The 72089-nt window shown below is 46.4% G+C and overlaps 2 protein-coding genes across 2 annotated transcripts; one reads left to right on the top strand and one right to left on the bottom strand.

Annotated features, from left to right (window-relative positions):
* Window positions 1-34832: 34832 nt before the first annotated feature.
* Window positions 34833-41196, top strand: LOC109786876 (NEDD8-activating enzyme E1 catalytic subunit). The gene is made up of 9 exons (XM_020345439.4): window positions 34833-35190; window positions 35289-35452; window positions 36384-36586; window positions 37000-37232; window positions 37304-37366; window positions 37449-37505; window positions 38759-38880; window positions 40041-40158; window positions 40687-41196. The coding sequence occupies exons 1-9, from the start codon at window positions 35074-35076 to the stop codon at window positions 40972-40974; spliced, it is 1365 nt and encodes a 454-aa protein (XP_020201028.1). The 5' UTR covers window positions 34833-35073; the 3' UTR covers window positions 40975-41196.
* Window positions 41197-48460: 7264 nt separating this feature from the next.
* LOC109786875 (uncharacterized) lies at window positions 48461-49391 on the bottom strand. The gene is made up of 3 exons (XM_020345438.1): window positions 49311-49391; window positions 49061-49201; window positions 48461-48688 (listed from the first exon to the last, which is right to left on the bottom strand). Exons 1-3 carry the CDS (start codon window positions 49389-49391, stop codon window positions 48461-48463), a joined length of 450 nt encoding a protein of 149 aa, XP_020201027.1.
* Window positions 49392-72089: the final 22698 nt, after the last annotated feature.

Raw genomic sequence — 72089 nt, 5'->3', positions numbered from 1 at the left:
ACAACGACCAAGCAGATGCCCTAGCACGGATCGGCTCCACCCGACAAGCCATACCGACGGGCGTCTCCCTCCAGCGCCTCCTCAAGCCGTCCATCAAGCCATCTCCAGAGTCGGATTCCATCTTTGTACCGCCTGCGCCAGAAACAGCCGGATCCGGCTCAAGAAATCCCGCAGGCGGCGCGGGGACTTCGACGACTGCCCCGGGGACTGACGTAGTCGCACCTGGCCCAGGGACTTCAGAACCCGGCCCGGGGACTGCAGCAGTCGGCCCGGGGACTGCAACGACACAAGAAGCGGTGGACAACTCCAATGCAACACCCAACCCACCCACCCGAGTCATGGTGGCCACGTTAACAGCAGAAGAAGTCACAGCTCCCTCATGGGCCCAGCCCATCCTCAAGTTCCTAGTCAGCAGAGAGCTGCCGGCTGATGAGATCGCAGCAAGACTAGTGCAACGACGAGCCGCAGCATACACAATAATCAACAGGGAGCTTGTGAAGCGCAGCGTCACTGGAATCTTCCAGCGTTGCGTCGAGCCAGAAAAAGGAGTGGAAATCCTCAAAGACATCCACCAAGGCGAATGCGGCCATCACGCCGCCTCAAGATCCCTCGTGGCCAAGGCTTTCCGCCATGGTTTCTTCTGGCCGACTGCCTTGGAGGATGCTAAAGAAATAGTCAAGACCTGCAGAGGATGTCAAGTCTTCAGTTCCAAACAACACCTGCCGGCTTCTGCCCTCAAGACCATTCCCCTCACCTGGCCTTTTGCCGTCTGGGGACTGGACATGGTGGGCCCTTTCAAGACGGCCCGCGGTGGCTTGACACATCTACTCATTGCTGTGGACAAGTTCACAAAGTGGATCGAAGCAAAGCCGATTAAGAAGCTGAACGGGCCGACTGCCGTGACATTCATCACCGACATCACTACTCGGTACGGCGTGCCGCACAGCATCATCACCGACAATGGCACGAACTTCACCAAAGGCGCACTGGCACGTTTCTGCGTGACACAGGGCATCCGACTGGACTTAGCGTCCGTTGCCCACCCGCAGTCAAACGGCCAAGTCGAGCGAGCAAATGGACTTATCCTCTCCGGCATCAAGCCCCGATTGGTTGTACCACTGGAGCGATCGGCCGGCTGCTAGCTCGAAGAGCTGCCGGCTGTCCTCTGGAGTCTGCAAACTACACCCAACAAGTCAACCGGCTTCACTCCATTCTTCCTTGTGTACGGTGCCGAGGCTGTCATCCCAACAGACATCGAATTCGACTCGCCTCGGATCACCATGTACACGGAGGAGGAAGCCAAAGAAGCAAGAGAAGACGGCGTCGACCTACTGGAAGAAGGCCGGCTGTTAGCCCTCAGCCGGTCCGCCATCTACCAGCAAGGCCTGCGCCGCTACTACAACTGCAAGGTCAAGCCAAGATCCTTCCAAGAGGGCGACCTTGTGCTCCGGCTGATCCAGCGAACAGCCGGCCAGCACAAGCTCTCGGCCCCTTGGGAAGGCCCCTTCGTCGTCAGCAAGGCACTCGGCAACGACTCCTACTACTTGATCGACGCGCAAAAGCCAAGAGCACGCAAGAGAGACGACTCCGGCAAGGAGTCGGAGCGACCATGGAACGCAAACCTCCTAAGACGATTTTACAGCTGAAAAGAAGTATGTATCACGCTACCCCTTTTGTATTAAGTTACAAACCAACAGGCCCCCCGAACAGTACTCGGGGACTGCCTTTTATTTATCTATGAATGACGAGTGTCATATCCATGAATGTATTATTACATTTTGAACTCTTGTCCGGCACCGGGTCCGACTAGTCGGCCCGGGGACTGGCCGCCTTGAGCTATATTCTAAGTTCTTCCCGAAGTCAGCAAAGTAGTGTGCCGGCTCCCAAGTCCTCCCTTGTTGAAAGTCGCAGCTCAAAGAACTGACTGTCCGACTAGCAAGAGGAAAGACAGAAAAGACGCCCACGCGAAAAACGGCTAAGGAACAACTAACCCATATAGCAAAGAGACGGCCTCCATATACGCCTGCCGGCTGTCACAGCAGCCGGCTGGCCGGCTTCCTAAAAAACTTAGCTTAAGTCCAGCAGAGCTAAAAGTACTTCCCCCTCCCAAATCGGCCAGGCACTCCCCGGCTACAGTTTGTAGAAAAACTGTTTGACTAGGGAGGCGGCAACCAAGGGAGGGCGGCAAAGGAAAAAAAAAGCAGAAGGACAAAAAGCGAAAGTACAAGGAAAGGCCGATTGCATAACTTATATACATAAGGCCGCCTAAAGGCTGGCAACAGACTTGAGTTTCAATACACCCAGTGGGTGGAATTGTGCAGACCTAACCAAACATTGTTCAAAGCAACAAGACAGGAAAACAAAAGAAAGAAGACTAAGGTGCGACTTGGAGGCCGAACTGATCGGTGAAGGCAGCTCGCCGGCTGAAGGAGTGGCCGCCTAGTTGGTCCCGGCCTGACCACCTCCCGCGGCAGGAGACGCACTCGCACGCGACGTAGTGCTGGAGGCGCGGTCAGGCTGGCCGGCTTCTCCATCAGCCGGCTCGGCGTCTTCACCTTCCTCTTCCTCCTCCTCCTCGCCCTCGTCGCTGGAGTCGATCTCCTCCGCCGAGTCCTCGCCATGCGCCGGGTCCAGCCCGAACCAATCTTCCGGCTGGGCGACTCCATTGTCGTCCACCTCGGGGGCGAAGACGTTGGTGTCGGTGTAGTCGGCGATCGCCGAAGCTCGCCGAATGATGGCCGGCCGCGCCGGCTCCAGCTCCGTGTCGGCTTGCTGCCGCCAGGTCGCCAGCTGGTCCAGGTTCAGGCCGGGATACCAGGCCTTGACGAACTCCAGCGCCCGCCTGGCGCCGGAGCGAGCCGCCGACGCCTTCCAAGCCTCGAAGCGGCCGACCGCCACCTCCAGCCAGTCGGCGGTCCGGCTGGGAGTGCGCGGGACCACTTGGCCGGGCCAGAGGGCGGCCAAGACCTGCGACCCGGCACGCTGAAGCCGGCGGAGCAGCCTGTGAGCTGGCTGGATACGAGCCTGGATCGCCAGGAGCTGCTCCTCCAGCGAGCGGCCGGCGGTCGGCGAGATCTCGAAGCCGGCTTGCCTCTTCGCCTGGCGACGAGCTTCGATGGCCTGGTTGGCAGCAGTTGAGTAGCCAGGGAAGTACTCTGCGCGAAGGAGAAAAGGAAAGAAGAACACCAAAATCAGAAGAAAAAAAACAAGCCGAAGTGGCAGATGGCAAGAAAGGATGAAGGGTTAGACGACTTACGGTCAACCAGGTCCTCAATCTGGCCATAGCCAGAGACCAGAGTCTGCCTGGCCTCTGCCCAGCCGGCCGCCTCCGTCTCGAACTCGGCCTGAAGGGCGGCCTCGCGATCCTGCGCAGCTTTCAGCGCAGCCTTGTGGCCTTCCTCCTGGTCGGCCAGCTTCTTGACCAGGCGGTCGCGCTCCTGCACCAAGGCGGCGAGTTCCGCGTCCTTGGCACGAAGAGCAGTCTGGGACTCCCCCAGCTGTGCCCTCAGACTGGCGTTGGCCGCTGCAGAGATAGAAGAAGAAGAAGAAGAAGAAGAAGAATGAGAAATCATCAAGGAAGATCCAAGCCGACTGCTCAGCAGTCAGCCCGAATCTCGGGGACTACACCTAGTGGGTGCGCTGACGCGCCCCCACACGAGATAAAAATCAAGTCACATACCTCGGCTTTCCGTGAGATCGGCGGTCTTCTGAGTCAACTCCCAAGCCTGGGAGTTGAAGGCGGCCGCTCGGAGATTGTGGTAGTCCTGCAAGACGGACAGAAGACCGACGTGAGAACAAAAGCAGCAAAAACAAAATTCTCCAAGAAGTTCCAAGCCGCCTGCTCAGCAGCCGACTCGGAACTCGGGGACTACACCCAGTGGGTGCGCTGACGCGCCCCCACGAGAGAAATCAAGTTCAAAAAGAGCAAAATGAGGATACTAACCCGGATGGCTGCCCGTGTGGCGAGGAATTCGTCGGTGAACTGCCTCAGCGCCGCGGCTTGGCTCTGCAGCCTGGTCCGGACGTCTTGCGCGGCGACGTTCACCACGGCCGACCCTCCGCCCGGCGTCCACCCCGAGGTAGCGCTGGCCGCCTCCGCGTCTCGAGCCGACGAGCTGGAGCCCACGGCCGGCTGTGGCTCCGACGCAGCCTTCTGCGGTTCAGCCGCGGCCTTCCCCGCACGCCGGCTTGACGGAACCCGGACCGCCACCTCAGCCCCCGCGGCCGGCTCGCCCCCCGCCGACTGTGCGGGCGTAGGCTCAGGCTGGCAGCCTTGGGTCGCCCCAGTCGGAGGAGTCGGCCCCGGCGCCTCCCTCAAGAAGATGACGTCGTCGCCGCTCCCTCCCAAACCCGGCTGGGAACCGCTGGCTCCCCCTGCCGAGGGATCCGCGCCCCCGGGCACCATGGTGCGCAGGGGGGTGACCATCAAGGCCTCCCCTGCCGCCGCTTCGGCCTCGGCCTCAACCTGGGCCTTGGCAGCGGCCTCGGCAAGCGCCTTCGCCGCCTCCTCCTCCCGAGCTGCCTGGGCGGCGGCTGCCCTCCGTGCCTCCGCCTCCCGCGCTTCCTGCTCCTCCCGCACCTCCCGCGCGTTCCTTTCCGTCGCCTCCAGGAGGGCGGCACGGGGATCTACGCGGCGGGTGGTGCTCCCAGAGCCCCCTGGCGACTCGACAACGGAGCCGGCAGCCGCCCGCTCAAGTGACAGTGGAGCACTAATCATTGAAAAAGAAGACGAAGACTCAAGAACCATCAAAGGAAAGAAAGAAGGACAGTACGAAGAAAGAGAGAACTTACGCTGATACCGTCTGCGGCTGCTTCACCACCTTGCGGAAGCGAGCCGCCTTCACGGCCGCCTCTTCCCGCCTGGTGGCCGCCGCCCCACCCCTAGGCTTCTTCGTCCGGCTGCCGAACATGCCCTGGGTGGCGCGACGTTTCTGGCCTCTACCCCGAGCAGGCTGCGCGCCGGAAGAGCTCGCGCCGTGTCCGGGGGCCGGCTGGCGGGGCGGGACGGCTTCGGCTTCGTCTTCGTCTGGCCAGTCCTCGAAGGTAGCGGTAAACCCGGAGCCGCCTGCTTCACCGCCAGCCGGCTCGGTGGCGTCCTCCATATGGACTGCCCCCAGGTCGGGGTCCTCCTGGTCGTGCTCGGTCCGGTCGGGGACAAAGCGGCGCTCCGCGTCCGCCCCGCCGGCCGGTCGAAGCAGAGGACTCTGTCAAAAAGAGCGAACCGACGGAGTTAGAGTCGGCCCAAAGGAACTCGGCGACAAAGCTGAGAGAGAGAAAGAGAAAAAGAGAAAGGGAGCGTACTGTAGGCGGGGGATTGGCGCGGCTGTATGGCTCCTTGCCAAATTGCCAGTCATCGGAAAGCTAGCAATTGGCGAGGTAGTTCACCATGTCGGCGGCGTCAGGCCGCGGCATCTCCTTGGTACACATCCGGCTCGGATCGAGCTGGCCGCTCATCTGACAGATCAGATGAGGCCGGCTCTGGAGCGGAAGGACCCGGCGCATGACGAACGAGGCCAGGAGGTCGGGCCCCGTCAGCCCCTCCGACTGGACCATCACCCGCAGGCGGGCGATGGCGGCGTTTCCTCCCTGCGACAGCGTTACCGCCCGGAAGGACCACTGGGGCAGCCTCCCCGCCGGCGGGCCGGCTATGTAAGCCGGCAGGTTGAGGTAGTCGCCTCGGGGAGCGATGTTCCGCACGTAGAGTATGACTTCTGCCACTTCTTCACCGATTGGATCAGCGTGATGACGGGGAAGGGGTTGTCGGCGCCCGATCTCCGCGACGCGATGAAGGCGCCAGTGTGGGCTGGCACGCCCTTGCTGCGCGTACCCAGCTTCGACTGGAAGAACTCCCCCCAGAGCTCGAGAGTGAGGAGGACGCCGAGGTAGCCCTCGCACAGCGTGACGAAGGCCGACAGCAGCACCACCGCGTTGGGGGTGAGGTGATGCGGCTGAAGCTGATAGAAGTCCAGCCAGGAGTGGAAGAAGGCGCTCACTGGCAGGCCGAAGCCGCGCAGGAAGTGCGAGCGGAAGACCACCCGCTTGCCATCCCGCGGCGCCGGCCTGATTTCCTTCTCCGGTGCGAGGCGGACCTCCACTTTATCCGCGCTGGGCAGACGCCGGGTGTCGCGGAGGAAGTCGATGTGGTCGTTGTGGACGATGGAGCCGTCCCAATCCCCGCCAAGCTGCTCTACGTGGGGAGGCATAGCGGAAGCTAGCACGGTGGCGGAGAAGCGTGCGAAGGAAGAGCGCGGCGGCGAGGCGCTGTCGCAAGAACGAGCAAGGCGAGAAGACGAAGGAAGCGGGAGGAGCGTGCGAGGGTCTGCCGCCCTCCACCTCCCCCTACTTATAGCCTCGCACGGCCGAAGAGGCCGGACGTGGGATTAACTGCGCCCACTCCCCCCACGTCTCGCGTTTATTGCGCATAAGTGCGAGCCGAAACTGCCGCACGAAACGTGCGGGCGGTTTCGGGATACAAAGGATCCGCGCCTGGGCCGGGGCGCGGACGTGGCGGGCCCCCTCCCTGCGGCAATGTCCCGTCACGCGCGTGGGCTGGCAGGCTTTCCGGCCACGTTGCACGCCAACGGCCCGAGGCCGGCCCGCGGCCCGGTGCACGAGCTTGCGGGTTCCCGCCCCCCGACTCCAGAAGAATTCGACTAAAGGCGGCACGCTTGCACCAAGGCCGGCTCCTAGCTGCCGGCTTGTCTCGATAGGAAGCTGATCGAGCTTCTCGAACCCCACTCCACCTCGAAGCCCAATCAGCTTCGGGGACTACTGTCGGAGTAATTGGCCACGGGTAGCCTAACCGACTACCCCTGGCTCTTCAGAAAATTTATCAGGCCTTTGGGCCTTCAAGCACTCCAAGCATTTGGGCCGCCTTCCCCGGCCGGCTACCACTAAAGCCGACTCCCGGAAGGTGACCCAGCCTCACCGACTCCAAGAAGCCGGCCAAGAAGGACGCCGACTCCTAGAAGCCGGCCAAGACCACAACCGCTCCTAAATAACGACGACCTGACGGGGCATGGCCACAGTGCGGCCCACGACCCCCGAAGCCCGAGGCAGGCATGGCTACAGGAGGCCGTACGGGAGGGATGTCTCCCGCGTGGCCCGGCACTGTAGCCACGCCAGCCGCGACGTCATCCACGACCCCCTCCTGTACGGCCCAAGGACCGCGGGCCCCTTCAGCCAGAGAGAGGCGTGAAGGCGTCCCGGCTTTTCCTAGTCGGCCAGGAGCACAGCCGGCCTCCAGAAGCCGGCGACTCCCTTCCTCGAAGCAGGAGCCCCATTAAGGAGACAAGACGAGGTGAGGCTACAGTGATAGCCCCCGATGCGGATCACTGTAGCCACGCTCACCTCGACAAAGCCCTCATCATCAGAGGCGCGGCTACAGTAAGCAGCCGCCGACAAGACCCTAGGCGGTGGGGCCGGCCTGTCGACCGAGTAGCCGGCAGCCGGCGGAGAAGCCGGCAGGCGTAGACACTGACGGCTGGGGCCAGTTCCTAGTCAGATTACCATTGTACCCCCGGGGGGTAGGGCTATATAAACCCCCCGGAGCACCCATGCAAAGGGTTCGCACCTCTGCATGTTTGGCTTCCAAGCATAGCACACACACACGCACCATAGATAGAGAGAAGCAAGAGCTAGCCTTGTTCTTCTTCTCCCTTGATCCCAACAGCTCTAGGGGCGATTGTAGCTACTCTTTATCGATCTAGTGATCATGCGGAGACCCCGTAGAGCAGGACTAGGGGTGTTATCTCCTCGGAGAGCCCCGAACCTGGGTAAGATTCGCCGGCGTGCATGTCTTCGCCTCATCCCGTTTCCAGGCACCGGCGACGTTTTGTTGGCTCCCACAATGATAAGCCATGCCTTGGCATATGTCGCACCAACCACCCGACAGGCAGTTTGGAGGAGGGTTTTGCTGCAACACACAAAAGACCTTTGCGGTTACCCGGTTAACCGTTGGAGCGTCAAACGACCTCCAAATGGAACGAAACTTGACAGGTGGTCTATCGGTGGTATACCAAGGCCACTTGACAAGCCTCGGTCCATTCCGAGAACGTTTAACACCTGCTCACGAAAAGAGACAAGAGGGGTGCGCCGGTGCATGTGGGAGTGTCGGATTACGAAACGGACAACGGGGAAAATGCTCGGACACATGAGACGAACACGTATGCAAATGAGATGCACATGATGACATGATATGATATGCATGACATGAACAAAATGCAAAATGAAAGACAAAACCCAAACACGAAGGGAATATCATAACACATAGCCGAAAATGGCAAGAGTTGGAGTTACAAATATGGAAAGTTACATCCGGGGTGTTACAACACTCCACCACTACGAGAGGATCTCGTCCCGAGATCTAGGACTGAAAGAACTCCGGATATTCGGAACGGAGGTGGTCCTCGCGTTCCCAGGTGGCTTCTCGGTCGAAATGGTGCGACCACTTCACTTTCAGGAACTTGATTGACTTGTTGCGAGTCTTGCGCTCAGTTTCTTCAAGAATAGCAACGGGGTGCTCATGATAAGATAGATCTTTTTGGAGATCAATCTCTTCGAAATTGATGGTGCGCACAGGAGTCTTGAAGCACTTGCGAAGCTGTGACACGTGGAACACATCGTGCACATTCGCGAAGTTGGAGGGAAGCTCAAGTTGATAGGCGAGGTCGCCTCTTTTGCCAATGATCTTGAAAGGACCCACGTATCTAGGGGCAAGCTTCCCTTTGATACCGAAGCGACGAGTGCCTTTCATTGGAGAGACGCGGAGGTAGACATGGTCTCCGATCTCGAAAGCCACATCACGGTGCTTGCTATCATAGTAACTCTTCTGGCGCGATTGCGCGGCTTTGAGATTTTCACGGATGACTTTACACATTTCTTCAGCCTCTGTGATTAAGTCATTGCCAAGAAGTTGGCGTTCACCCGTCTCTGACCAATTGAGAGGAGTACGACACTTTCTGCCATAGAGAATTTCGAATGGGGCCTTGCCCGAACTCGCTTGGAAGCTGTTGTTGTAGGAGAATTCGGCATATGGAAGACAATCTTCCCACTTCATGCCAAAGGAAATGACACAAGCCCTGAGCATATTTTCAAGGATTTGATTGACTCGCTCGACTTGGCCACTAGTTTGAGGATGGAAAGCTGTGCTGAAGCGAATGTTGGTACCCATGGCCTTCTGGAAGGAGTCCCAGAACTTAGAAGTGAAAATGCTTCCATGATATGAAGATATCAATTGTGGAATGTCGTGCAAGGAGACAATCCTGGAGGTGTATAGCTCTGCCAACTGAGCTGCTGTGATAGATTCTTTGATTGGAAGGAAATGAGCCACTTTTGTAAGCTTGTCGATGACAACGAAGATAGCATCATTTCCACGCTTGGACTTAGGAAATCCAGTCACGAAGTCCATTTCGATATGATCAAACTTCCATTCTGGGATAGCAAGAGGTTGGAGGAGACCAGCTGGTCGTTGGTGTTCTGCTTTCACCCTTCGACAGACATCACATTCGTTCACGAATTGAGCGATTTCTCGCTTCATTCGAGTCCACCAATACGACTGCTTGAGGTCATGGTACATCTTCGTACTTCAAGGATGAATGGAAAGAAGAGAATTGTGTGCCTCGTTCATAATGACTTTCCTTAGATCACCTTTAGGAACCACAATCCGGTCCTCAAAGAATAAAGTGTCTCTGTCATCAATGCGATAGCACTTGTATTTGGAAAGACCCTTGTCGATACCACGTTTCACCTTCTTCACCATGGTATCCAGGAGTTGTGCCTCACGAATTTGATCTTCCAAGGTAGGAGAGACTAGGAGGTTGGCAAGAAAGCCTTGAGGAACAACTTGGAGATTCAGCTTGCGGAAAGCTTCACAAAGGTCCGGTTGGAATGGCTTGAGAATTAAGCTGTTGCAATAAGCCTTCCTGCTCAAAGCATCTGCAATGACATTGGCCTTGCCTGGAGTATATTCAATACTCGGATTGTACTCTTGAATCATCTCGACCCATCGAGTTTGCCTGAGGTTGAGGTTGGCCAGAGTGAAGATGTACTTGAGACTCTTATGATCGGTGAATATGTCCACTTTTCTTCCCAACAAGAGATGTCTCCATGTTATTAATGCATGGACAACTACCGTCAACTCAAGATCGTGAGTGGGGTAGTTCTTTTCGTTGGGCTTCAACTGACGAGAGGTATAGGCCACAACTTTCTTCTCTTGCATTAACACAGCACCGAGACCTTGAAGAGAAGCATCACATAAAACTTCGAATGGCTTGGATTCGTCAGGAGGAGTTAAGATAGGAGCTGTGACGAGTTTCTCTTTGAGAGTGTTGAAAGCAACATCACACTCAGGAGTCCAGACATACTTCACATGCTTCTGGAGGAGGTTGGAAAGTGGCTTTGCAATCTTAGAGAAATTCTCAACGAATCTTCGGCAATAGCTTGCAAGACCAAGGAAACTACGGAGCTGCTTCACATTCTGAGGAGGTTCCCAATTCACAATTGCAGACACCTTCTCGGGATTAACAGTGATGCCCTTGGCAGAGATGATATGACCAAGGTAAAGAACTTCATCAAGCCAAAACTCACATTTGGAAAACTTCGCATAGAATTGATACTCTCTGAGCTTGTCGAGCACCAATCGCAAATGTTTGGCATGGTCCTTCTTATTCTTGGAGAAGAGCAAGATATCATCGAGATACACCAGGACGAATTCATTGGTATAGGGGTTGAAGATGAAGTTCATCATTCGAGAGAACGTTGGAGGAGCATTGACAAGGCCGAAAGACATGACAGTATATTCATAAGAACCAAAGCTTGTTCTGAATGCTGTCTTGGGAATATCTTCTTCACGAATGTGAATCTGATGATAACCCATTCGAAGGTCAAGCTTGGAGAATACTTTAGCACCTTTAAGTTGCTCGAATAGCTCATTGATGTTGGGAAGTGGATACTTGTTCTTAATTGTCTTCTTGTTCAATGGACGGTAGTCGACACAAAGTCGGTCCGTGCCATCCTTCTTCTGGACAAAAAGAACACCACAACCCCATGGAGATGAACTCAGTCTGATCAAACCCAGACGCTCTTGTTCATCGAGCTATTTATTCAATTCTTTCAACTCCTTGGGTCCAAGCTTGTAAGGACACTTGCAAACGGGTTCCGTGCCAGGCTCAAGATCGATAACAAACTCAACTGGCCGGTGAGGAGGCATACCCGGAAGCTCTTCTGGAAAGACATCTTGGTACTCACAAACGACTGGAATTTGAGAAATAGCATCCAACTCACCCTTCTCATTGAGAGAGAATAACCGAATGGTCTCGTCACGAGCGGCATAGATAATCACATCCTCAGAAGAGTGTGTCAATTGAATTTCCCTGGCAGCACAATCAAGTTGAGCCTTGTGCTTAGAAAGCCAGTCCATGCCGAGAATTAGATCAATATCCGAGTCACCAAGAACCATTGGAGAAGATAAAAATTTATAGTTGCCCATCTTGATAGAAACATCAGGAGCCATCATTTTGGTATTCATGAATAAGCCCGGAGAGGAAACCGCTATCGTCTTAGACACATCGACAGTATGCAAATTGTTCATGGATGCAAAAGGTCTTGATATGAAAGAAATAGATGCACCAGTATCAAATAGGACTTTTGCAGGAATATCATTAACTGAGAGATTACCCATTATCACATCAGTAGATTCCTCCGCTTGAGCTGCATTCATCAGGTTCACCTTTGCAGACTTGGGATTATGCTTGACCACTGCATTGCTGGAAGATCTCATAGGAGGAGGAGGCAGAAGGCGCCTTTGGTTGAAGCACTTGTTAGCATAGTGACCTTTCTGCTGACACTTGTTGCAAGTCACCTCTGAGAGTGGACGATGATAAGGAGCATTCGACTTTGGAGCTTGATTCTGAGACTTTTTCTGATAGCCAGGGTTGGATGGGTGGGAAGATCCATGGCCACCTTTGTTCTTCTGCTGGAAAGGCTGACAAAACGGAGGAGGAGGAGGCAACCAAAACTTTTGTTGCTTAGCAGCCACTAGTGAGGAAGAAGAAGACTGAACCGTGTCCCTGACTCTCTTCTTAGAAGCCTCACACTTGATCTGAGCAGCCTCTTGCTTCAGAGCCATATTGTAGAAATCATCATACTTGGTCGGCTCAAAAAGCATGAGAGGTAATTGCAGATCTTCTCTGAGGCCACCTATGAATTGATAGATCATGCTCTTTTCATCAGGAACGTCTTGCTTAGCGAAGCGAGCGAGTTTCTGAAACTGGATATTGTATTGATACACGGACATGCTGCCTTGCTTGAGATTGCGGAACTCCTCACGCTTGCTCTCAACAACACTTTGTGGAATGTGGTGAGCTTTGAAGTCTCGGCGGAAATCATCCCAGGTAATCACACGACCTCCTCTGGAATCTTTGTATTCTTGATACCACTCGGCAGCTTGATCCTTGAGTTGAAAAGAAGCGAACTTGACAAAGTCCTCAGGCCTGACATTGCTACATTCAAAATGCTTGTTGATGTCCACGAGCCAATCATCGGCGTCTGTGGCCTCGGCACAGTAGCTGAAAGACTTCGGCTGATTTGCGAGGAACTGGTTGAGGGTAGCGAAGTGAGGCTGATTGTTGCCTTGGCCTTGATTTCCTTGATTGCCTTGCCCTTGGGTGCGCTCTTGCAAGAGTTGCAAAATCATCTGAGCATTGGCGTTGGTGGCTGCCATGATGGTGGCGGAGGTGGTGGCGGAGGGTTCGCCTGACTCCCCTCATTGCGTTCCGGATTCTGACGCGTTGGCGGAGCCATCCTGAAGAGGGTGACATCCGTTAGCATCTTGATAGACAAATAGACAAGTTGAATCAACGGATAGAAATTGCAGCATATAGTCTTCATAATAAACATTCGAACGAGGATGAACGAATGAATTCCATAGTAAATCATCACACTTCCAATAGGTGAGAAGCCACTTGATAAGAGATTGATGAATAAAATAAAAAGGTACGAGTGGAACAAATAAATGGTAAGGATTACCCAATCACAAACCAAATATCTGTGGAAAGAAATGCTAAGAGCTACTTGAATCCCACCTATAAACTCCCGAAACTTTCTGGTTATGCAATCTGGTGTTGGGGATATAGGGGACACAAAATATATTAACCAAACTAGCAATCCCTAGATCCAGCTGTATCCATCCGTCAACACATAACCAAGAAACCTTCGGAAATCATGTACCTCAACCTTCGAAAAGCATCCGTTATACGAGTTATGGCAATACTCCCGAACTCCCGCCCCAGTACTGGGTGGCGTCGAGGTGATCTCACCAACAACTACATAAAAGAGATTTTCGATGTCTGCGAAACTCAGGTATTCCAGAACTGCAACGATAAAATTGTGACGACAACAGCTCGGAGCTCAACTCCCCGGGACACTGCCTCAACCCCTAAATGTCAGGAGGCACCAAGAACAATGTTCTCGTCACAAAACCATCGGAACGATTCTAAGATACCCGCGTGATCCTAAAAAAAATTAGTGAAAATTTGAGGAGAGAAGAGTCAAAACTTCTACGTCAGGAGGCCTCACCAGAGCGATGAAGGGACTGAGGAGTAAAAAGAATCCTACTCTCCGATACATATAATCCTAAGACTCAAAACATTTTTGTTCTAGACTCAACAACGCCAACGATTCGATCAAGCAGGGGGCTCATAAGTCGGGGATGGCTCTGATTACCAACTTGTAACGCCCCCGATGCGGCTATATCTCCCACGTGTCAAGGCACGACTTAGAGGCATAACCGCATTGTAGGTATTGTCGCAAGAAGGGTCATCTTCACACAATCCCATGTAATGAACAAGAATGGGATAACGAGAGTTGGCTTACAATCGCCACTTCACACAATACATAAATAAAATCATACATCATCCAAAATCCACACATAGACCGACTACGGTCAAATCCAAATGAAAATAAGATAACCCCAAATGCTAGATCCCCGATCGTCCCAACTGGGCACCACTACTGATCATCGGGAAACGAAACATAGTAACGACCACGTTCCTCATCGAACTCCCACTTGAGCTCGGTTGCGTCATCTGCACTGGCATCGTCGGCACCTACAACTGTTTTGGTAGAATATGTGAGTCACGAGGACTCAGCAATCTCACACCCGCGAGATCAAGACTATTTAAGCTTATAGGAAAAGATGGTGTAATGAGGTGGAGCTGCAGCAAGCACTAAGCATATATGGTGGCTAACATACGCAAATGAGAGCGAGAAGAGAAGCAACGCAACGGTCGCGAAGCTAGAAATGATCAAGAAGTGATCCTGAAACTACTTACGTTCATGCATAACTCAAACCGTGTTCACTTCCCGGACTCCGCCGAAAAGAGACCATCACGGCTACACACACGGTTGATGTATTTTAGTTAAGTCAAGTGTCAAGTTCTCTACAACCGGACATTAACAAATTCCCATCTGCCACATAACCGCGGGCACGGCTTTCGAAAGATAATACCCTGCAGGGGTGTCCCAAGTTAGCCCATTATAAGCTCTCACGGTCAACGAAGGATAAACCTTCTCCCGGGAAGACCCGATCAGTCTCGGAATCCCGGTTTACAAGACATTTCGACAATGGTAAAACAAGACCAGCAAAGCCACCCGAATGTGCTGACAAATCCCGATAGGAGCTACACATATCTCGTTCTCAGGGCACACCGGATGGGCAAGACGTCGGGTTGGCATAGACCCTGGTTGCCTAGGGGGCGCCGGACATCGCCCAGTTTGGGCCAGCACTCGAAGGAGCACTGGTCCGGGGGGTTAAATAAAGATGACCCTCGGGCTCGCGAAAACCCAAGGGAAAAAGGCTTAGGTAGGCAAATGTAAAACCAAGGTTGGGCCTTGCTGGAGGACTTTTATTCAAGGCGAACTATCCAGGGGGTCCCATAAATCACCCAACCGCGTAAGGAACGCAAACTCAAGGAACATAATACCGGTATGACGGAAACTAGGGCGGCAAGAGTGGAACAAAGCACCAGGCATAAGGCCGAGCCTTCCACCCTTTACCAAATATATAGATGCATTAGTTAAATAAGAGATATTGTGATATGCCAAAATATCCATGTTCCAACATGGAACTAACTTCAACTTCACCTGCAACTAGTAACGCTATAAGAAGGGCTGAGCAAAAGCGGTAACTTAGCCAAACAACGGTTTGCTAGGAATGGATGGTTAGAGGCTTGACATGGCAATATGGGAGGCATGATATAGCAAGTGGTAGGTAGCGCAGCATAGCAATAGAACGAACAACTAGCAAAGCAAAGATAGAAGTGATTTCGAGGGTATGGTCATCTTGCCTGCAAGGTTCTCAGAGTTGTCGAAAGCTTGATCCTCGTAAGCGTACTCAAAAGGTTCCTCGTTCACGAACTCATCTCCCGGCTCTACCCACAGCAAGAACACAAGCAATGGAACCACAATCAATCACGGGAAATGCACAAACAACATGATGCAATACATGCATGATATGCGAGATATGATATGCGATGCGTATGCGTGCTCCGGAAGAAAAAGAATGAACAAGGCAGTAAATTGGCAAACCAATTATGCCACTGGAAAGATGAGATGATTTCGGTCGAAATCGATATAAAGATCACCGGAAACGGATGCACGGTTTGCAAATGGCAAGCGAAACAAGAAAGACCCGATTCTGCGATTAACAGCATGATAGCACTTAGAATACATCAAGTAACTATGCTAGAGCACCCCAACATAGCAACAAAGCATATGGCAGTAATATAAAAGAGATTCTTGACAAAAGATGAACACTGAGCTACGGCTAGATCACAACATAACAGGTTCAAAAAAGCATGGCAAAAATACAAAAGATATCAGGTTCACAGACTTGGAGAAAATACTGAACATGGTTGAAACAGCATCAGGTAGCAATGTTCAGAGCAGGCAATCAACATGCTACAGGAACTTAACATAGCAAAACAAGGCATGGCATGAAACTACTAAATGCATAGAACAAAAGTCCCTTATTGACCATAAGCCAAAAAGGATCAGAAGATATGATGGAACCCATGTAAACATAGCAACTTTCGTTTACAGGTTTCAGACAGCAGAAAACAGAACATGGCATTACCAGAATTATGAAGGCATCTTTGTGAGCTTGATTCACTCATCACAAAGCAATGCATGACAAACCAAGCATACCTACAGCAAGATGGCATGTTTATGAAGCTATCCATGGCAAGATCAAGTTCATATCATGTATGGATCAACTACAACAACCTTGGCAAAATTGAATATCACGTTACATTCTGCCAGAAATATTTTATAGCAAAAGTAGAGCAAGATTAAGACATGCTAGGGCACTCCATAATTGCAAACAGGGGCATGGATGGATAGATCACAACCCTATATACAAAACATCCTTACTGAACATACTCAAAATAAGCATGGATCTCACTGTAGCCACATGGATACATGGCAACAAAATAACAGTAGTAACAGACAGCAAAATCCTAAGTCCCTGAAAACAGAAACATCACGAAGCCTAGTTTGCATGCTTGTGCTAATCACCACATAGATCACAAAAATACATGGCATAGACCTCTATAAAGATGGCATGGCATAGATCAAAACACCTGTAGAGCTCATGCCCATAAGATGCACACACCAAATGCGACAAAAATAACAAAACATCAAGTTCTGATAAGTAACAGCAGTAAACATCATATAGCACTCTTGCACCAGAGATTTGGGCATTAAGATGGACTCAAACGAGCATGGCACAATAGAACAAAATGAAGAGAATCTCGTGACGAACATTTCGATATATGATGCACGCAAAACAGAGCAGTATGCAATGAGATATGATGTGATGAATATAGCAACATATTGCAAAATCTCTGGGACTTGGAGGAAAATATGGGGCAACCTGCAGATCTAGGGTTCGCGAACCGAGGCGGGCGGCTCGCCGGAGTTCGTCGCGGGGAGGGCTGAGGAGGCGCCGGCGGGGACGAGGACGAGCGCGGAGACGACGGTTCGGAGGAGGCGGCGGCAGTCGGCGAGGAGGAGCGCGGCGGGCGCGGGTGGAGCCGCGGCGGTCGGTGCGGGCTCGCGCCCGGCGAGGCACCGGCGAAGGCGGCGACGGGCGGCCGGCGAGAGGCGTGGGCGAGGACGGCGAGGCGCGGGTCGCCTCGGGCGCGGGCGAGCGGGAGGCGCGGCGTGGCTCGGGCGCGCGGGCCGGGAGGGCCCTGCCTGGGCCCCGGCAGGCCGGCGCGCGGCGGCGCGGGGAAGTGGGCGCGGGACACGTGGCGCGATCTTATTGGGCGAGGGCGGCGGCGGACGTGTCCGGCGCACGGAGGAGGAGGAGGCTAGGGTTTTGGACGCAAATTTCGGAGGGGGAGGTGTTTATATAGGCATAGGGAGCTAGGAGAGTCCAAATGAGGCACGGTTTTCGCCCACACGATCGTGATCGAACGACCGAGAGCATGGAGGGGACTTAGATGAGTTATTGGGCTGTTTGGAGGGGGTTTTGCTGCAACACACAAAAGACCTTTGCGGTTACCCGGTTAACCGTTGGAGCGTCAAACGACCTCCAAATGGAACGAAACTTGACAGGTGGTCTACCGGTGGTATACCAAGGCCACTTGACAAACCTCGGTCCATTCCGAGAACGTTTAACACCTGCTCACGAAAAGAGACAAGACGGGTGCGCCGGTGCATGTGGGAGTGTCGGATTGCGAAACGGACAACGGGGAAAATGCTCGGACACATGAGACGAACACGTATGCAAATGAGATGCACATGATGACATGATATGATATGCATGACATGAGCAAAATGCAAAACGAAAGACAAAACCCAAACACGAAGGGAATATCATAACACATAGCCGAAAATGGCAAGAGTTGGAGTTACAAATATGGAAAGTTACATCCGGGGTGTTACAATGAAGGAGGCGGCAGAGATCGACGAGCACCAGCCGTAGTAGTACTCTTTGTTTTGTTTAATTAAGAGCGCTGGTCTTTAATTTGTTAGAGTAATGTTTAGGTCAGCTGGCTCTGTTTAGTTGCTGAACTTGCTCGATTAAGAAGTGTGGGTGTGTTGTAGTCTCCTTTGTGTACCCAAATTATGCAATGACGTGGATGACCACCGTAACCAGGGAAATTCGAACCAAAATTTTTGACGTTCAAACTCATCACACACGGGTTAAGCTATCTGAATCGTTTGTGATGTTCACATATCGTACACAGTTCTGAATAAGGGATCGTGTCTGATGACACTTTGCGCGCCAGTTTTTTCGCTGAACCGATTCAAAATTTTCGGCTTCCGCGGAAATATCTACCTCCCCGCTCCCCCTTACCAAAAGCCACATTTCCCCTGTTTATGACTTCCTTTTCAAGTTGAAACCTTCACTCCTTGCTTGCAGCGTCGCCTCCTCGTCGGCGACCCTCCTTCATGCTGCTCGGCCTCGTCTATCTAGGCAGGTAATCCACACCCGGCCCCCATCCTCCTCCTCCTTCCACATCCCACATGCCCCGACCACCGGCGCGACACCTTCCACCCAAATCACCGACCCCTCACCAAATAAGCGCCGCCCTAAGACATGGTGCACGCAGTATAGCCAGGAGCTCAAGGAGCATTTGGCAGCGGAGAAGCAAATCGTGGACGCACGCGTGGATGAGGTCGCGATGGCTGCCATTCGTGCTGAACCCCAGATCTTGGAGGAGCACCTCGCCGTTGAGGCCACCGTCGATGCCTCGCGTGCCGACGCCGCGATGCGGTTGACTGCTTTAAACGACAGTTCGTGGCGTTTTCTCGAGGCCACCCTCGGTGCCTTCGACGAAGACTAGGAGGTGTTTTCTCAGCGTGCATGTGCTTACCTCAACTCGAGAGCCAGCAGGTTGGTGCCCGGAGCGGCTCAGGCAACTCGCCACTATGATGAGGGCACCCACGATGCTGAGGCCTCGCCCCCTTCCATGTCCAAGGAGCCAATCGTCATCGATATCTCTGACAATGAGGAGTAGCTTGTCTTATTAGCTCACTATAAGGACCCATGTTCAGTTTGCTAGCTACTGCCTTTCCTTAACAAATTCTAGTGAATTGTGTTATCTACTTTTACCATGCAATCTGTTGCTCTAGTGTATAGTTCTATATGTCATGCAATGTGGTGCTCACTTATTAACATTTTGGTTAATTAGTTGTCGTGTTCAGTTAACTGTTTGGTTCAATTCTGTAAATGTGATGTTCAATTCTTCAGAGTGCAATTTTGTATTGTCTTCCATGTGAGAAATAAATCGAATTTTTCTTCACAAAATACATGAGAAACAAATACATTGCTATATTTCCAAGTTGTCAAGCATGCTTGGTTTGGTTAACTGTCTGATCTTCTAGTATGTTATACATTGTGCAATGTGGTGCTCAGCTAACGTTTGGTTCATTTGTTATGGTGTTTAGTTAACTGTTTGGTTCAATTCTGCAATGCGATGTTCAATTGTTGTGAGTGCATTATGTTAATATATACCATGTGAGAAATAAATCGAATTTGGCTGTACTAAATACATGAGAAACAAATACAATTGCTATATTTCCAAGTTTTTAAGCATGCTTGGTCTGGTTAACTATCTGGTCTTCTATTAGGAGTATGTTATATTGTGCAATGTGGTGCTCAGTTAATGTTTGGTTCATTTGTTGTGGTGTTTAGTTAACTGCTTGGTTCAATTCTGCAATGCGATGTCCAATTGTCGTGGGTAGAATTTTGTATTGTTGTGCATGTAAGGAATAAATCGAATTTGGCTGCACTTAATACATGAGAAACATATACGATTGTTATATTTCCTAGTTCTTAATCATGCTTGGTTTGGATAAATGGGTTTTCCATGTGGCTTGAATTAATCTGATGAATCTGCAATGTGCTTATTTTTCATCAACATATTTTACGAATAGCAATGCGAATCCTTACTTAACCTGATCACTAACTACCTTATATGTGTTGTAGGGAAACAATGAGAGGCACTGACGTTTACAATCGAGGTTTGCACATGCATGGTCCTTTGTCTAATAGCACATTATTGTGCAATTGCAGGAACCATTCTAATATTTAGTTTTTTAACAATTTGGTCTTGCACATGTAGGTCCTGCTATCAGAGGTTCTGACCCACTGTTCGATCCTTTTTGCATATGGGGAAATGAGTTGTCCATGAATATCAGTCAAGTCAAGAAATTCAGAAAGATTGCTAGGATAAAGAAATTAGAGACAAAAAACAACAAGATCTTTGTCTGCACAATGAAGAAGACATCAGTTCACTATAGGATGGTACTAACTATTATACCTTGCCTTTTTTATTCCTTTGCCCCATTTCCAATATAGAGAAGATATTTATGCACATCCTTGTTTTCAGGCCTTTCCAAAGCAGTTCACTGATGATTACCTCTCAAACCACCTGTATGGTCAGGAGGCGAAGAAGGTATTCATACAACACCCACGGTTCAATATTGAAGTGTTCCTGAAGAGGACGAAGGATGAATGGTCAATCATCCACAGGCACTGGCCTAAAGTTGCAAAGACCTTCAACATCAATGAAGGCTCAATATTCGCCTTCCGTTTCAGCAGTTTTCCAGATGAGATACATCTGTCTATGTACCGTCTATGATGCTAATATCGAAAGGTTATATATGTTACATGTGAAACTTGATGCTGGTGCAGTTGTGTAATGGGGTAGCTGAGTGCTGAAGCTATATGATGTTGTACTCTGATGTATTTCAATTATGAATGCCAATTAGATTAATAAATGGATTATTAATAATAGGACAATTAGCCTGCTAATTGGGGTTTTCTATTGCAAACAGTTATTGAGAAAACACTATGGGCGATGACCTCAGTTCACTATAGGATGGTACTAACTATTATACCTTGTCTTTTTTATTCCTTTGCCCCATTTCCAATATAGAGAAGATATTTATGCACATCCTTGTTTTCAGGCCTTTCCAAAGCAGTTCACTGATGATTACCTCTAAAACCACCTGTATGGTCAGGAGGCGAATAAGGTATTCATACAACACCAACGGTTCAATATTGAAGTGTTCCTGAAGAGGACGAAGGATGAATGGTCAATCATCCACAGGCACTGGCCTAAAGTTGCAAAGACCTTCAACATCAATGAAGGCTCAATATTCGCCTTCCGTTTCAGCAGTTTTCCAGATGAGATACATCTGTCTATGTACCGTCTATGATGCTAATATCGAAAGGTTATAGATGTTGCATGTGAAACTTGATGCTCATGCAGTTGTGTAATGGGGTAGCTGAGTGCTGAAACTATATGATGATGTACTCTGATGTATTTCAATTATGAATGCCAATTAGATTAATAAATGGATTATTAATAATAGGAAAATTAGCCTGCTAATTGGGGTTTTCTATTGCAAACAGTTATTGAGAAAACACCGTGGGCGATGACCTCAGGCAACACACACAGTTTCTAGGAATAAACCGTGTTGGATTAATGAACAATCACACACGACATCCTCTTGAAAACTGTTTGCGTCAGGCCACCTGGCGCAAACGTTTACCACATAAAACTGTGTGTGATAGATAACCTTTGCCACGCAGTTTCTTCTATGCACCATGTGTGATGCATTCAATAACGCAAACGATAAAATTGTTAATACCGTGTGCAATGGAAACGCTATCACAAATGATTTAACGGGGAAAATTGTGTGTGATGTACCTGCACACAGAAACGTTTTCCTTGAAGCGACTGTGTGAGATGTATATACGAATGAAAATGTTTAGCGGGGACTGACTGTGTGGGATGAACTTACGACCGGAAACGATTTCGCCTGTATAATTGAATTTTTTAGCACTACTCTACGTATAACTGTATTTGATCGCTCGCCGGTTGCACACGACCTCATTTTGCCGAGCGTGTGTGCCAGGAGGGCATATCCCCGATGGTTTCTGGGTCGTGTGGGAAGGACCCCCTATCGTAGTCACTCACTAGGCGACGGTTCCAAATGCCGTCGCGGAAAGGGGTTAAAAACCATTTGTATAGCACCTCGCTGTACTAGTGCCCCCTGTGCGCCAGCGACGACCTGTGCACCACTGCAGGCTCTGTCCCACTCCGTCTTCATTATCTTGCCAGCAAGATGGCCATCAGTTAGCAACCCATATGACACATGATCAAAGCTAACAAGTAGAACATGATGTATGCTCACTGAACACAACTTACAATGATCACTACTAAGTACTAACACATTATCAGTGCTACTCTAATCAGTGGTTACAGTTATCAGTGCTAACACTGATCAGATGAAGCCACCGCTCACATGTCCTACTTGCACCTACTATTTTTGGCATTCATGTATGTCCTACTTGCATGCCACATGCACTCACGTACCCTAGCAACAAGAGCAACATAACAACAGCAGCAATAAGAGTAGCATCAACAACAATAGCAAAAGAGTAGCATGAACAACATCAGTAAGAACTAACAACATTAGCATATACACTAGTAGTAGCATCAAGAACACACAATGTTGCACTACAAACTAACAATTTGGTAGTAGAAAGTAACAATGTGGCACTAAAACGATGCAAGCTGTTGTGGAACGTAGCAGAAATTCAAAATTTTCTACGCATCACCAAGATCAATCTATGGAGTTTACTAGCAACGAGAGGGAAGGAGTGCATCTACATACCCTTGTAGATCGCGAGCGGAAGCGTTCAAGAGAACGGGGTTGATGGAGTCGTACTCGTCGTGATCCAAATCACCGATGATCCTAGCGCCGAACGGACGGCACCTCCGCGTTCAACACACGTACGGAGCAGCGATGTATCCTCCTTCTTGATCCAGCAAGGGGGGAGGAGAGGTTGATGGAGATCCAGCAGCACGACGGCGTGGTGGTGGAAGTAGCGGGATCCCAACAGGGCTTCTCCAAGCGCTGCGGGAGGAGGGAGATGTGTCACGGGAGGGAGAGGGAGGCGCCAGGGCTTGGATTGCTGCTGCCCTCCCTCCCCCCCACTATATATAGGGCCAAGGGAGAGGGGGGCGCAGCCTTGGCCCTTCCTCCAAGGAAGGGTGCGGCCAGGGAGGAGTCCATCCTCCCCAAGGCACCTCGGAGGTGCCTTCCCCCTTTAGGACTCTCCCTTTATCTTATCTCTTGGCGCATGGGCCTCTTGGGGCTGGTTCCCTTGGCCCATATAGACCAAGGCGCACCCCCCACAGCCCATGTGGCCCCCCCGGGGCTGGTGGACCCCCGGACCCCTTTCGGCACTCCCGGTACAATACCGATAAAGTGCGAAACTTTTCCGGCGACCAAATAAGACTTCCCATATATAAATCTTTACCTCCGGACCATTCCGGAACTCCTCGTGACGTCCGGGATCTCATCCGGGACTCCGAACAACTTTTGGGTTACCGCATACTAATATCTCTACAACCCTAGCGTCACCGAACCTTAAGTGTGTAGACCCTACGGGTTCGGGAGACATGCAGACATGACCGAGACGACTCTCCGGCCAATAACCAACAGCGGGATCTGGATACCCATGTTGGCTCCCACATGCTCCTCGATGATCTCATCGGATGAACCACGATGTCGAGGATTCAATCAATCCCGTATTCAATTCCCTTTGTCTATCGATGTGTTACTTGCCCGAGATTCGATCGTCGGTATCCCTATACCTTGTTCAATCTCGTTACCGGCAAGTCTCTTTACTCGTTCCGCAACACATCATCCCGTGATCAACTCCTTGGTCACATTGTGCACATTATGATGATGTCCTACCGAGTGGGCCTAGAGATACCTCTCCGTTTACACGGAGTGACAAATCCCAGTCTCGATTCGTGCCAACCCAACAGACACTTTCGGAGATACCTGTAGTGCACCTTTATAGCCACCCAGTTACGTTGTGACGTTTGGTACACCCAAAGCATTCCTACGGTATCCGGGAGTTGCACAATCTCATGGTCGAAGGAAATGATACTTGACATTAGAAAAGCTCTGAGCAAACGAACTACACGATCTTGTGCTAGGCTTAGGATTGGGTCTTGTCCATCACATCATTCTCCTAATGATGTGATCCCGTTATCAACGACATCCAATGTCCTAGGTCAGGAAACCGTAACCATCCATTGATCAACGAGCTAGTCAACTAGAGGCTTACTAGGGACATGGTGTTGTCTATGTATCCACACATGTATCTTAGTTTCCTATCAATACAATTCTAGCATTGATAATAAACGATTATCGTGAACAAGGAAATATAATAATAACCAATTTATTATTGCCTCTAGGGCATATTTCCAACAGTCTCCCACTTGCACTAGAGTCAATAATCTAGTTCACATCACCATGTGATTAACACTGACAGGTCACATCACCATGTGACCAACATCCAAAGAGTTTACTAGAGTCAACAATCTAGTTCACATCACTATGTGATTAACACTCAATGAGTTCTGGTTTGATCATGTTATGCTTGTGAGAGAGGTTATTAGTCAACGGGTCTGAACCTTTCAGATCCGTGCGTGCTTTACGAATATCTATGTCATCTTGTGGATGCTACCACGCGCTATTTGGAGCCATTTCAAATAACTGCTCTACTATACGAATCCGGTTTACTATTCAGAGTCATCCGGATTAGTGTCAAAGTTCGCATCGACGTAACCCTTTACGACGAACTCCTTTTCACCTCCATAATCGAGAAAATTCCTTAGTCCACTAGATACTAAGGATAAGTTCGACCGCTGTCATGTGATCCATTCCCGGATCACTATTGTACCCCTTGACCAACTCATGGCAAGGCACACTTCATGTGCGGTACACAACATAGCATACTGTAGAGCCTACGTCTAAAGCATAGGGGACGATCTTCATCCTTTCTCTCTCTTCTGCTGTGGTCAGGTCTTGAGTCTTACTCAATACTCACACCTTGTAACACAGCCAAGAACTCCTTCTTTGCTGATCTACTTTGAACTCTTTCAAAATCATGTCAAGGTGTGCGTTCTTTGAAAGTATCATCAAGCGTCTTGATCTATCTCTATAGATCTTGATGCCCAATATGTAAGCAGCTTTATCCAGGTCTTCCTTTGAAAAACTCCTTTCAAACAACCCTTTATGCTTTCCAGAAATTTTACATCATTTCGGATCAACAATATGTCATTCACATATACTTATCAGAAATGTTGTAGCGCTCCCACTCACTTTATTGTAAATACAAGTTTCTAACAAACTTTGTATAAACCCAAAAACTTTGATCACTCCATCAAAGCGTACATTCCAACTCCGAGATGCTTGCTCTAGTCCATGGAAAGATCGCTGGAGCTAGCATACCTTTTAGCATCCTTAGGATCGACAAAACCTTTCTGATTGTATCACATACAACCTTTCCTTACGAAAACTGGTAAGGAAACTTGTTTTGACATCCATCTGCCAGATTTCATAAATGCAGCTAATGCTAACATGATTCTGACGGACTTAAGCATCGCTACGGATGAGAAAATCTCATCGTAGTCAACTCCTTGAACTTGTGGAAATACTCTTTGCCACAAGTCGAGCTTCATAGACGGTAACATTACCGTCCATGTCCGTCTTCTTCTTAAAGATCCATTTATCTCGGATTTCATGGCTTCTAACCATTTGTCAGAATATGGGCCCACCATCGCTTCTCCATAGCTCGTAGGTTCATTGTTGTCTAACAACATGACTTTCAAGACAGGGTCACGTACCACTCTGAAGTAGCACGCATCCTCGTCGTCCTACGAGGTTTGGTAGTGACTTGATCCGAAGTTTCATGATCACTATCATAAGCTTCCACTTCAATTGGTGTAGGTGCCACAGGAACAACTTCCTGTGCCCTGCTACACTCTAGTTGAAGTGACGGTTCAATAACCTTATCAAGTCTCCACCATCCTCCCACTCAATTCTTTCGAGAAAGGACTCGTTTCTAGAAGCAATTACTTTTGCTTCCAGATCTGAAATAGGAGGTATACCCAACTGTTTTGGGTATTCTATGAAGATGCATTTATCCGCTTTGGGTTCGAGCTTATCAGCCTAAAACTTTTTTTTACATAAGCATCGTAGCCCCAAACTTTTAAGAAACGACAACTTAGGTTTCTCTAAACGGTGTCGTCTCAACGGAATTGCGTGGTGCCCCTTTTAAAGTGAATGCGGTTGTCTCTAATGCCTAACCCATAAACGATAGTGGTAATTTGATAAGAGACATCATGGCATGCACTATATCCAATAGGGTGCAGTTATGATGTTCGGAGACACCATCACACTGTGGTGTTCCAGGCGGTATTAATTGTGAAACACTTTCCGCAATGTCTTAATTGTGTGCCAAACTCGTAACTCAGATACTCATCTCTATGATCATATCACAGACATTTTATCCTCTTGTCACGACAATCTTCAACTTCACTTTGAAATTACTTGAACCTTTCAATAATTCAGACTTGTGTTTCATCAAGTAAATACACTCAGCATCTACTCAAATCATCTGTGAAGTAAGAACATAACGATATCCACTGCATGCCTCAGCACTCATTGGACTGCATACATCAAAATGTATTACTTCCAATAAGTTGCTCTCTTGTTCCATCTCACTGAAAACGAGGCCTTTCAGTCATCTTGCCCATGTGGTATGATTTGCATGTCTCAAGTGATTCAAAATCAAGTGAGTACAAACGATCCATTTGCATGGAGTTTCTTCATGCACATATACCAATAGACATGGTTCGCATGTCTCAATCTTTTCAAAAACGAGTGAGTCCAAAGATCCATCTACATGGAGCTTCTTCATGCGTTCTATACCAATATGACTCAAATGGCAGTGCCACAAGTATGTGGAGCTATCATTACTATTTTATATCTTTTGGCACGAACATGTGTATCACTACGATCGAGATTCATTTTAGGTGCAAGACCATTGAAGGTATTATTCAAATAAACAGAGTAACCATTATTCTCCTTAAATGAATAACCGTATTGCGATAAACATAATCCAATCATGCTCAACGCAAACACCAAATCTCGATGGTAGAGGGAGCATGCGATGCTTGATCACATCAACCTTGGAAACACTTCCAACACATATCGTCATCTCACCTTTAGCTAGTCTCCGTTTATTCCGCAGCTTTTATTTCGAGTTACTAACACTTAGCAACCGAACCGGTATCTAATACCCTGGTGCTGCTAGGAGTACTAGTAAAGTACACATTCATATAATGTATATCCAATATACTTCTGTCGACCTTGCCTGCCTTCTCATCTACCAAGTATCTAGGGTAGTACTGTTTCAGTGACCGTTCCCCTCATTACAGAAGCACTTAGTCTCGGGTTTGGGTTCAACCTTGGGTTTCTTCACTAGAGCAGCAACTGATTTGCCGTTTCATGAAGTATCCCTTCTTGCCCTTGCCCTTCTAGAAACTAGTGGTTTTACTAACCATCAACAATTGATGCTCCTTCTTGATTTCTACTTTCACGGTGTCCAACATCGCGAATAGCTCAAGGATCATCATATCTATCCCTGATATGTTATAGTTCATCACGAAGCTCTAATAGCTTGGTGGGAGTGACTATGGAGAACCATCACTATCTCATCTGGGAGATTAACTCCCACTCGATTCAGCGATTGTGGTACTCAGACAATCTGAGCACATGCTCAACGATTGAGCTTTTCTCCCTTAGTTTGCAGGTTTAAGAAACTTGTCAGAGGTCTCATACCTCTTGACGTGGGCACTAGTCTGAAATCCCAATTTCAGTCTTCGGAACATCTCATATGTTCAGCGACGTTTCAAAACCATCTTTGGTGCCACAATTCTAAACCGTTAGCAATACACACTGAACTATCACGTAGTCATCAAAACGTGTATGTCAGATGTTTCGTAACATCTACAGACGACGCTGAGGTTCAGCACACCGAGCGGTGCATTAAGGACATAAGCCTTCTGTGCAGCAATGAGGACAATCCTCAGTTTACGGACCCAGTCCGCATAATTGCTACTACCAACTTTCAACTAAATTTTCTCTAGGAACATATCTTAAACAGTAGAACTAAAGCGCAAGCTATGACATAATTTGCAAAGACTTTTTGACTATGTTCATGATAATGAAGTTCATCTGATTATTTAATGAACTCCCACTCAGATAGACATCCCTCTAGTCATCTAAGTGATACATGATCCGAGTCAAACTAGGCCGTGTCCGATCATCACGTGAGACGGACTAGTCATCATCGGTGAACATCTCCATGTTGATCGCATCTACTATACGACTCATGTTCGACCTTTCGATCTCTTGTGTTCCGAGGCCATGTTTGTACATGCTAGGCTCGTCAAGTCAACCTAAGTGTTTCGCATGTGTTCCGAGGCCATGTCTGTACATGCTAGGCTCGTCAACACCCGTTGTATTCGAACGTTAGAATCTATCACACCCGATCATCACGTGGTGCTTCGAAACAACGAACCTTCGCAACGGTGCACAGTTAGGGGGAACACTTTCTTGAAATTATTACAAGGGATCACTTACTTACTACCGTCGTTCTAAGCAAATAAGATGCATAACATGATAAACATCACATGCAATCAAATAGTGACATGATATGGCCAATATCATTTTGCTCCTTTGATCTCCATCTTCGGGGCACCATGATCATCTTTGTCACCGGCATGACACCATGATCTCCATCATCATGATCTCCATCATTGTGTCTTCATGAAGTTGTCACGCCAACGATTACTTATACTTCTATGGCTAACGCGCTTAGCAATAAAGTAAAGTAATTTACATGGCGTTATTCAATGACACGCAGGTCATACAATAAATTAAGTCAACTCCTATGGCTCCTGCCGGTTGTCATACTCATCGACATGCAAGTCGTGATTCCTATTACAAGAACATGATCAATCTCATACATCACATATATCATTCATCACATCCTTTTGGCCATATCACATCACATAGCATACCCTGCAAAAACAAGTTAGACGTCCTCTAATTGTTGTTGCATGTTTTACGTGGCTGCTATGGGTTTCTAGCAAGAACGTTTCTTACCTACGCAAAAGCCACAACGTGATATGCCAATTTCTATTTACCCTTCATACGGACCCTTTTCATCGAATCCGATCCGACTAAAGTGGGAGAGACAGACACCCGCTAGCCACCTTATGCAACTAGTGCATGTCAGTCGGTGGAACCTGTCTCACGTAAGTGTACGTGTAAGGTCGGTCCGGGCCGCTTCATCCCACGATGCCGCCGAATCAAGATAAGACTAGTAACGGCAAGTAAATTGACAAAATCGACGCCCACAACTACTTTGTGTTCTACTCGTGCATAGAAACTACGCATAGACCTAGCTCATGATGCCATTGTTGTGGAACGTAGCAGAAATTCAAAATTTTCTACGCATCACCAAGATCAATCTATGGAGTTTACTAGCAACGAGAGGGAAGGAGTGCATCTACATACCCTTGTAGATCGCGAGCGGAAGCGTTCAAGAGAACGGGGTTGATGGAGTCGTACTCGTCGTGATCCAAATCACCGATGATCCTAGCGCCGAACGGACGGCACCTCCGCGTTCAACACACGTACGGAGCAGCGACGTCTCCTCCTTCTTGATCCAGCAAGGGGGGAGGAGAGGTTGATGGAGATCCAGCAGCACGACGGCGTGGTGGTGGAAGTAGCGGGATCCCAACAGGGCTTCTCCAAGCGCTGCGGGAGGAGGGAGATGTGTCACGGGAGGGAGAGGGAGGCGCCAGGGCTTGGATTGCTGCTGCCCTCCCTCCCCCCACTATATATAGGGCCAAGGGAGAGGGGGGGCGCAGCCTTGGCCCTTCCTCCAAGGAAGGGTGCGGCCAGGGAGGAGTCCATCCTCCCCAAGGCACCTCGAAGGTGCCTTCCCCCTTTAGGACTCTCCCTTTATCTTATCTCTTGGCGCATGGGCCTCTTGGGGCTGGTTCCCTTGGCCCATATAGACCAAGGCGCACCCCCCACAGCCCATGTGGCCCCCCCGGGGCTGGTGGACCCCTTGGTGGACCCCCGGACCCCTTTCGGCACTCCCGGTACAATACCGATAAAGTGCGAAACTTTTCCGGCGACGAAAATAAGACTTCCCATATATAAATCTTTACCTCCGGACCATTCCGGAACTCCTCGTGACGTCCGGGATCTCATCCGGGACTTCGAACAACTTTCGGGTTACCGCATACTAATATCTCTACAACCCTAGCGTCACCGAACCTTAAGTGTGTAGACCCTACAGGTTCGGGAGACATGCAGACATGACCGAGACGACTCTCCGGCCAATAACCAACAGCGGGATCTGGATACCCATGTTGGCTCCCACATGCTCCTCGATGATCTCATCGGATGAACCACGATGTCGAGGATTCAATCAATCCCGTATTCAATTCCCTTTGTCTATCGATGTGTTACTTGCCCGAGATTCGATCGTCGGTATCCCTATACCTTGTTCAATCTCGTTACCGGCAAGTCTCTTTACTCGTTCCGCAACACATCATCCCGTGATCAACTCCTTGGTCACATTGTGCACATTATGATGATGTCCTACCGAGTGGGCCCAGAGATACCTCTCCGTTTACACGGAGTGACAAATCCAAGTCTCGATTCGTGCCAACCCAACAGACACTTTCGGAGATACCTGTAGTGCACCTTTATAGCCACCCAGTTACGTTGTGACGTTTGGTACACCCAAAGCATTCCTACGGTATCCGGGAGTTGCACAATCTCATGGTCTAAGGAAATGATACTTGACATTAGAAAAGCTTTGAGCAAACGAACTACACGATCTTGTGCTAGGCTTAGGATTGGGTCTTGTCCATCACATCATTCTCCTAATGATGTGATCCCGTTATCAACGACATCCAATGTCCTAGATCAGGAAACCGTAACCATCCATTGATCAACGAGCTAGTCAACTAGAGGCTTACTAGGGACATGGTGTTGTCTATGTATCCACACATGTATCTTAGTTTCCTATCAATACAATTCTAGCATTGACAATAAACGATTATCGTGAACAAGGAAATATAATAATAACCAATTTATTATTGCCTCTAGGGCATATTTCCAACACAAGCTACCACTACATTATGTACAATCTAGGAATATGGGATGAACAAAGTAAGCATGCACTCTTGTTCATCCCCCAAACAGTGGATTATCACCGAATCCGGTCGAATCTAGTAGAATCCAGTCGAATCAGATCGAATCGGATTGAATGTACGGGCCACAATCTAATCTAGCACAGTATGAACTACCCTAAGAACCCTAACTAAGAAGCAAAGGGGGATTTGAGAGCTTACAGTGGGGGTTGGAGGTGTAGCGTACGCCGGCCGTGGTGAAAACTCCAGCTGGAAGAGGGGTGCTGCCGCCGCCGATGAAGAGGACCCGACCATTCCAGGGTCGCGGCCGTGCACCTCGGCCTGCGCCGGCTCAAAGATGACGCCGGCGTCTTCGAGATCCCCTCCCCTTGCACCGGACGCAGAGGAGAAAACCTCTCTTATGGGGGTAAAAATACCCCCATAAGAGAGGCCTGCAAAGGACGACGCCGGCGGGTATTGGATCCCCGCGATGTTCGAGCCGATGGAGAGGACCACCGGCTTCGGTGGTGGAGCCGGAGCGACCCGCGCCGGCGCTGCATTGGCCCGGGGCGGCGGCATGGTGCAGACAGGGGAGGGAGCTCGCAGTGCCGCCACCAGATCTACTCCAGCCGCGGAGAGGCCGGCAACCCACCTCTCTTGGATGGGATTGCTGCCGGTGATGACCAGAGTGGGTGGGGCGTGGCGAGACGGCGACGTGGCCATCGGAGAAACCGAACAGGCGGTGAGGTAAGAGAGAGGGAGTGGGTGTGAATTGGCAAGGAAGGTGACGGGAGAGGGCTCGGGGAGTTATGAGCAGTCGCGTCGTCTCCCGCACGTCCCAAGGCGTGCAGGCACTCGCCACGCGTGGCTCGAGCGAGCCTGGCTCGCAAAAAAGGGCCTATTCAGCCGTTCGTCCAGAGCCAGGCTGAGACATGCTTTGAAGTTCGTGCGGGCCAGGTTTTTGATGCGGCCTAAGCAACCAAACAAGACAGATTCTTTCCGCGCGGGTCTGGCCCGACCTAATGCGACCAACCAAACACGTCCTAATTAGATGAGATGTTGGTTTTCGAGAGCAACTAGTTAACGAGCGCTTCTTCGGGAGCCTCGCAACGATCAGCGCCACTTGGCGCACTCTCAGCCATTCGCCACATGTCGTGCTCTGGACGCTCCCTCCGGATTTTTATTTATTTTTCGCACGCGTTTTCGGCTTTTTAAACGGTTGTTTTTTCGGGTTTTTTCGACGTTTTGGTTTTCCTTAGCTTTTCGATAAAAAAAATTCGAATTTTTTTTGCACGAAAAAAGCGTTTTCTTTTTCTTTTTTTCACGAAAGTCACGGTTTTTCTTCCGCGAGAGGCACAAGTGTGCTTTAGCGAGAGTCACGGCCATGCCTTTCGGAAACAGAAAAAATGCGTTTTCTGGGTTTTTTTCGCGAGAGTCACGGTTTTGCTTACGCGAGAGGCACGGTTGTGCTTTCGCGAGAGTCACGGCCGTGCCTTTTGGAAAGGGAAAAACAAAATGCGTTTTCTGTTTTTTTTCTTTCGCGAGAGTCACGGTTTTGCTTCCGCGAGAGACACGGTTGTGTTTTCGCGAGAGTCACGGCCGTGCCTCTCGGAAAGGGGAAAAATACGCGTTTTTTCTTTTTTTTTTTCTTTCGCGAGAGTCACGGTTGTGCTTTCGCGAGAGTCACGGCCGTGCCTCTCGGAAACGAAAAAAACACGTTTTCTTTTTTTTGCTTCCACGAGAGGCGCGGTTTTGATTTCGCGAGAGGCACGGGCGTGCCTCTTTAGGAAAGAAAAAAAACGTGCTCCCGGTTCAGTTTTTCGTCCGGTTTTTTCGTGAAAAAAAGTTCGTCAAAACCTATCAACATGGGATCTAGTTTTGAAGATCTCGACGCGAGGAATCTAATGATGAAAACGGTTCGAGATTTGGACGCACGGTTTAAGAGATAAAACGTTTTGAATAAACAGATCTATGAAAAAGGGAAAACTTCCAGATTGCGACAAGTGATGCGCTATACCTGGGGGAGTGTTTTTTTGCAACAAATACTCCTTAATTAATGACTTGGATGGTTTTCTCCATGTTTGTTTTAGCTCACCTAGGCTCGACGGGCCAGGCTTGCTCGCGGAGGCTACCAATCAAGATGCTCCAAACACAACCTGGGCTTGCTGCCTTGCGCTGCAGCCTCTAACCGCAGCCGTCTGATCGAGATAATTGCACGTATCGTCCTGGAAGTCGACGGCTAGGTCCAACATGATCTTGGAAGTTGAGAAGTGCTTCAATACGGTCCTGATACATGGAAATACGTGATCAATACGGTCCTGGAAGTTGAAACGGCAGTCCTAGCTCTACACGTTGCATACATATTGCATATTCTCGCGTACGACATGTCAGCACGGGGCCACGTCCGTATAGGACCCATGTGTCAGTGGGCGCCATAAATAGAAGAAACAAAAGGCGGTGGGGGGTTTCGAACCTGCGACCTCGGCACATACGTCGCGTTTGCTTAGCCACCACAAGCGTTTTCTCTTGATCGCTGTAGGGATGTATTTCCTATTATATATACCTCATTGTCTTTTCCGCTGTAGCACACACACACACTTTTTTCCCCTGAGGACGCGCGTGCTAGCAAATTAAGCTGGCAGCAGTATTTGTTTTTGTCGCGAAAAACAGTAGTATTTGCTCCTAATAAGATGCACATGGTTTTATATTTAGACAAACAGACAAAGAAAATGGATTTATATTTTTGTATAACCTGTCATTTTGTTGGACTAATAACTTTAGCTTGTCACATTTTACCTTGTCCTTATGCATGAAAAATATTTACTTAGATGTCAGAAACTAAAAACAAATGATTACTTATGGAAAATAGAAGTTCTTCTAAATTTGTTGTAGGTAAGATAAATTTTATTGTTTAAGTGAAGGCACACTTTGGACAATTTCTTCGCATTTCATATCTATTTTCATTTGTGTCAGTGAACTGATTTTAGTAGATTTTCAAGCGCTAGTTTTCTATTCTAAATATGCAAAAACATAATAAATTAATCTCATGTTTGATAGATTACCGTGCCAAGTTTACACCGCAAAAAAACACACATGCTGTTTTCCGGATGTGCTATATATATGTACCATTCAGTGTTATGTGTTAAAGTTATTTTTTTGCGGAACTATGTGTTTAAGTTTTCAACCCTGAAAGCACATGTTGATTTCGGAATGTGCTTACATATATCATTAGAAGTAATCCATATATTTCTTCCATTTGTCATGGTTGTGAAATTCCAAAGTAAAAAAATCGGATCCTTGTGGATTTGATGATTTACGTGGTCGAATAATAAAATTAATGTTTCTTTCATTATTAGTTTCTGGTTATCAGTGAGCGAACGAACTTAAAATGGCCTCATTAAGGATTTTTAAGAAGAAAATGCATGCAGGCGCACTAGTGCTCATAAGAAGGGAATAATCTATTTATTAATATCGATAGCCCTGGTTGAGTTGGCTAGCACGAGCGAGCGAGCGAACATGCATTCTGCCTGGTCGTGTGTTCGACTCGCTAGGCAATAGCAATTTTTACTTGTATTTTCTCCTCGCGCTCACTGACAGGCAGGTCCCACACAGGTGGAGAGAGAGAGTTGACCTGTTCTCCAGCAGCGCGTTATGCAATACGTATGCGATGTGTAGAGTCAGGACCATCGTTCCATGTATCAGGACCGTATTGATCACGTATTTCCATGTACCGGGACTGTATTGAAGCACTTCTCAACCTCGAGGACCATGTTGGACCTTGCCGCCGACTTCAAGGACGATACGTGCAATTATCTCCCGTCTGATCAGACAAATCACGCATCCTAGCCGCACACTCCAAGGTCCTGAGTTATTTCTCTCGTCTCCTTCCCCCACCTCGGCCGCACGCCCGCACCCTCGGCGCCTCGACTACTATACATCCTACAGATTCCCCCGTCCAAAGGCAGGCGAGATGGCTTCCCCCGCGGCGGCGGCGCCGCCAACGGAGCCCGAAAGGTGGAGAGACCTGGACATGCTCCTCTCCCGCCCCGGCAACCTCGTCCACTCCACCTTCGATCCCAGCCCCGGGGTGAGCCGCCGCCGCCGCCACCGCTCCAACCCCTGTCCGGCGTTTTCGATCCTTCTCGCGATTTCACACTGAATCGGCTACTTGCGCCGTGCTTGCAGCTGCGGGACCTTATTGGGAGCTACGTCGAGGTGCTGGTGGTGGGGGCGGGCGGGCTGGGCTGCGAGCTCCTCAAGGACCTCGCCCTCTCCGGGTTCAAGAACCTGCACGTCATCGACATGGACACCATCGACGTCTCCAACCTCAACCGCCAGTTCCTCTTCAGGTCCTTTTTGACACCCAGTCCTTCTGATTATACACAAGAATAGGGTTTATGCAGTATAGTGGTATTAAACTTTGCTGCCTTGTTCACGTGCTAAGCGCTAGATTTAAGGTTGTTTGCTCCACGGGATCATATTTCTGGCTTGCATAGATAGTGGGCAATGTATGGATTGGAGAATAGATAAATAGAAGGACGTTCTACTGTTAGGTCCTGTAAAATGAAACTGGGTTCAATTATTTGGAAGTTCTGAGTGACCAGAAGTGAGGAACACTAGAGAGGATTTCAGGTTAACATATACTTTTGTCCTATGTGATGTGATGTCAACAATATATCAGCATTTGGAAAATATTATGTGGGCATGGTACATTAGAAATTAGATAACTGTAAGAACGCATTATCCATGGTATATCAGATAACTACATGGTATATTAGATAAATATTATGCGAATTTCTGAAGCAATAACAAATATATATTGGTAAAAAGGGAATCCTCATTCTCCATAAAATTTGGTCAGCATGGTAAACGGTGGATTATGATAATCTTGTGTCATTGAATCCCTTCTAAGATATTAGATACTGTATGTTTTGCTACCTGTTCTTAATCAAGTTGCAAGCAGCCAAACAATTATTGTGGTCATAAACATGCAAGATCATTGAAGGCCAATCATTGAATACGACACTTTGTCTAACTTCAGTATGATTGCCAAACCAGTGATAGATTCTCACACACACAATAAATAAGTGAATTGACAGCAGCTGTAAACATAAGCACTGCACAGGACAACAACCGCAAACCAAGCCTTACTCATCGAGTAAGGCCAAAACCTCACTTTATTGCGGCATCAACTGTATATCTGTTTGGATTTTGCATGTTCTACTTACGTTTCTCTGTAATGTTACCATCTCAATGAGCATTGCATGTGATTTTATACAGGATTCAAGATGTTGGGAAGCCCAAGGCTGAAGTAGCTGCGAAGAGGGTTATGGAGCGAGTTAGTGGAGTGAACATTGTGCCCCATTTTTGTAGGATTGAAGATAAAGAGCTAGAGTTCTATAATCAGTTCCAAATAATTGTTCTTGGTCTGGACTCAATTGAAGCTCGAAGCTACATCAATTCTGTGGCTTGTGGTTTCTTAGGTATATATTTCAATGCCGTTTTTATGGATCTCTAGTCTTTTACTTGGAAAGAAGGCTTCAACTAGTAAATATCTTTGGTCTGCAATGTGTCCATATGTCCTTTCCTTGTATAAATTTGCAAGTGACTATAGCGTGCACATTCATAGCAACTATAGATTGAGACTGAAGAAAGTTTTGCAAAAAAAGTGCTAGAGATGAATGTGAATCAATACTGTTCTGTGTTAATATTTCCATCCCAAGTAAAATGGTATGTTGGGCTGCACATAAAATGATAAAATCATGGTTCTCTAATATAATACAGGTAGTATTTGCCCGTTTATGACTCAAATGATGAGAAACTTGTAAATTTACACAATGAAACTCATAATATCCTTCATTTATGTCCTGATGCCGGTATGTCTTTGGAATTGCAGAGTATGACTCAGACGACAGACCAGTCCAGGAGACAGTTAAACCTATGGTAGATGGTGGGACAGAAGGTTTCAAAGGTCACGCTAGAGTCATTATACCAGGGATGACGCCTTGCTTTGAATGCAACATATGGCTTTTTCCTCCCCAGGTCAAGTTTCCCTTATGTACCCTTGCTGAGACTCCAAGAACTGCAGCTCATTGCATTGAGTATGCTCATTTGATCAAATGGGACGAGGTATAATTCTTGCATCTGTAATTTGCTCTTTAATTTATTTTCATTTGTAACAACTATATTTTGTCTTGTAGGTTCACAGTGGAAAACCTTTTGATGCTGATGATACAGAACATATGCAGTGGATTTATTCAGAGGTTTGCTCTAGTCTGATGACATACAAAATTATATAGTGTCCTATCTTTATCTGTCTAATCTTTTGTCATGTATACTTGACAGGCTTTAAAGAGAGCAGAACTTTTTGGTATTTCCGGAGTTACGTATTCTTTGACTCAGGTGTGTCATCTTCTCCGTTTATTTATTCTCCAGGCCTAAGATGTAACTTAATCCCTATCTATCCCAGAATGTTTCAATGTTCGACTCCTCTATTCTTAACTGTGCTTGTGCCCTCGTTAATAATGCATTCTATCGTAAAACTAATAATAATCAAAATTCTTGCCAGAATCATAGTATTTTGTTATTTATACCTTTATATATCATAACAAACCCAACCTTATTACGTTAAATTCATGTTCAAAGGGGGGCCAATATTGTGCTGGTAAGGTGAAAATTCCAGTGCTGGGTTGGTCAGAAGTTTTTTGAGTGAGTGTGGAATGTGGATGCAACTCAAATTCAATATCTGCCATATACTCCAAATTATTGCCCTGTTAAGATTATCTCGTTTTTCTAGTAGTCTGCTGTGCTCCAGTAGTAGGTGATTTTGCTACTAGTATTTGCTGTTATAATCATTGTGTAGTTGGGTTAGGCTGTGTGCAAGTTTGCACTATGGGCAAGCTGGCACTGGTAGTAGTAGCTCATTATCCACTTCAATAGTGGACAGTTTGATATTTAAGAAGTTGAAGATAAGAATGGTCTTAGTTTATAACTTGTGTAAGTTTTGTTTAATCATAGCGATGTTTAAAGTTAACTAGCCTTGTAATCCACCTACATATGATTTTTCTGACTAAATATCTATTCACACAATAATCTCTGTCTCTTTTCTGCATGCTGCTCTTTTGCTTTGTGCAAAAAAAATATCTATTCACACATGGTTTAGCTGTCACCTATGCAGCTTCAGCATGCTTGTCAATGTTTAATTTCCACAGTATTGCGTTATGTCCAATTTTTTCTTCTGACAGAAGTTTTTTGTGTGCCATTTAGTTAGTTTATTTATCAGCAACTAGTTCTCTGTATGCCATGATGCTTCTTTGGTCTGTTACATCCGCCTACTTAATGCCAATCAAATATAAAATAAAATTACCACCGCTTAATGGGAATCCCACAACTTAGAATGTATCTTAGCGTCCTTCAGATAGTAGGCATTTCAGAGAGAACCTTTTCATATTTGGTAGTATGTGGAGGCATTTTTGCTATTGTTGCGCCAGTGATCTAATCTGCAAATTTTCTTATCCCTCTATATTCCTTCAGGCCAATTAATTTGGATGACCAAGTACAATTTTATTACTTTTTCTGTTGTATAAATCTTGGAATCAGGAAGCACAAAGTTGTTAATTTTAAGAGGACATTGACATTTGTATTCCTGATTACAGGGTGTTGTCAAGAATATCATCCCAGCTATTGCTTCAACGAATGCAATTATTTCTGCTGCGTGTGCACTTGAAGCTTTGAAGCTCGTCTCTGGCTGCAGCAAAAGCGTGTCAAATTATCTCACGTGAGTTGCATTACTCCCATTCTTACTCTGTTACTCAAATAGTTGGTATCCCCAAAGAGTAAGACCGAAGTTTTTTTATTTTTGTTACTTGTAAATACTTTTATTCTTATCTTTTAGTCAAAACTATTACTATTTGAATGCAAAACATACACGCCAAAACTCCTGCAGCAAAGTGGACCATGCATTGGTTAGTCAGGAAGGCACACCATAGGAGTATTCAGAAAATGATAGGTTGATTCATGTTGCATTACTTGTAATGGTTCATTTCACTCACCTGAGTTTATTTCAGTGTATGAACTAGGTAAAACTGCAGGCGCACGTCTGACAACCTACGCAACAGATTCCAAACAGACTAATATTTTAGATAATACTCCCTCCGTTCCAAAATAGATGACCGAACATTGTACTAACTTTGTACTAAAGTTAGTACAAAGTTGAGTCATCTATTTTGGAACCGAGGGAGTAAATCATAAATGAACCATACACACCAACTTTCAATCGATGACAAAAGGAAAACATATAATCTTCATATTATTCACGTCCGTTCGCACAAGGCAATATCTCGCATGCAAAGCTTTTTTTTGAAAAATAAAACATGCAAACTTTCTGAGTACGAGACAAATACAGCTTGTTGAAAGAAACTCTTTGGTTATTTGAGCGCACACATTCAGAAGTAAAGCTTCATTAGCAATGTGGCGCATTATGAATCTAATTTGCTTGAATTGCTCCTAAAGATTTGGGTGTTTGGCTAGCTATTATTTTCTCTTAATCATGTGGCAAATAAATATTATTTTTTATTCCAAACTACTCACTCCGTCCCATAATATAAGAGCGTTTTTTACACTAGTGTAATGTCAAAAACGCTCTTATATTATGGGACGGAGGGAGTAGCTATTATTTGCTTGAGGTTCTTTTTTTGTCTTGTGATGGCATTCTATTCTATCCTTGATTGGTTGAAATCATTTGGTTAAAATTGGTTATTGACTTATGGCATCATATGTCGCCATATTCCCTCAAAATATTATTTACATACGCCCACATGGTATTGTTGCTGGTAACTTGTTTGACAACCATATCTGAAGGAGATGCATTCCGGTTACAAAAACATGACGCATTGCCAATTTGAAGAGCCTAACAGTTAATTTTATGTTCTCATGCAGGTACAATGGTCTTGTAGGAACTCATATTAAAGTCACAGAGTTTGTTAGAGATACAGATTGCCTTGTATGTGGGCCTGGTACCCTTATTGAGCTGGATACGTCATCGACACTTTCGGAGGTCAGTAACACTCAAATCATAAAAACTTGCATACCTTGTGCACATCTGTTCGTATAGTGAAGGTATATATCGACTTGAAAGGCGATGAGATGAATCATGAACTACATTTGTACACAAAATATGGAAGGTGCTAAGATGTGTTAACTTTCAAATACATAAACATGAAGTTTTATTTAGCTCACATGTCCACATACATGAATGCATTCATCATGTAAAAAAATACATCATTTGGCTCAAAAGAAATGTATATTTTGCTGCATTGCCTGCAAACTTCATAACATGTGCCGTATTTTCAGCAAAATGGTACTTCTAAATAGTGGGTTTTACTATAGTCTGAACAACGAGAAAGCTGAAAAGAAAACACTTCCTCACTGACACAAAGGCTAGGCAGTTTAATACCTAGGTTTATGTTCCTAGTTGCATCACACATATAATTCTAAAATGGCACTGAATAGAGAATGTACTGTTGTGTATACGGAGCCTGTGTGCCTGTAGATTTCTGAATCCTTTTCCACTTATCATGGACAGTTCATCAAGATGCTTGAGGAGCACCCCAAACTGCTGATGTCAAAAGCTAGCGTAACGCACGGAGGCAACAATCTGTACATGCAGTCGCCAGAAGTTCTTGAGCAGATGACACGGCCAAACCTGAGCATCCCCATGTTTGAGCTCCTTAAAGGAACCCCATTTGCTACTGTGCATGTTAGTGGTATGGCGGAGAGCAATGGGAAGAAAGTGTCATCGCTGAGGAAGCTGCGTGTAGCCTTCAAGGGCGTCGAGGAAGCTTCGAAGATGGATACAACTGAGAGCTCGTGATATCATCGTTTAGATAATATTAACCCCCCATTTAGTTGAGGGAGTAGTGTATTTCGAAGCAGATGAAACAGAAGCTGAAATTTACACTTGCACAATCTCTTCGGGGTCAACTTAAATATATTTGGCAAAACTTGGTAGTTTCTGCAGTAGTTTGGCTTGTATCTCAGTGGTGGACTGCTATTTCACCGGATCTGGTTTAAGACGCAGCAGTTTTGCCGAGAAGACGGTTCCTGCCATGATCTCATAAAATGACAGTAGCCTAGAGAAATCCTTGCATCTCAGACAAGCCCTTTCCTTCTGTAACTGTTTCAGGGTCTCTTTAAACACCGGAGAGAAAAAAACATAATGCTATACGTAGAATTTTGGTTGGGATAATCAATTTTATGCCCCACTCGGCTGTTTGCCCCTAGTTTTCAAAAACTCTCAGTCCTGCCCAAGCCACTATCACTGTGAAAACTTCATAACAAATTCATATTGACTTGAAAAAATACAAATAAGATATCCAAATGTTCAGAAAAAAAATCACTTATATGTGCATGTCATAAGATGAGCGAAGTGCCTTGGTCCAGGCTGATGATTTTTGAAAATTAGTGGCAAAACTGGGACACAACTAGGGGCGCAGAAATAATTATCCCATTTTGGTCTGTTTGATTGATTGTATCATAGGAAAACAAATATTTTTTTCAAAAATATTTTAGTGGATGCTAAAATTCCTTTGGAATGTAGTGCAATGAATCCCTTTCTTATATAGGATTTATAATCCTATAAATCAAACAACCAACATAGAAAAAATTCACAAAGATTCCAATCTTTCAAAATTCCAATGAAAATCCTTTGAATCATAGGAGGGCTTAATTTTGTTTCTGGGTAATGACAGGACCGTGGCAACAAGGAAGCGCGAGAGCATTTCCAGATTACTTAAACTTAGCTACCGAGCTCACCTGTGAACAGTAAAATCAGAAAAAAGTAATAGAAATTAAAAAAACTGATTTTTTTTCTAGAAGATGTTTTGAGTGTATGATGTCCGTGCCAATTTTCAACACGTCCGGACATCTGAATAGCTCCCGACAAAAAGAAAGGGTATGTGAAATAGTTTATCAGACCGATTTTTTTTGTTTTGCTGACAGATACTCAGATGTTTGAACGCGCTAAAAATTGACACGAACCTCACGCACTCAAACATTTTTCATGCAAAAAAAAACTCAGGATTTTTTGAAAATTTTCAGTATTATTTTATTTTACTGTTCACCAAGATCATATGCAGGGCCGGCTCTATGTTGCGGACGGCCCTTGGGCGAACTCCACGACAATAATACTAATTTTTTTATCAAGCTACCTATCAACGCTACAATCCATTGCAACACGTTCTGGTGATGTTCATGTGAAAGGGAAAGCCCCACTTCAATACTATTTCCCTCTTACAGCTCACGCATGCAATAATGCTTCCACTAATCTTGTTTCTTGGATACCCTGGTCACTGGGTATGTAAAGCTAAATACAGATGGATCTGTTTTGAATGGAGTTGGAGGAACTGGTATGCTGCTCCGTGACCACACCGGCGCCATCATCTTCAGCTCTTGTAGACACCTTTTTTCTTGTGATGATATTTTGGAGGCTGAGATCTTAGCAATCCGGGAGGGACGAGAAAATTGCAAAAAACCACCACAATTGTGGACGCGATTTCACAAAACCGCCACCTTTCTTTTTTTCAAAAAACCACCACGTTTGTGCTGATAGTTTTCAAATAACGCTGATCGAGCGTTTTGCCGCGTCTGATAGCAAACCTGACCGGTTGGGCCCGCTGTCAGGTGCCACGTGGACAGGGGGCGACGACGGCCGTCACGCGCCGTTAGACGGCGTCGCACAAAGCCTAACGACCCGATCCAAAGCAGCCAGTTCCCCCTCTCCTCCCCCGATTCCCCCCTCCCCCCATGGCGACCGGCGGCGGCGGTGACGACAGGGACGACCCCCACCTCTCCATCCTCGATTCCGCGGGCCTCTCCGCCCTTCGTAGCTCGCCGACGGTGCTCCCAGGTACTGCTGGCCCTGTTCGATCCGCCATTGCCGGTGTTGATGAGCGCGGCGAGGAGGTCAGCAGATTCAAAGCGAGCTCCGACGACCTTGAGTCCAGGGCGGCGGCCAATCTGGCCCAGGTGTGGAAGGCCAACCCAGGGCATAGCCATCAGTACACATCCGGCCTTGGTGGCGTGGAGTGAGTTTTTTCCCCTTTCCAGTTATTTGCATTGCGATTCTGGTAGTGTAGGTGAACAATTGATGTGATTTAGGTACTGTAGTTATAAGGTTTCCTTTGTTTGCAGCTGAATGTAGGAATTAGGGCAGTGCAATTAGGGTTTGTAGCTCAACTAAGGAATTAGGGTTTGTAGTTGTAGAATTGTTAACTGAATTGTAGCTCAATTAAGGAATTAGTTTTTCAATTCAGGAGTTAGGGTTTTAATTGTACAATTGGTGTTCAATTTGCTATGAGCTGAATTTTCTTAACTGAAATCTCTTAACTGAACATGATGTTTACTTACTTTTGCTGTGAAACAATTGGGTTTTAATTGTTAACTGAATTCTCTAAGTTTACTGAATTTGCTGTGAAACAATTGGGTTTTAATTGTTAACTGAATTCTCTAAGTTTACTGAATTTGCTGTAAAATAATTGGGTTTTAATTGTTAACTGAATTCTCTAAGTTTACTGAATGTGCTATGAGCTGAATTTTCTTAACTGAATATGTGGTTTACTTACTTTTGCAGTTTGGATGAAGATGAACCTTGGGATCTCAGGTTCCATTTTCAAGGTTCTGACAACCTGGAAAGGACCATATGTGAATCTGATATCACATACATCAATATGTTAGCTATTATTGGGATTGAGGGGTATGATCAGAAGGACTCAATGTATTATGTGAAGCAACATGGTGTGGGAATGGCAGGCATGAAGCAAATCAAATCTGAGGAAGATGTTGAAGAAATGCTGATATTATATGAGGGCAAGAGGTGTGTCAATGTCACAGTGATGAAAGGAAGAGAGTCTGACATGGAAATGAACATTGGAGATGGATGTGAGCAGCAGATTCCAATTTCTGAGATTGGTTCTCCTAAGGTATATAGTGTAGATGATGCAGGTGTGATATATCAAACTCAGACCAGTGAACCACAGCCAGAAGATTCTTATGGTGAATATCTTTTCACATAGGAGAGTTGCAATGTTGGAAGTGGGAAAGACACAGCAGGTATCAAAGTATTAGATGACTTTCTTAATGAGTTTGCTGACATACCAGTAGTGCATGAAGAAGATTACATGGAAGAGGACAAGGAGGAAGAGGTGCAAGAGGAAGAGGAGGAAGGAAAGGAACAACAGGAAGATGAGCTAGAGGAAGAGGAAGATGAAGATGATGCAGACTTAAATCAGAAAATAAAAGACTTGAAGAGGAAGAGGGTTTTTGAAGGTGATTGTGAGCCAGAAGACTTATTCCGGGAGAATGAGGAGGAGGAGGATGGAGAGGGGTTTGTTCAAGCACCACCTCTGCAGAAATTGCCTGTTAGAAGAGGTCCAACAGATAGAGCACATTGCAGTTCACAAGGTGAACTTGAGGCAGACTACATTCCTGTATCTGATGAAGATATGGATGAACTTTATGTTGATTCAGATGAAGAAGTAGTGGTGCATTGTCCCACATTTGGAAGAAAGTCCAGGGCAAAAAAGAGGAAGGCCAGGATATGGTATGATGAGAATAGACTTGTGCCAGAGCAACAAATATGTTGGCATATGTGTTTTGTTGATGTTTACCAATTCAGAAGAGCACTAGTTAACTTGCATGTGACACAAAGGAGGAACTTCCATTACCACAGGAACAACAAAGACAGGATCATAGTTGATTGTCTTGAGGAAGGCTGCCCCTTTCACATGGTTGCATCTGTGGTTGCAAATGAGAAAACATTCAGCATTAGGAAGCTGCAACTAGAGCATACTTGTGCTCCAAGTGGTGAGAATTGCAAGGTTCCTGCTAGGTATGTGGCCAAAGCTGTTGAAGACTGCTTCAGGACTGACCCCAAAGCAGGTATTGAGACTGTCATAGACAAGACAAAGGAGAAGTATGGTGTGGAGGTTGGAAAGATGAAGGCTTATAGGGCAAGGCAGCAAGCTTTGAGTGTTGTGCAGGGTGACCAGGAAGCACAATATACTAGAATTAGAGACTATCTGCAAGCTGTTTTGGACACAAATCCTGGGAGCAGATGCATTGTGACAACAAGGGTGGTGAAAGAGCATCCAAGCAAGAATCCAAGATTTCATAGACTTTTCATTTGTCTAGCAGCTCAAAGGGAGGGTTTTCTTAATGGATGTAGACCTTTCATTGGTATGTGTCAGCTCTCTTATTTGTCTTTTACCTACACACTATTGCTATGTTTCTAAGTTTTATTTTTTTAGGTCTAGATGGTTGTTTTGTGAAGTTAAACACATGTCAACAGATCTTGGCAGCTACTGGCAGAGATGGAAACAATAATATATTTCCTTTGGCCTTTGGAGTAGTTGAGAAGGAGGACACCCCTACTTGGTGCTGGTTTTTAACTCAGCTCAAGATTGTTCTTGGTGGTGAATCAGGACAATTTGGAAATTACACAATAATTTCAGACAGGTAGAAGGTAATGTCAATACCACATTCCTTGAGATTTTCATTGCACACCATAGTTCTTGTTGCACAACTTAGTTATAGCAAACTTAATTAGTATTTTCATTTCTGAAACCAGGGTCTGCTTAATGCCATTGACCAAATATTTCCTAGCTGCCCTCAAAGATATTGTTTAAGGCATATTTATGCAAATTTCCAAAGTGCTGGATTTAGAGGAGATGAGCTTAAACAATATATGGATGCAGCAGCTTATTCTTACACTAGGAATGGGTTTGAAGAAGCAATGGAAGAAATTAGAAAGGAAAGTGAGGATGCTTGGGTCTGGCTTAAGAAACTTCCTGTAGAAACATGGGCTAGATATGCTATGGACACCAACTGTAAAACTGATCTAGTAGTGAACAACATTAGTGAGGTGTTCAACAGGATGATTTTGGATATTAGGGGCAAACCCATTAAAACAATGGTTGAAGGGGCTAGGTCCAAATTGATGGTGAAGTTCAATGAAAAAAGAAGTGGGGGGCAGAGTGCTAGATGGACAATAACCCCAACATATACAGAAATGCTAGAGGAGTCCAAAGAATGGGCTAGGAATTGCAAGGCTTTGATGGCTGGGCCAGATCTATATCAAGTAAATAGTGGTGAGAAATCATATGCAGTTGACTTGAAGAAGTGGACATGTGGCTGCAGAAAATGGGACATGAGAGGTGTACCATGTAACCATGCTGTCTCTGCCATCTACAAATCAAAACAGCAGCCTGAAGATTTTGTACACCAGTTCTTCAAGAAGCCTATGTACTTAGAAACTTACAAGCCAATGATTTACCCTGTTCCTGGACCTGACCTATGGAGAAGAACAGATTCAAGAGACATAGACCCCCTGTGTTCCATAGGAAGAAGGGAAGAAACCAGACTCAGAGAAGGAAGGGCCAGTTTGAAGTACCAAAACCCAAAGACACATCAAGAATTGGAACTATAACTTGCAGCAACTGTGGAAAGCAAGGGCATAGGTACACAAATTGTGGTGATCCTTTGAAGCCAGCACTTGCAGCTAGGAAGAACAAGCATAAGGTCCTCAATTTAATAGCTTTTGCATCAAATTTATATTTTATATCTCACTGAACAACTAATGCACACCTTTGTTCTATTTTAATTTTGTATCAGGAGAGAAGATCTGCCCCTACAGATGCAAGAGCTCCAAGAGCAACATCTGGTGGAAGAGTTGCAGCTGAACAGCCTGCTCCAACAGCTGCTGCAAGTTCTAGGGCTGCATCATCTGCTCCCAGGCCTACTTCTGCTGCTGCTGCAAGAGCCTCATCATCAGCAACAACAGCCAATGCAGCAACTGCTCCCAGGGCTACTTCTGCTGCTGTTGCTGCTGCAAGAGCCTCTTCATCAGCAACAACAGCCACTGCATCAACTGCTCCCAGGCCTACTTCTACTGCTGCAAGAGCCTCTTCATCAGCAACAACAGCCACTTCATCAAGAGCTAGGTCTTCATTTGCTCCTCCAAGGACTGCCACTACTGCTCAATCTGCTTATGGAAGGGTGAGGAAGAGGCCTAACAGACTTAGGGATTACTTCTATGCTAGTGGAAATTAGAGCATATCTAGCTGTTGTTCTTGTTGTGCTGCTGGCATGTCTTTTGGAGAAAAACTATGTGCTTGTTGTGCTGCTGGCAACTTGTCTTTTGGAGAAAACTATGTGCTTGTTGTGCTGCTGGCAAGTTAGAACTTGCTGAATGCTGCTGCCAAACTATGTGTCATGTTGCCAAACTTGTTATGTTGTGGTGCTGGCAAGTTAGAACTTGGTGTAATGTTGGCAACCTATGTGAACCATGTTGTTTATTGTGAACCTGATGTCATGTTATGGTGTTGTTCAACTATATGGCTTCACATTCTGTTGAAAATGGTGTTGTTCAACTATATGGCTAGGGGTATGCTAACCATAGTGGTGGATGCCTCTCGTCGACGGTTGTCGAGAGGCTAGGGGTATGCTAATCATAGTGGTGGATGCCTCGCGTCAACGGTTGTCGAGAGGCTAGGGGTATGCTAACCATAGTGGTGGATGCCTCTCGTCAACGGTTGTCGAGAGGCTAGGGGTATGTTAACCATAGTGGTGGATGCCTCTCGTCGACAGTTGTCGAGAGGATAGGGTTATCCAAACCTTGGATAACCCTATCCTCTCGACAACCATCGACCAAAGGCATCCACCACTTTAGTTTGCGTAACCCTACCCTCTCGACAACCGTCCACAAAAAGCATTCAACAAAAAGGTTTGGCTAACCCTACCCTATTCAATTCGGACAAGAATGCATATCAATAAAACAATTCCATATGAGCAAATTCAACTAATATCATAGCTCCAAACACATATATAGTTCAACAAATATTCCATTGCACATTACAACATAGTCTTCACACACCACCATACATAGTTCAACATCATAATACTAAGGTTCATATTGGACCCCAATAGTCTTCACACCACACCATACATAGATCAACAAATAACAACCAGCAAGGCAGAACACATAATACCAACAAACATCATACTTTACTCATTGCAAATTTCACTGATTTTCCTTATCTTCATCTTGTTCTCCTCCCCAGCCTTAAGCAAATCAGCTATGATATACTCAAGTCTTTTTTTCTCTTTCTTCAACTGTTCCATACCTTGCTCTGCTACAGCATTCTTCCAATTACTAACCAACTCATCATTGCTCTGCTTGATCACTTGGAGTGCTGTCTTCAGTTCCATATTCTCTTTCTCTAACCTAGCCCTTTCTTCATCGGCTTCAACTACAACACTTTCTACATTACCATCCTCCATAATCTTCTTGTAATTCTCCTTCATCACATTCTTGTGAACTGTTGCAAAAAAATGCTTGTTTCCTTGATGTGGTTGTGGTGCTTCTCCTGGATTAGCCTCTTCTCTTCTCCAAGCTTCACTATGAGCTTTTCTTTGGATTCATTCTCTTTGCTACTCTGCTCATACATATCCCAAAGTTTGCGAAGTGCATTTTTCATGGGTTCTGGCCACTGTGGGTCAATCCACTGAACCAGACCACAATTGTCTCCCTCCTGTAATAACAATAATTAATAACCATTTACTAAAACCTGCCTAATTCAGTGAGATAGCAGGACAGGGTAATAACAAATTTGTTCTAATGCACACCTTTGTTCTAATTAAAATGATGGAACAAATAACAAATTTAATAGCAGGACAACAATATCAGCTAACTAACACACATACTCAGTGACAACACAACAAATTATTTTCAGTTAACATAGTAAAACCTGCCAAATCTCATCTAACAAATATATTGAGTTAACCATTCATTTCACCTGCCAGATTAATTCATCAAAACACCAAATAATACACCATTTTCATATAACTAAGTAAACTGCTGTCAGCTAACAAACAAACCTACATTCAGTTAACCTGCAACTAACCTCATTACCACATCCGTAAAACCTACGGCCAATGTTGATTCCTTGAAAAACAACAGCCCTGTGCACAACAACGTTGTGGCAGCACACCGGTCCTCCGGCAACAATGCCACACCACTCGGGGTCAACAATGGTATGCGGGATCTAGAATAGTGCAATATAACTCATATATACTCCCAGAGCTCAAATCAATGAAAAGGAAAGCTCAAATCGATGGAAACCCTAACCTAATCCACGGGCAAATCATACTCACATAGGTTTCGTCGTCGTGGGCGTTGAAGAGGGGTGACACAGAGTCCTCGCTGCTGGTTTCGCCGTCCTTCCAGTCGACCATGGCTGCGGCGGGTTTCGGCCGGCGGCGAGAAATGAGCAGCGGAAGAGATGGGAGGCAGAGACTGGATCGAGAGCGATGAGAATGGACGACTGGGTTCGGCTGCACCAGGCTTTGTGCGACGCCGTCTAACGGCGCGTGACGGCCGCCGTCGCCCCTGTCCACGTGGCACCTGACAGCGGGCCCAACCGGTCAGGTTTGCTATCAGACGCGGCAAAACGCTCGATCAGCGTTATTTGAAAACTATCAGCACAAACGTGGTGGTTTTAAAAAAAAAACGAAAGGTGGCGGTTTTGTGAAATCGCGTCCACAATTGTGATGGTTTTTTGCAATTTACTCGGGAGGGACTCATGCTCGCTCTACAGTGAAGCAGTATACCAATTTATATTGAAAGCGACAGTTTGGAAGCAGTGAACATGGTGAAAAGTGGAGATACAAATAGATCAAAATATGCCTTTCTTATTAGAGAGATTAAAGATAGTATGTCCGAACGTAGTTCTTGTATTACTCATATCCATCGTAGTTGTAATAATTCTAGTCATGTTTTGTCCAACTTTGGGAGGACTCAAGGCCGAATTGCTGTATGGCTTGGGTCAGGACCAGATGCCGTTTTGAACGCTGTTAAGCGTGACTGTAACCATGTTTTGATTGAGTAATACAAGAATTATTTCAAAAAAATATTAAAATTGCGATGAACAAATCATGTACGTATTTTTGAAAGACAGAGAGAACGATGATCGATGAACTTGCGCCGTAGCACCGTCGCAGCCTCGCCGACAGCTGGACGGCAAGAGCAAGACGGGCCAACGGCAGCACACCACACGGCGGCGAGAGCCGTCTTCAACTGCCTGTTACAGCGGCGGCGGCAAGAATAGGGAGCGGCAGTTCAGAGATGAAGAAGCGATCACGATGGGATGTTTTCTACGAGAACGCGATCGTGATGGATCCATGCATGCGAGATGCTTCGTGCGAGTGATTTCCTAGCGCTAGCGATCAATTGGCCCAGCCCATCACGTTGTTCTTTTTTTCCTTTTCTCTATTTTTTCTGAGCTATACATATAGATAGATACCAGATAGGGGTGCAGAGCGGCGTCCCGCAAAGTCCCGCAAAAGTGCCAAGCTAGTACAAAATACTTTAATGCACTCTGATCCAGCTAAAAGAGAATTTTCTTGTTTTGAACCGGAAGCGGGGCGGGCGCCGCCCTGCATCCCTAATACCAGATCATGAGCCCCCTCCAGGCTGGGCCCGAGGCCATCGCCTCTCTAATACACACGAGGGCCATTCCTGATCAGATGAGCCCGAGCTCAGAATTGGACATTCGTAAACTTACTTAATATCCGTAAAACCCCAACTCAATAGCAATATCTGTTGGAAATATTCCTAAAGGCAATAATATTTGAGTATTACAAGTTTATAATTAATGTTTATATTCTATGCTATAACTGCTATGGTTCTCGAAATGTGATTCAGCAATAAACTCATAAGCACGTGTAGAGTTACAACGGTAAAACAAGATTCCTAGTCTGGCCTCTAGGACTAGCTCAAGTATTGCATGATGGTTCTGTTTTCTTGATCATTGGCATAGTTAAGTGTGTTGGGAAAGGTAGTAGAAAACAAATTTTCGTCCTACGATCACGATTAATGAACGCTATGAAGATGCATTAGAGGAGGTTTAGATCGGATCGTTAGAATTTTCAGTCGCGGAACTCGGACGCCCCCTCCCCCCTCTCTCTCGCGACCGCATCGCCCCCCAGCGGGCGACCGGCCGCGCGACCGGCCTCCTCCCTCCAGGCCCCCTCCCTCCTCCCTTCCTGCCGCCGTCGCCAGCGCCCGCGGCCGGCTTGGCCCCGGGGATGCTGGTGGCGGCGGCCTCCTTGCCCTTCCCCTCCCGGTCGCTCTCCGGCGCGGGCGGAGCTGCTCTGGGGGGTGCACTCAGGCGGCGGCGGTCTGGCATGGCGACGGGGTTCCGTGGCGCGTGCAGGCGAGCAGTTTGGCGGCGGGGCGGCGCGGCGGCGGGATCTGGTGTCGTCCGCTCGGCCCAGATCTGGGCCCTTCAGGCCCCATCTGGGCCTGGGCGGGCCGGCGGCGGGGCTGGTCTCCGGTGTGGCTTCTGGGAGGCGGGGGAGATGCGACGAGCGGCTGGGTGCTGGCGGCGCTGACGCTGGCCTGCTGCATCGTGCCCGGCGGGGCTTAACGGGCCCGCTGCAGGCCTGGCTGGGCCAGGGGTGGCCCGGCATGCCCCACTGCCGTGTCTGGACGGCTACCGCGAGGGTGCCGGAGGCACGGGCCTCCCGCACGATGGCGGTGGAGGTGGTTCCCTCCCGCTCGGCGTAGGTGTTGCTGCTCCCGTCGTGGTGCGCTTCTCTCCGGCCCTCTTGGCCTCGTGGTGGTGTTCGTAGTGAGGCAGCGTGGGTGGCGGTGCTACTGCGTTGGCGCATGGTGGTGGGCGACGGTTTGGCGGGTTGGTTCCGTCCGGTTGGGCGGTTGGGTTTGGAATGCGGGAGAAATCCCTGCCGGCTCCAGCCCCGACGCGGTGACACCCGCGGGTGCCACCTTTCCTTCCTAGAGGGTGTCGGTGGTATTCACCCCCACTTCCCTCCGCGTGCCGGGGGAAACCCTAGGACTTCGTCCGGGCAGCAGCGACGTCGGTGTCGCATTCCTTCTTGGAGGTGCTGCTTGGTACGCGGCGGTTCGGAGCCTTGGTATGTGGTGGTTTGTATCCGGTGGGCGCCGCGATGGCGGGTCATCCGCGCTTTGTCGAGCTGCCGTGGTTGGCATTTGTTTCTTTTTCTTCTTTTTTCTTTTGGTGTGTTGTGCTGCTCGCCACAGCGATCTCTGTACTCGTGTGGGTTGCTTTGGAATACAACGCGGGGGGAAACCCTTTTTCGGTATCGGATCATTACCAACTTCGAGTTGCAGCGGAAGAAGAGTTGGTGTAGATCGTTGATGAAGTCCCTCGAACCGTTCACGAATGATCCCTCGAATCGAAGCCTCTCTACGGATTGCAGTCGTATAGGCTTCAAGATCCTGCAACGCTTCGCCATCCAGAGCTAATCGTCGCCAAAGAATTAGAGGGATAAGAAGAGAACCGCACAGGGCTTCTCTATTATGAGGATTAGAGATATCTAGGTCAAGCTCTAATTATAACAACTCTATATTAGAACTAGAACTAGAGGGCTAGAGGAGGCTCCAAAACTTGTGTGTCTCGAGGGGCGTATTCCTCTAGTATATGTAGGTGTAGGGGAGGGAGGCACACAAGGGAGAGTGATACGTCTCCAACATATCTATAATTTTGATTGTTCCATGCTATTATATTATCTATTTTGGATATTTTATATGCATTAATATGCTATTTTATATGATTTTTGGGGCTAACCTATTAACCTAGAGCCCAGTGTAAGTTCTGTTTTTTCCTTGTTTTAGAGTTTCGTAGAAAAGGAATACCAAACGGAGTCCAAACGGAATGGAACTTTCACAATGATTTTTCTTAGACCAGAAGACATCCAGAGGGCTTGGAGTGCATGTCAGGAAAGCCACGAGGCGGCCACAAGGTCGGGAGGCACGCCCAGGGGGGTAGGGCGCACCCCCACCCTTGTGGGCCCCTCGTGACTCCACCGACCTATTTCTTCCGTCTATATATTCTCAAATATCCCAAAACCTTTGAGGGGAGCCACGAAACCACTTTTCCACCCCCGCAACCTTCTGTACCCATGAGATCTCATCTAGGGGCCTTTTCCGGCGTCCTGCCGGAGGGGGATTCGATCACGGAGGGCTTCTACATCAACACCATTGCCTCTCCAATGAAGCGTGAGTAGTTTACCACAGACCTACGGGTCCATAGCTAGTAGCTAGATGGCTTCTTCTCTCTCTTTGATTCTCAATACCATGTTCTCCTCGATGTTCTTGGAGATCTATTTGATGTAATACTCTTTTCCGGTGTGTTTGCCGAGATCTGATGAATTGTGGATTTATGATAAGCTTATCTATGAGTATTATTTGAATCTTCTCTGAATTCTTATATGCATGATTTGATATCTTTGCAAGTCTCTTCGAACTATCAATTTGGTTTGGCCAACTAGATTGGTTTTTCTTGCAATGGGAGAAGTGCTTAGTTTTGGATTCAATCTTGCGGTGCTCGATCCTAGTGACAGAAGGGGAACCGACGCGTATTGTATTGTTGCCATCGAGGATAAAAAGATGGGGTTTTCATCATATTGCTTGAGTTCATTCCTCTACATCATGTCATCTTTCTTAATGCGTTACTCCGTTCTTTATGAACTTAATACTCTAGATGCATGCTGGATAGCGGTCGATGTGTGGAGTAATAGTAGTAGATGCAGGCAGGAGTCGGTCTACTTGACACGGACGTGATGCCTATTGATACGTCTCCAACGTATCTATAATTTTTGATTGTTCCATGCTATTATATTATCTATCTTGGATGTTTTATATGCATTTATATGCTATTTTATATGATTTTTGGGACTAACCTATTAACCTAGAGCCTAGTGCCAGTTTATGTTTTTTCCTTGTTTTTGAGTTTTGCGGAAAAGAAATATAAAACGGAGTCCAATTGACCTGAAAATTTACGGTGATTTTTTATGGACCAGAAGAAGCCCCAGAAGGAAAAGAGTTGGGCCAGAAGAGCCACGAGGACTCCACAAGGGTGGAGGGCATGCCCACCCCCCTAGGGCGTGCCCTCCGACCTTGTGGTTGACTCGTGGACCCCCCTGACTTGTTCTCGATGCAAAAAATTCCTATAAATATAGAAACCCCCAGAAATAAACCTAGATCAGGAGTTCCACCGCCGCAAGCCTCTGTAGCCACCAAAAACCAATCGGGACCCTGTTCCGGCACCTTGCCGGAGGGGGAAATCATCACCGGTGGCCATCTTCATCATCCCGACACTCTCCATGACGAGGAGGGAGTAGTTCACCCTCGGGGCTGAGGGTATGTACCAGTAGCTATGTGTTTGATCTCTCTCTCTCTCTCTCGTGTTCTTGATTTGGCACGATATTGATGTACCGTGAGCTTTGCTATTATAGTTGGATCTTATGATGTTTCTCCCGTTCTACCTTCTTGTAATGGATTGATTTTTCCCTTTGAAGTTATCTTATCGGATTGAGTTTTTAAGGATTTGAGAACACTTGATGTATGTCTTTCATGTTCTTATCCGTGGTGACAATGGGATATTCATGTGATCCAGTTGATGTATGTTTTGGTGATCAACTTGCGGGTTCTGTGACCTTGTGAACTTATGCATAGGGTCTGGCACACGTTTTCGTCTTGACACTCCGGTAGAAACTTTGGGGCACTCTTTGAAATTCTTTGAGTTGGTTTGAATAGATGAATCTGAGATTGTGTGATGCATATCATATAATCAAACCCGCAGATACTTGTGGTGACATTGGAGTATCTAGGTGACATTATGGTTTTGGTTGATGTGTGTCTTAAGATGTATTTTAGTACGAACTCTAGGGCTGTTTGTGACACTTATAGGAATAGCCCAATAGATCGATCAGAAAGAATAACTTTGAGGTGGTTTCTGAAGGAAATATGCCCTAGAGGCAATAATAAAGTTCTTATTTATATTTCCTTATATAATGATAAATGTCTATTATTCATGCTAGAATTGTATTAACCGGAAACTTAGTACATGTGTGAATACATAGACAAACAGAGTGTCCCTAGTATGCCTCTACTTGACTAGCTCGTTAATCAAAGATGGTTAAGTTTCCTGACCATAGACATGTGTTGTCATTTGATGAACAGAATCACATCATTAGAGAATGATGTGATGGACAAGACCCATCCGTTAGCTTAGCATAATGATTGTTAAGTTTTATTGCTATTGCTTTCTTCATGACTTATACATGTTCCTCTGACTACGAGATTATGCAACTCCCGAATACCGGAGGAACACCTTGTGTGCTATCAAACGTCACAACGTAACTGGGTGATTATAAAGATGCTCTACAGGTGTCTCCGAAGGTGTTTGTTGGGTTGGCATAGATCGAGATTAGGATTTGTCATTCCGATTTTCGGAGAGGTATCTCTGGGCCCTCTCGGTAATGATCATCACTATAAGCCTTGCAAGCAATGTGACTAATGAGTTAGTTACGGGATGATGCATTACGGAACAAGTAAAGAGACTTGCCGGTAACGAGATTGAACTAGGTATTATGATACCGACGATCGAATCTCGGGCAAGTAACATACCGATGACAAAGGGAACAACGTATGTTGTTATGCGGTTTGACCGATAAAGATCTTTGTAGAATATGTAGGAGCCAATATGAGCATCCAGGTTCCGCTATTGGTTATTGACCGGAGATGTGTCTCGGTCATGTCTTCATAGTTCTCGAACCCGTAGGGTCCGCACGATTAACGTTCGATAACGATTTGTATTATGAGTTATGTGATTTGATGACCGAAGTTTGTTCGGAGTCCCGGATGAGATCACAGACATGACGAGGAGTCTCGAAATGGTCGGGAGGTAAAGATTCATATATTGGAAGGTTGCATTCGGATATCGGAATGGTTCCGAGTGATTCAGACATTTTTCCGGAGTGCCGGGAGGTTACCGGAACCCCCCGGGGAAAGATATGGGCCTTATGGGCCATAGGAGGAAGGCTAACCAGCCCACAAGGGGCTGGTGCGCCCCCCACAAGGGAGGAGGCCGAATTGGACTTGCGAAGGGGGCGTCACCCCCCTTTCCTTCTCCTACTCCCTCTCCTTGCCCTTTTCCCCCTCCGGTAGAAGGAAAGAAGGGTGGGGCCGAATCCTACTAGGACTGGAGTCCTAGTAGGACTCCCCTCTCCCTGGCGCGCCCCTTGTTGGCCGGCCTCCTCCTCCCCTCCTTTATATACGGGGGCAGGGGGCACCCAAAAGACACAACAGACAATTGTCTTAGCCGTGTGCGGTGCCCCCCTCCACAGTTACACACCTTGGTCATATCGTCGTAGTGCTTAGGCGAAGCCCTACGCCAGTAACTTCATCATCACCGTCACCACGCCGTCGTGCTAACGGAACTCTCCCCCGGCCTCAACTGGATCTAGAGTTCGAGGGACGTCACCGAGCTGAACGTGTGCAGATCGCGGAGGTGCCGTGCGTTCGGTACTTGATCAGTTGGATCGCGAAGCCGTTCGACTACATCAACCGCGTTACTAAACGCTTCCACTTTCGGTCTACGAGGGTACGTGGACACACTCTCCCCGCTCGTTGCTATGCTTCTCCTAGATAGATCTTGCGTGATCGTAGGATCTCTTTTGAAATACTACGTTCCCCAACAGTGGCATCCGAGCCAGGTCTATGCGTAGATGTTATATGCACGAGTAGAACACAAAGAGTTGTGGGTGATAATAGTCATACTGCTTACCAGCATGACATAATTTGATTCGGCGGTATTGTTGGATGAAGCGACCCAGACCGACATTACATGACCGCGTTCATGAGACTGGTTCTACCGCCGTGCTTCACACACAGGTGGCTAGTGGGTGTCTGTTTCTCCAACTTTAGTTGAATCAAGTTTGACTACGCTCAGTCCTTGTTGAATGTTAAAACATCACACTTGACGAAAAATCGTTGTGGTTTTGATGCGTAGGTAAGAACAGTTCTTGCTAGAAGCCCGTAGTAGCCACGTAAAACTTGCAACAACAAAGTAGAGGACGTCTAACTTGTTTTTGCAGGGCTTGCTGTGATGTGATATGGTCAAGACGTAATGAGATATAAATTGTTGTATGGGATGATCATGTTTTGTTAAAGTTATCGGCAACTGGCAGTAGCCTTATGGTTGTCTCTGTATTGCATAATATGCAAGCACCATATAATTGCTTTACTTTATCGCTATGCGATAGCAATAGTTGGTGAGACGACCATGTGACGACACGTTGATAGAGATCAAGATGATGGAGATCATGGTGTCATGCCGGTGACGATGGAGATCATGATGGTACTTTGGAGACGGAGATCAAAGGCATAAGATGATGATGGCCATATCATGTCACATATTTTTGATTGCATGTGATGTTTATATTTTATGCATCTTGTTTTGCTTAGTACGACGGTAGCATTATAAGATGATCCCTTGCTAAAATTTCAAGGTTTAAGTGTTCTCCCTGAGTATGCACCGTTGCGACAGTTCTTCGTGCTGAGACACCATGTGATGATCGAGTGTGATAAGCTCTACATTCACATACAACGGGTGCAAGCCAGTTTTGCACACGCAGAATACTCGGGTTAAACTTGACGAGCCTAGCATATGCAGATATAGCCTTGGAACACTCAGACCAAAAGGTCGAGCGTGAATCATATAGTAGATATGATCAACATAGTGATGTTCACCATTGAAAACTTCTCCATCTCACGTGATGATCGGACATGGTTTAGTTGATATGGATCATGTGATCATTTAGATGACTAGAGGGATGTCTATCTAAGTGGGAGTTCTTAAGTAATATGATTAATTGAACTTTAATTTATCATGAACTTAGTCCTGATAGTATTTGTATAACTATGTTGTAGATCAATAGCTCGCGATGTAGCTCCCCGTTTATTTTTGATATGTTCCTAGAGAAAAACTATGTTGAAAGATGATAGTAGCAATGATGCAGACTAGGTCCGTGATCTGAGGATTATCCTCATTGCTGCACAGAAGAATTATGTCCTTGATGCACCGCTAGGTGACGGACCTATTGCAGGAGTAGATATAGACGTTATGAACGTTTGGCAAGCTCGGTATGATAACTACTTGATAGTTTAGTGCGCCATGCTTTACGGCTTAGAACCGGGACTTCAAAAACGTTTTGAACGCCACGGAGCATATAAGATGTTCCAAGAGCTGAAATTGGTATTCAGACTGATGCCCGAGTCAAGAGGTATGAGACCTCTAACAAGTACTTTGCCTACAAGATGGAGGAGAATAGCTCAACCAGTGAGCATGTGCTTAGATTGTCTGAGTACTACAATCGCTTGAATCAAGTGGGAGTTAATCTTCCAGATAAAATAGTGATTGACAGAGTTCTCTAGTCACTATCACCAAGTTACTGGAACTTTGTGATGAACTATAATATGCAAGGGATGACGAAAACGATTCCCGAGCTCTTCGTGATGCTGAAATCGACGAAGGTAGAAATCAAGAAAAGCATCAGATGTTTGTTGGAAATATGCCCTAGAGGCAATAATAAATTGGTTATTATTATATTTCCTTGTTCATGATAATCGTTTATTATCCATGCTAAAATTGTATTGATAGGAAACTCGGATACATGTGTGGATACATAGACAACACCATGTCCCTAGTAAGCCTCTAGTTGACTAGCTCGTTGATCAATAGATGGTTACTGTTTCCTGACCATGGACATTGGATGTCGTTGATAACGGGATCACATCATTAGGAGAATGATGTGATGGACAAGACCCAATCCTAAGCCTAGCACAAGATCGTGTAGTTCGTTTGCTAAGAGCTTTTCTAATGTCAAGTATCATTTCCTTAGACCATGAGATTGTGCAAATCCCGGATACCGTAGGAATTCTTTGGGTGTACCAAACGTCACAACGTAACTGGGTGGCTATAAAGGTGCACTACAGGTATCTCCGAAAGTGTCTGTTGGGTTGGCACGAATCGAGACAGGGATTTGTCACTCCGTGTAAACGGAGAGGTATCTCTGGGCCCACTCGGTAGGACATCATCATAATGTGCACAATGTGACCAAGGAGTTGATCATGGGATGATGTGTTACGGAATGAGTAAAGAGACTTGCCGGTAACGAGATTGAACAAGGTATCGGGATACCGACGATCGAATCTCGGGCAAGTAACATACCGATAGACAAAGGGAATTGTATACGGGATTGATTGAATCCCCGACATCGTGGTTCATCCGATGAGATCATCGTGGAACATGTGGGAGCCAACATGGGTATCCAGATCCCGCTGTTGGTTATTGGCCGGAGAACGTCTCGGTCATGTCTACATGGTTCCCGAACCCGTAGGCTCTACACACTTAAGGTTCGATGACGCTAGGGTTATAGGGAATAGATATACGTGGTTACCGAATGTTGTTCGGAGTCCCGGATGAGATCCCGGACGTCACGAGGAGTTCCGATATGGTCCGGAGGTAAAGATTTATATATGGGAAGTCCCGTTTTGGCCACCGGAAGAGTTTCGGGCGTCACCGGTAATGTACCGGGACCACCGAAGGGTTCCGGGGGTCCACCGGGAGGGGCCACCAGCCCCAGAGGTCCCTATGGGCTGTATGTGGAGAGGGACCAGCCCCTTAGTGGGCTGGGCGCCTTCCCTCCCAGGGCCCATGCGCCTGGGGGTTTGGGGGAACCCTAAGGGGAGGCGCCCCCCTTGCCTTGGGGGGCAAGGCAACCCCCCTGGCCGCCGCCCCCTCCTCAGATTGGATCTGAGGGGGCCGGCCCCGCCTCTCCCTTGCCCCTATATATATGTGGGGGGTGGGAGGGCAGCAGCAACCCAAGTTCTGGCGCAGCCCTTCCCCTCTTCCATGTCCTCCTCCTCTCCTGCGGTGCTTGGCGAAGCCCTGCGGGATTGCCACGCTCCTCCATCACCACCACGCCGTCGTGCTGCTGCTGGACGGAGTCTTCCCCAACCTCTCCCTCTCTCCTTGCTGTATCAAGGCGTGGGAGACGTCACCGGGCTGCACGTGTGTTGAACGCGGAGGCACCGTTCTTCGGTGCTTAGATCGGAATCAACCGCGATCTGAATCGCTACGTGTACGACTCCTTCATCCGCGTTCTTGCAACGCTTCCGCTTAGCGATCTACAATGGTATGTAGATGCACTCCCCTTCCCCTCGTTACTAGATTACTCCATAGATTGATCTTGGTGATGCGTAGAAAATTTTGAATTTCTGCTACGTTCCCCAACAGTGGCATCATGAGCTAGGTCTATGCGTAGTTTCTATGCACGAGTAGAACACAAAGTAGTTGTGGGCGTCGATTTTGTTAATTTACTTGCCGTTACTAGTCTTATCTTGATTCGGCGGCATTGTGGGATGAAGCGGCCCGGACCGACCTTACACGTACACTTACATGAGACAGGTTCCACCGACTGACATGCACTAGTTGCATAAGGTGGCTAGCGGGTGTCTGTCTCTCCCACTTTAGTTGGATCGGATTCGATGAAAAGGGTCCTTATGAAGGGTAAATAGAAATTGGCATATCACGTTGTGGCTTTTGCGTAGGTAAGAAACGTTCTTGCTAGAATCCCATAGCAGCCACGTAAAACATGCAACAACAATTAGAGGACGTCTAACTTGTTTTTGCAGGGTATGCTATGTGATGTGATATGGCCAAAAGGATGTGATGAATGATATATGTGATGTATGAGATTGATCATGTTCTTGTAATAGGAATCACGACTTGCATGTCGATGAGTATGACAACCGGCAGGAGCCATAGGAGTTGTCTTAATTTATTGTATGACCTGCGTGTCAATGAATAACGCCATGTAATTACTTTACTTTATTGCTAACCGTTAGCCATAGTAGTAGAAGTAATAGTTGGCGAGACAACTTCATGAAGACACGATGATGGAGATCTTGATGATGGAGATCATGGTGTCATGCTGGTGACGAAGGTGATCATGCCGCGCCTCGAAGATGGAGATCAAAAGGCGCAAGATGATATTGGCCATATCACGTCACTTTATGATTTGCATGTGATGTTTGTCATGTTTACATATTATTTGCTTAGAACGACGGTAGCATAAATAAGATGATCCCTCACTAAAATTTCAAGAGATGTGTTCGCCCTAACTGTGCACCATTGCGAAGGTTCGTTGTTTCGAAGCACCACGTGATGATCGGGTGTGATAGATTCTAACATTCGCATACAACGGGTGTTGACGAGCCTAGCATGTACAGACATGGCCTCGGAACACATGCGAAACACTTAGGTTGACTTGACGAGCCTAGCATGTACAAACATGGCCTCGGAACACAAGAGATCGAAAGGTCGAACATGAGTCGTATAGTAGATGCGATCAACATGGAGATGTTCACCGATGATGACTAGTCCGTCTCACGTGATGATCGGACACGGCCTAGTTTGACTCGGATCATGTATCACTTAGATGACTAGAGGGATGTCTATCTGAGTGGGAGTTCATTAAATAATCAGATGAACTTCATTATCATGAACATAGTCAAAAAGTCTTTGCAAATTATGTCATAGCTTGCGCTTTAGTTCTACTGTTTAAGATATGTTCCTAGAGAAAATTTAGTTGAAAGTTGGTAGTAGCAATTATGCGGACTGGGTCCGTAAACTGAGGATTGTCCTCATTGCTGCACAGAAGGCTTATGTCCTTAATGCACCGCTCGGTGTGCTGAACCTCAGCGTCGTCTGTAGATGTTACGAAACATCTGACATACACGTTTTGATGACTACGTGATAGTTCAGTGTGTATTGCTAACGGTTTAGAATTGTGGCACCAAAGATGGTTTTGAAACGTCGCTGAACATATGAGATGTTCCGAAGACTGAAATTGGGATTTCAGACTAGTGCCCACGTCAAGAGGTATGAGACCTCTGACAAGTTTCTTAAACCTGCAAACTAAGGGAGAAAAGCTCAATCGTTGAGCATGTGCTCAGATTGTCTGAGTACCACAATCGCTGAATCGAGTGGGAGTTAATCTCCCAGATGAGATAGTGATGGTTCTCCATAGTCACTCCCACCAAGCTATTAGAGCTTCGTGATGAACTATAACATATCAGGGATAGATATGATGATCCTTGAGCTATTCGCGATGTTGGACACCGTGAAAGTAGAAATCAAGAAGGAGCATCAATTGTTGATGGTTAGTAAAACCACTAGTTTCTAGAAGGGCAAGGGCAAGAAGGGATACTTCATGAAACGGCAAATCAGTTGCTGCTCTAGTGAAGAAACCCAAGGTTGAACCCAAACCCGAGACTAAGTGCTTCTGTAATGAGGGGAACGGTCACTGAAACAGTACTACCCTAGATACTTGGTAGATGAGAAGGCAGGCAAGGTCGACAGAAGTATATTGGATATACATTATATGAATGTGTACTTTACTAGTACTCCTAGCAGCACCAGGGTTTTAGATACCGGTTCGGTTGCTAAGTGTTAGTAACTCGAAATAAAAGCTGCAGAATAAACGGAGACTAGCTAAAGGTGAGATGACGATATGTGTTGGAAGTGTTTCCAAGGTTGATGTGATCAAGCATCGCATGCTCCCTCTACCATCGAGATTGGTGTTAAACCTAAATAATTGTTATTTGGTGTTTGCGTTGAGCATAAACATGATTGGATTATGTTTATAGCAATACGGTTATTCATTAAAGGAGAATAATGGTTACTCTGTCTATTTGAAGAATACCTTCAATGGTCTTGCACCTAAAATGAATGGTTTATTGAATCTCGATCGTAGTGATACACATGTTCATGCCAAAAGATATAAGATAGTAATGATAGTACCACATACTTGTGGCACTGCCACTTGAGTCATATTGGTATAAAACGCATGAAGAAGCTCCATGTTGATGGATCTTTGGACTCACTCGTTTTTGAAAAGATTGAGACATGCGAACCATGTCTATTAGTATATATGCATGAAGAAAGTCCATGCAGATGGATCATTTGGACTCACTTGATTTTGAATCACTTGAGACATGCAAATCATACCACATGGGCAAGATGACTAAAAGGCCTCGTTTTCAGTAAGATGGAACAAGAGAGCAACTTGTTGGAAGTAATACATTTGATGTGTGCAGTCCAATAAGTGCTGAGGCACGCACTGGATATCGTTATGTTCTTACTTCACAGATGATTTGAGTAGATGCTGAGAATATTTACTTGATGAAACACAAGTCTGAATTATTGAAAGGTTCAAGTAATTTCAGAGTAAAGTTGAAGATCGTCGTGACAAGAGGATAAATGTCTGTGATATGATCATAGAGATGAATATCCGAGTTACGAGTTTGGCACACAATTAAGAAATTGTGGAAATTTTTTCACGACTAATACCGCCTGGAACACTATAGTGTGATGGTGTGTCCGAACATCATAACTGCACCCTATTGGATATGGTGCATACCATGATGTCTCTTATCGAATTACCACTATCGTTTATGGGTTAGGCATTACTGGCAACCGCATTCACTTTAAATAGGGCACCACGCATTCCGTTGAGACGACACCGTATGAACTATGGTTTAGAGAAACCTAAGCTGTCGTTTCTTAAAAGTTTGGGGCTGCGACGCTTATGTGAAAATGTTTCAGGCTGATAAGCTCGAACCCAAAGCGGATAAATGCATCTTCATAGAATACCCAAAACAGTTGGGTATACCTCCTATTTCAGATCCGGAAGCAAAGTGATTGTTTCTAGAAATAGGTCCTTTCTCGAGGAAAAGTTTCTCTCGAAAGAATTGAGTGGGAGGATGGTGGAGACTTGATGAGGTTATTGAACCGTCACTTCAACTAGTGTGTAGCAGGGCACAGGAAGTTGTTCCTGTGGCACCTACACCAATTGAAGTGGAAGCTTATGATAGTGATCATGAAACTTCGGATCAAGTCACTACCAAACCTCGTAGGTCGACAAGGATGCGTACTACTTCAGAGTGGTATGTAATCCTGTCTTGGAAGTCATGTTGCTAGACAACAATGAACCTACGAGCTATGAAGAAGCGATGGTGGGCCCGGATTCCGACGAATGGCTCGAGGCCATGAAATCCGAGAGAGGATCCATGTATAAAAGCAAAGTATAGACTTTGGAAGAAATACTTGATGGTCGTAAGGCTGTTGGGTGCAGATGGATTTTAAAAGGAAGACAGACAATGATGGTAAGTGTCACCATTAAGAAAGCTCGGCTTGTCGTTAAGATGTTTTTCGACAAGTTCAAGGAGTTGACTACGATGAGATTTTCTCACTCGTAGCGATGCTAAGAGTCTGTTGGAATTATATTAGCAGTTACTGCATTATTTATGAAATCTTGCAGATAGGATGTCAAAACATTGTTTCCTCGACGATTTTCTTGAGGAAAGGTTGTATGTGATACAACTAGAAGGTTTTGTCAATCCTGAAAGATGCTAACAAGTATGCAAAGCTCCAGCAATCCTTCTAAGGATTGGAGTAAGCATCTCGGAGTTGGAATGAACGCTTTGATGAGATGATCAAAGATTTTGGGTTTATACAAAGTTTATGAGAAACTTGTATTTCCAAAGAAGTGAGTGGGAGCACTATAGAATTTTTGATGAGTATATGTTGTTGACATATTGTTGATCAGAGATGATGTAGAATTTCTGGAAAGCATACAGGGTTATTTGAAAAGTGCTTTTCAATGGAAAACCTGGATTAAGCTACTTGAACATTGAGCATCAAGATCTATAAGGATAGATCAAAAACGCTTAATAGTACTTTCAAATGAATACATACCGTGACAAGTTTTTGAAGGAGTTCAAAATAGATCAGCAAAGAAGGAGTTCTTGGCTGTGTTACAAGGTGTGAGTATTGAGTAAGACTCAAGACCTGACCACAGCAGAAGAGAGAGAAAGGACGAAGGTCGTCCCCTATGCTTTAGACGTAGGCTCTACAGTATGCTATGCTATGTACCGCACATGAAGTGTGCCTTGCCATGAGTTGGTCAAGGGGTACAATAGTGATCCGGGAATGGATCACATGACAGCGGTCGAACTTATCCTTAGTATCTAGTGGACTAAGGAATTTTCTCGATTATGGAGGTGAAAAGGAGTTCGTCGTAAAGGGTTACGTCGATGCGAACTTTGACACTAATCCGGATGACTCTGAGTAGTAAACCGGATTCGTATAGTAGAGCAGTTATTTGAAATGGCTCCAAGTAGCGCGTGGTAGCATCCACAAGATGACATAGATATTCGTAAAGCACACACGGATCTGAAAGGTTCAGACCCGTTGACTAATAACCTCTCTCACAAGCGAGATATGAACAAACCCCATGGGTGTTGGATTCATTACAATCAAATGGTGATGTGAACTAGATTATTGACTCTAGTAAACTCTTGGGTATTAATCACATGGCGATGTGAACTAGATTATTGACTCTAGTGCAAGGGGAGACTGTTGGAAATATGCCCTAGAGGCAATAATAAATTGGTTATTATTATATTTCCTTGTTCATGATAATCGTTTATTATCCATGCTAAAATTGTATTGATAGGAAACTCAGATACATGTGTGGATACATAGACAACACCATGTCCCTAGTAAGCCTCTAGTTGACTAGCTCGTTGATCAATAGATGGTTACGGTTTCCTGACCATGGACATTGGATGTCGTTGATAACGGGATCACATCATTAGGAGAATGATGTGATGGACAAGACCCAATCCTAAGCCTAGCACAAGATCGTGTAGTTCGTTTGCTAAGAGCTTTTCTAATGTCAAGTATCATTTCCTTAGACCATGAGATTGTGCAACTCCCGGATACCGTAGGAATGCTTTGGGTGTACCAAACGTCACAACGTAACTGGGTGGCTATAAAGGTGCACTACAGGTATCTCCGAAAGTGTCTGTTGGGTTGGCACGAATCGAGACTGGGATTTGTCACTCCGTGTAAACGGAGAGGTATCTCTGGGCCCCTTAGTGGGCTTGGCGCCTTCCCTCCCAGGGCCCATGCGCCTGGGGGTTTGGGGGAACCCTAAGGGGAGGCGCCCCCCTTGCCTTGGGGGGCAAGGCAACCCCCTGGCCGCCGCCCCCTCCTCAGATTGGATCTGAGGGGGCCGGCCCCCCCTCTCCCTTGCCCCTATATATATGTGGGGGGTGGGAGGGCAGCAGCAACCCAAGTTATGGCGCAGCCCTTCCCCTCTTCCATGTCCTCCTCCTCTCCTGCGGTGCTTGTCGAAGCCCTGCGGGATTGCCACGCTCCTCCATCACCACCACGCCGTCGTGCTGCTGCTGGACGGAGTCTTCCCCAACCTCTCCCTCTCTCCTTGCTGGATCAAGGCGTGGGAGACGTCATCGGGCTGCACGTGTGTTGAACGCGGAGGCACCGTTCTTCGGTGCTTAGATCGGAATCAACCGCGATCCGAATCGCTACGAGTACGACTCCTTCATCCGCGTTCTTGCAACGCTTCCGCTTAGCGATCTACAATGGTATGTAGATGCACTCCCCTTCCCCTCGTTGCTAGATTACTCCATAGATTGATCTTGGTGATGCGTAGAAAATTTTGAATTTCTGCTACGTTCCCCAACAATGTTGATGGTTGACAAGACCACTAGTTTCAAGTAGAAGGGCAAGGGAAAGAAAGGGAACTTCAAGAAGAATGGCAAGCAAGTTGCCACTCCCATGAAGAAGCCCAAAGCTAGACCCAAGCCTGAAACTGAGTGTTTCTATTGCGAAGGAAATGGTCACTGGAAGAGGAACTACCCCAAATACTTGGCGGATAAGAAGGATGGCAAAGTGAACAAAAGTATATATGATATACATGTTATTGATGTGTACTTACTAGTGTTCATATTAGCCCCCGGGTATTTGATACTAGTTCAGTTGCTATGATTAGTAACTTGAACAGGAGTTACAAAATGAACAAAGACTAGTTGAGGGAAAGGTGACGATGTATGTTGGAAGTGATTCCAAGGTTGATAAGATCACCATCGCACATTCCCTTTACCTTCAGGATTAGTGTTGAACCTAAAATAAATGTTATTTGGTGTTTGCATTGAGCATAATATGATTGGATCATGTTTATTGCAATACGGTTATTCATTTAAGTCGAAGAATAATTGTTATTCTGTTTACATGAATAAAACCTTATGTGGTCATACACCCAAGGTGATTGGTTTATTTAATCTCAATCATAGTGATACACATATTCATAATATTGATGCCAAAATATGCAAAGTTGATAATGATAGTGCAACATATTTGTGGCACTGCCGTTTAGGTTATATTGGTGTAAAGCGCATGAAGAAACTCCATGCTGATGGGCTTTTGGAATCACTTGATTATGAATCACTTGATGCTTGCGAACCATGCCTCATGGGCAAGATGACTAAACCTCCGTTCTCCGGATCAATGGAGCGAGCAACTGACTTATTGGAAATAATACATACTGATGTATGCGATCCGATGAGTGTTGAGGCTCGCGGCAGGTATCGTTATTTTTTGACCTTCACAGATGATTTGAGCAGATATGGGTATATCTACTTGATGAAACATAAGTCTGAAACATTTGAAAAGTTCAAAGAATTTCAGAGTGAAGTGGAGAATCATCGTAACAAGAAAATAAAGTTTCTACGATCTGATTGCGGAGACGAATATTTGAGTTACCAGTTTGGTCTTCATTTGAAACGATGTGGAATAGTTTCGCAACTCACGCCACCTAGAACACCACAGCGTAATGGTGTGTCCGAACGTCATAACCGTACTTTACTAGATAAGGTGCACTCTATGATGTCTCTTACCGATTTATCACTATCGTTTTGGGGTTATGCATTAGAGACAGCTGCATTCACGTTAAATAGGGCACCATCTAAATCCGTTGAGATGACACCATATGAACTGTGGTTTGGCAAGAAACCTAAGCTGTCGTTTCTTAAAGTTTGGGGCTGCGATGCTTATGTGAAAAAGCTTCAACCTGATAAGCTCAAACCGAAATCGGAGAAATGTGTCTTCATAGGATACCCAAAGGAGACTGTTGGGTATACCTTCTATCACAGATCTGAAAGCAAGATATTTGTTGCTTAGAATGGATCCTTTCTAGAGAAGGAGTTTCTCTCAAAAGAAGTGAGTGGGAGGAAAGTAGAACTTGATGAGGTAATTGTACCTTCTCTCGAGTTGGAAAGTAGTTCATCACAGGAATCAGTTCCGGTGATGCCTACACCAATTAGTGAGGAAGCTAATGATGATGATCATGAAACTTCAGATCAAGTTACTACCGAACCTCGTAGGTCAACCAGAGTAAGGTCCGCACCGGAGTGGTACGACAATCCTGTTTTGGAGGTCATGTTACTTGACCATGACGAACCTACGAACTATGAGGAAGCGAGGATGAGCCCAGATTCCGCAAAATGGCTTGAGGCCATGAAATCTGAGATAGGATCCATGTATGAGAACAAAGTATGGACTTTGGTTGACTTGCCCGATGATCGGCAAGCCATAGAGAATAAAATGGATCTTCAAGAGGAAGACGAACGCTGATAGTAGTGTTACTATCTACAAAGCTCGACTTGTCGAAAAGGGTTTTTGACAAGTTCAAGATGTTGACTATGATGAGATTTTCGTACTCGTATCAATGCTTAAAGTCTATCCGAATCATGTTAGCAATTGCCACATTTCATGAAATCTGGCAAATGGATGTCAAAACTACATTCCTTAATGGATTTCTTAAAGAAGAGTTGTATATGATGCAACAAGAAGGTTTTGTCAATCCTAAAGGTGCTAACAAAGTATGCAAGCTCCAGCGATCCATCTATGGACTGGTGCAAGCATCTCGGAGTAGAAATATACGCTTTGATAAGGTGATCAAAGCATATGGTTTTACATAGACTTGCGGTGAAGCCTATATTTACAATAAAGTGAGTGGGAGCACTACAACCTTTCTGATAAGTATATGTGAATGACATATTGTTGATCGGAAATGATGTAGAATTTCTTGAAAGCATAAAGGAGTGTTTGAAAGGATTTTTTCAAAGAAAGACCTCGGTGAAGCTGCTTACATATTGGGCATCAAAATCTATAGAGATAGATCAATACGCTTGATAAGATTTTTCAATGAGTACATACCTTGACAAGATTTTTGAAGTAGTTCAAAATGGAACAGTCAAAGAAGGAGTTCTTGCCTGTATTGCAAGGTGTAAAGTTGAGTAAGACTCAAAACACGACCACAGCAGAAAATAGAAAGAGAATGAAAGTCATTCCCTATGCCTCAGCCATAGGTTCTATAAAGTATGCTATGCTGTGTACCAAACCTATTGTGTACCTTGCCATGAGTTTGGCAAGGGGGTACGATATTGATCCAGGAGTGGGTGACTTGACAACAGTCAAAATTATCCTTAGAAGACTAAAGGAGATACTTCTCAGTTATGGAGGTGATAAAGAGTTCATCGTAAAGAGTTACGCCGATGCAAGCTTTTACACCGATCCGGATGACTCTAAGTCTCAATCTGGATACATATTGAAAGTGGGAGCAATTAGCTAGAGTAGCTCCGTGCAGAGCATTGTAGACATAGAAATTTGCAAAATACATATGGATCTGAATATTGCAGACCCGTAGACTAAAATTTCTCTCACAAGCAAAACATGATCATACCTTATTACTCTTGGGTGTTAATCACATAGCGATGTGAACTAGATTATTGACTCTAGTAAACCCTTTGAGTGTTGGTCACCTGGCGATGTGAACTATGGGTGTTAATCACATGGTGATGTGAACTATTGGTGTTAAATCACATGGCGATGTGAACTAGATTATTGACTCTAGTGCAAGTGGAAGACTGAAGGAAATATGCCCTAGAGGCAATAATAAAGTTGTTATTTATATTTCCTTATATCATGATAAATTTTTATTATTCATGCTAGAATTGTATTAACCGGAAACTTAGTACATGTGTGAATACATAGACAAACAGAGTGTCCCTAGTATGCCTCTACTTGACTAGCTCATTAATCAAAGATGGTTAAGTTTCCTGACCATAGACATGTGTTGTCATTTGATGAACGGGATCACATCATTAGAGAATGATGTGATGGAAAGACCCATCCGTTAGCTTAGCATAATGATCGTTAAGTTTTATTGCTATTGCTTTCTTCATGACTTATACATGTTCCTCTGACTATGAGATTATGCAACTCCCGAATATCGGAGGAACACCTTGTGTTGGGGAACGTAGTAATTTCAAAATTTTCCTACGCACACGCAAGATCATGGTGATGCATAGCAACGAGAGGGGATAGTGTTGTCCACATACCCTCGTAGACCGACAGCGGAAGCGTTATCACAACGCGGTTGATGTAGTCGTACGTCTTCACGATCCGACCGATCAAGTACCGAACGCACGGCACCTCCGAAGTTCTACACACGTTCAGCTCGATGACGTCCCTCGAACTCCGATCCAGCCGAGTGTTGAGGGAGAGTTTCGTCAGCACGACGGCGTGGTGACGATGATGATGTTCCACCGACGCAGGGCTTCGCCTAAGCTCCGCGACGGTATTATCGAGGTGTAATCTGGTGGAGGGGGGCACCGCACACGGCTAAAATATCGTATATCAAGTGTGTCTAGAGGTGCCCCCCTGGCCCCGTATATAAAGGAGCAAGGGGGAGGCCGGCTGCCTATGGGCGCGCCAAGGAGAGGGGGGGAGTCCTCCTCCTAGTAGGAGTAGGACTCCCCTTTCCTAGTCCTACTAGGAAAAGAAGGGGGGAAGGAAAGAGAGGGAGAGGGAGAGGGAAAGGGGGCTGCGCCCCCCTCTCCTAGTCCAACTAGGACTCCTCCTGGGAGGGGGCGCACCACCTCCTGGCTGCTGCCCTCTCTCTCCCCTCAAGGCCCACTAAGGCCCAATACTTCCCCGGGGGGTTCCGGTAACCCTCCGGCACTCCGGTTTAATCCGAAACTTCTCCGGAACACTTCCGGTGTCCGAATATAGTCGTCCAATATATCAATCTTTACGTCTCGACCATTTCGAGACTCCTCGTCATGTCCGTGATCACATCCGGGACTCCGAACAACCTTCGGTACATCAAAACATATAAACTCATAATAAAACTGTCATCGTAACTTTAAGCGTGCGGACCCTTTGGGTTCGAGAACAATGTAGACATGACCGAGACACCTCTCCGGTCAATAACCAATAGCGGGACCTGGATGCCCATATTGGCTCCCACATATTCTACGAAGATCTTTATCGGTCAGACCGCATAACAACATACGTTGTTCCCTTTGTCATCGGTATGTTACTTGCCCGAGATTCGATCGTCGGTATCTCGATACCTAGTTCAATCTCGTTACCGGCAAGTCTCTTTACTCGTTCCGTAATACATCATCCCGCAACTAACTCATTAGTCACAATGCTTGCAAGGCTTATAGTGATGTGCATTACCGAGTGGGCCCAGAGATACCTCTCCGACAATCGGAGTGACAAATCCTAATCTCGAAATATGCCAACCCAACAACTACCTTTGGAGACACCTGTAGAGCACCTTTATAATCACCCAGTTATGTTGTGACGTTTGGTAGCACACAAAGTGTTCCTCCGGTAAACGGGAGTTGCATAATCTCATAGTCATAGGAACATGTATAAGTCATGAAGAAAGCAATAGCAACATACTAAACGATCGGGTGCTAGCTAACGTAATGGGTCATGTCAATCACGTCATTCTCCTAATGAGGTGATACCGTTAATCAAATGACAACTCATGTCTATGGCTAGGAAACATAACCATCTTTGATTAACGAGCTAGTCAAGCAGAGGCATACTAGTGACACTCTGTTTGTCTATGTATTCACACATGTATTATGTTTCCGGTTAATACAATTCTAGCATGAATAATAAACATTTATCATGATATAAGGAAATATATAATACTTTATTATTGCCTCTAGGGCATATTTCCTTCAGTCTCCCACTTGCACTAGAGTCAATAATCTAGATTACATAGTAATGATTCTTACACCCATGGAGTCTTGGTGCTGATCATGTTTTGCTCGTGGAAGAGGCTTAGTCAACGGATCTGCTACATTCAGATCCG

Source organism: Aegilops tauschii, chromosome 3 (assembly GCF_002575655.3).
Source record: "Aegilops tauschii subsp. strangulata cultivar AL8/78 chromosome 3, Aet v6.0, whole genome shotgun sequence".
Classification (NCBI taxonomy): domain Eukaryota; kingdom Viridiplantae; phylum Streptophyta; class Magnoliopsida; order Poales; family Poaceae; genus Aegilops; species Aegilops tauschii.
The sequence above is the reverse complement of the archived record's forward strand: the minus strand, read 5'-3'. Positions and strand labels throughout refer to the sequence as shown.

Bases quoted from the DNA above. Each gene is read 5' to 3' on its own strand.
- LOC109786876 (XM_020345439.4), top strand. From the start codon at position 35,074: ATGGCTTCCCCCGCGGCGGCGGCGCCGCCAACGGAGCCCGAAAGGTGG. The intron at 37,233-37,303 runs GTATAATTCTTG...TTTGTCTTGTAG, and splicing joins ATTTGATCAAATGGGACGAG to GTTCACAGTGGAAAACCTTT. The intron at 38,881-40,040 runs GTGAGTTGCATT...GTTCTCATGCAG, and splicing joins AGCGTGTCAAATTATCTCAC to GTACAATGGTCTTGTAGGAA.
- LOC109786875 (XM_020345438.1), bottom strand. From the start codon at position 49,391: ATGGTCGACTGGAAGGACGGCGAAACCAGCAGCGAGGACTCTGTGTCA. The intron at 49,202-49,310 runs GTGAGTATGATT...GCACTATTCTAG, and splicing joins CCCACGACGACGAAACCTAT to ATCCCGCATACCATTGTTGA. The intron at 48,689-49,060 runs GTTAGTTGCAGG...TTGTTATTACAG, and splicing joins TTTACGGATGTGGTAATGAG to GAGGGAGACAATTGTGGTCT.